Source organism: Zophobas morio, unplaced genomic scaffold, assembly GCF_036711695.1.
Source record: "Zophobas morio isolate AGI-343-1 ecotype UQ-CSIRO unplaced genomic scaffold, CSIRO_AGI_Zmor_V1 ptg000046l, whole genome shotgun sequence".
NCBI lineage: Eukaryota > Metazoa > Arthropoda > Insecta > Coleoptera > Tenebrionidae > Zophobas > Zophobas morio.
In genome coordinates, this window is record NW_026972151.1 from 5,905,979 (window position 1) to 5,978,067 (window position 72,089).

The 72,089-nt window shown below is 34.6% G+C and overlaps 5 protein-coding genes across 5 annotated transcripts; 3 read left to right on the forward strand and 2 right to left on the reverse strand.

Annotated features, from left to right (window-relative positions):
- Positions 1–35,612: 35,612 nt before the first annotated feature.
- LOC135142063 (zinc finger protein 64-like) lies at positions 35,613–37,292 on the reverse strand. Its single transcript, XM_064073718.1, has 2 exons — positions 37,189–37,292; positions 35,613–37,141 (listed from the first exon to the last, which is right to left on the reverse strand). The coding sequence occupies exon 2, from the start codon at positions 37,106–37,108 to the stop codon at positions 35,714–35,716; it is 1,395 nt and encodes a 464-aa protein (XP_063929788.1). The 5' UTR covers positions 37,109–37,141; positions 37,189–37,292; the 3' UTR covers positions 35,613–35,713.
- Positions 37,293–37,656: 364 nt separating this feature from the next.
- Positions 37,657–38,510, forward strand: LOC135141985 (ribonuclease P protein subunit p29). The gene is made up of 3 exons (XM_064073614.1): positions 37,657–37,723; positions 37,771–38,295; positions 38,342–38,510. Exons 1-3 carry the CDS (start codon positions 37,717–37,719, stop codon positions 38,476–38,478), a joined length of 669 nt encoding a protein of 222 aa, XP_063929684.1. The 5' UTR covers positions 37,657–37,716; the 3' UTR covers positions 38,479–38,510.
- On the reverse strand, positions 38,464–39,371 carry LOC135141986 (uncharacterized protein F58A4.6). Its single transcript, XM_064073615.1, has 2 exons — positions 38,937–39,371; positions 38,464–38,889 (listed from the first exon to the last, which is right to left on the reverse strand). The coding sequence occupies exons 1-2, from the start codon at positions 39,140–39,142 to the stop codon at positions 38,499–38,501; spliced, it is 597 nt and encodes a 198-aa protein (XP_063929685.1). The 5' UTR covers positions 39,143–39,371; the 3' UTR covers positions 38,464–38,498.
- Positions 39,372–39,412: 41 nt separating this feature from the next.
- On the forward strand, positions 39,413–40,875 carry LOC135142048 (Golgi SNAP receptor complex member 1). Its single transcript, XM_064073699.1, has 4 exons — positions 39,413–39,462; positions 39,627–39,805; positions 40,225–40,466; positions 40,512–40,875. Exons 1-4 carry the CDS (start codon positions 39,438–39,440, stop codon positions 40,747–40,749), a joined length of 684 nt encoding a protein of 227 aa, XP_063929769.1. The 5' UTR covers positions 39,413–39,437; the 3' UTR covers positions 40,750–40,875.
- A 17,051-nt stretch (positions 40,876–57,926) lies between these two features.
- LOC135142268 (uncharacterized) lies at positions 57,927–59,420 on the forward strand. The gene is made up of 2 exons (XM_064073953.1): positions 57,927–58,963; positions 59,028–59,420. Exons 1-2 carry the CDS (start codon positions 58,710–58,712, stop codon positions 59,260–59,262), a joined length of 489 nt encoding a protein of 162 aa, XP_063930023.1. The 5' UTR covers positions 57,927–58,709; the 3' UTR covers positions 59,263–59,420.
- The last annotated feature ends 12,669 nt before the right edge of the window (positions 59,421–72,089 follow it).

The window sequence follows — 72,089 nt, forward strand, 5'->3', positions numbered from 1 at the left end:
TATATGCAAATCCAAAAAATATGAATGGAGTGATAAATGACAAGTACAGGCTCATCATATTTTGTACATTTTAGATATGATTTATTCGGCAAACTTTCAAGCTGACGTCATCAAGTTTTTGGAGGGGATAAGCAAATATATTTTGACTAAACATTTATTATGCTCTTTATGACCTTAAAACATCTGCAAGATTTCAGAGCATTCGGTTTTGTAGTTCCTGATTAAATCAATAAAATATATTTACGCATTCATTAATTTTTTTGAGTCACCCTGTATATGCAAATCCAAAAAACATGAACGGAGTGATAGATCACAAGTACAGACTCATCATATTTTGTACATTTTAGATATGATTTATTCCATAAACTTTTGAGCTGACGTCATCAAGTTTTTGGAGGGGATAAGCAAATATTTTTTGACTAAAGATTTATGATGCTCTTTATAGCCTTAAAACATCTGCAACATTTCAAAGCATTCTGGTTAGCAGATTAAAAATTAAATTTCAAAATGTTGTTTGATAATTTTGATTTTTTTTCCAAAAATCTGGTCGTTTCGGGTGAAAAGTCGATTCAGAGTTGTAAACTACATGTGTAGGACTATGTTATTTTATACAATTGAAAACCCATTTACTATGTACAATTTTGAAGTGACGTCATCGCATTAGTGGTGGGGATGATTAGACAAATTTTGGTTAGCGTTTTACCATCTACATGATATTCTTAATATAAGTACAAAATTTCACTACAATCGGTCGAGTACTTTCGGAGATTATCTGTCTAATAAAAATCCGGGACGGCAGACGGACAGACGGACAGACGGACGGACAGACGGACGGACAGACGGACAGACGGACAGACAGACGGAAATGGGAGACCTATTTCTTCGTCTTCTAGGGGTCATGAAAGATCGAGAAAACGTAAAAGTAGAGAGTCGGCCGACGGACTCGATTACAATACTTCCTTTGCTTACGCTCGGGAAGTAAAAATTAAAATATTTGGATATTTTTGTCGCTAACATTGTGTTACGAGCCAAACTCACAGCTCGTTGCCGGCCTGCTAGTGGAGAAGGGGTGAGTTCCTGCGGGTGCAAAGGGTCAGGTCGCTAGAGGTTCGCAAAGAAGAGAGAGCACACTGTTTTGTGTAGCGACGTCGCCAGGGCGCCACCAGTTTTTATTAAGACACAATTACAACAACAAAAAACCGGAAAAATATTTAACTATTGTAATTGCAAGCTGTTACTTAAAATATTTGATTACAATAAAACCTAAGGTCACTAATTAAAAAGAAAAACAAGTAAGAGTGAGAAATAACTAAATAATTAAGCAAAAGAAAATGAGTAAGATATTAATGATAATGATTCAATGCGACTAACTGTTTACGATAAATACGAGCAATACGAACGATAGTTTAATTACGAAAGGCGACGAACTAATTAACGATAAATACGAGCGATACGAACGATGTTTACGAAGCGAACAATTAGTTGGAGTCGTAACGAATAACGATTTGATTAATTATTTCGCGGGCTATGAGATAAACGAAGTAGGCCACACGCTCGGTAGTCCTAACGAACGTACGAAGGTATCACGTAGAGCGGAGCGTCACAGTCTTACCGGTTGTTATTACTAGGTTATGTGCGAGTGCTAGTTACGCCGAACTTCGAAACGTTTTGCGATACAATAAAGAAAAAGGTAAGGCGACTAATACTTAAACTTAATGAGATGGAATGGAAGTACCAGGGGCACCTGCCTCCTTCGATATCCACGACGAGATGTCGAAACACAGCAGCGTCGCAGCGAATTTCCAGTCGATGTCGAGTCGAGGTTTTTGGTGACGGCCTGTCCAACCGATGGTAACTCTCCAGCTGTTCTGGGAGGGCTCACAACTGCCCACGACAGTTGGAATTCATAGAATTCGTTCTCCCACTCAAAACTGGCTCCAATTCTCGATCACGGGAATAACAAGATCAGCGACAAAACAAAAAAGCTGCAAGGAGAGCAAAGTCTGAGAAGATGTTCGAACTCAGTCAACCCCAAGGGTTCCACATGTCACATGCACTTGGTAAGTAGTAAAATATTATCGTTAACATGAAAATAACCATAACCACTGTTCGAAGGGATGCCAGGGAAAAGCTAATCAAAAGATTTACCTGCGGATCGACTGCAGCTTCTCCGATTTTAGCGGGATGGTCTAGTGCCCTTAACCCAAAATCCGACAAAGTCGTAGTGCTCGAATGCACTATATCTTTTACAGCTCACAAATGCGCTCCAAGCGATAGCACCTTTTAGGGGACCCAACAGATCCGACGAATGCGATTCCAAACGTAACGCCAAAGAAAAGGTTGCTAAAACGAACTGCAAAAGAGGAAAGCACTAACCCCCAACACCATTCAACACGGAGTACCAAAGCAAAATGGATTCCCTTCCACCTGCGATGACGTGGCAAGGTAACGAAGCGAGAGTTCACGGAAGTTTGGCCCTCTAAGTGGCAAACTTACGAAACGTCGAATTCCGACGAAAATCCCTAATCGATGTAACTAATGAGTGGATGCGATGGTTATTAACAAAAGAAAAAAAACAAACAAGGCTATCAAGATTCCAGAAATGACGAAGACTCTAGGGGACGCTCCACGGCGTTTGTTCCCACCTAGGTAAGCAAATGAAATTCGCGAACAAAAATAACAAACAGAACGAAAATCGAATTTCAGAGTGAAGCTCTGGGATGGCGCGATCCATCCAGTTCTTTATAGCAAGAACCAAGCTGAAACGATCCAGAAGACCGATCTACAAACAGCGAGGCTGAAACACTCATCTGAGCCCCTCCAAGCTCAGAATCATCGCGACAGTCTTGCGACTGGGGGAGTCAAAAGCTCGGGACGAACCCTCCACCAAAGTTGTCCTTCATTGCCACCGTGCCCAACCCAACCACCCATGCACGAAATGACGAAACGAAAAAAAAAACGAGTAAACAAAATGTAATCCGATCCGAGAATGCCAATAAAAAAACCGAAATAGCTACTGCGAATTTTCAATTCGTAACAATTGTAGGCAGCCACGTAAAAACAGACATTTACCTGACGTTTCTAAACTTTGATTATAGGTTCAATTACTGGTTTTTAGTGACCGAAATTCGTCAATATGCCGCAGTACACAATTAAAGAAAAAGTAGAAATGATGCACTGTATAGAGTTGTCTTTCAACAACAGGACAGTTAAACATATTGTCAGTTTCTTGTTGGGAAAAGAAAACTTCGTATTCGTATATTAAGAAAAAAAAGTACAAAATATATGAAAGAGGAGCCTGTCGGAGGCGTACACCTAAATACGCGTAAAATTCCTTGTTCATCGATCACAGGAGAGATTCTCTGAAGGGTTTTGGGAAACGTTTATGAGTTTCAATGGAGGCGATCACATGCGAAAAATGAACCCGTTGTATATAACGAATAAAAATCATTTGAACGCTGGAGTACTCGGAAGACGGGATAAGACCCTTTTTCTTTTTCGCTGGAAAGAATTTAGCATAAATGAAGCGACGGATGTAGCAAAAAATGGGAATACCTTTAAGCAGCGAAGAAACAAGGACCGCCTTAAAGGATTGGTTAAAACCCCAAGGGATCGAAAATGCGGGCGATAAGAGAGATCTCTTGGCACACCGTTGTTGCAAAGGGCGAAGAGATATGTGAAAGGCGTCTGTGGTTAGGTGCCATTGAAGGCCCAGAACCTTCAAGGTATGAGCGTGATCACTTCCTTGCAATGAAAGAGCATCTAAGCACAGGTGAGCGGGCGGAAGATCATCCAACAGTGAGGGGGTGTTAGAGGCCCACTTAAACAGCACAAAGCCTCCTCGCTTCAAAAGAACAATCAACTGAGCTCTTATTGAGAGGGCGTCTGAATAAGACCAACAGCCCGTGACAACATCGTCAATGTAGGTATCGTTGCGTAAAGCGGTAGCGGCTAAGGGGAAAGAAGAACCTTCTAGGTTCACTAACTTAAGCAAGACTCGAATAGCGAGATATGGAGTAGAACTATCTCCATATGTAACGGTCTTTAAACGATAGTCCTGAACAAGATCTTGGGGCCAGAAGCGCCAGATGAGCCTGTAATTTAGGTCCACTAAGTAAGTGGTTATTAAGCGAGGTCGGACGAGGCAGACAAGCGGAGGCGTTAAACACTACCCTCAGTTTAGTAGTAAGAATGGTTTTAAAACACAGTGACGCGGAATGTAATAAGTTGGCTCCATGTGCTTCAAGTCAAGATGCTCTTGCATAAAAGCCGAATATTGCCCGTAAAGTTAAGATTGTTTTACAAGTTTTGTCATCAAAGAGAGAAAACGATTCATAGCGAGGTTTCCACTCTCCAGAAAGTTGGGTAGAAAGTCTTTAAAAGGCAAGGAGATTACGAAGCGACCACCGGAAGTACGATAATGAGTATCCTTAAAAATCTTCTCACCTGGAGATAGCGGATCTACCTGAGGAACAGCTTCAATGTCCCACAGTTTCTGAACAGAGGTTTCCAATGTCCCAAAAGAGTCAACAGTAGCAAACAGTGTCGGAACTGGTAAGCCATAGAATGTATTTTCGTCGAAACTTTGATAATTCTTTTATAATTCTTTTGAATTTCGACACTTTTCAAAGTTGCAGAAAAATAGAATATTTTGAGTGGCTTAAAAATTTATGAATTACTTCATCAGTTTTAGTTTTGCGAGTCCTGGTTTGTTGTGAAGTGGTTGTGATTTAAACACACATATGTTTAATTTCCCGTTTAATTATACGTCTTATATTACGTCAACATTTCTCTAAATAAAATATAGAGGAGTCAGCGATTACAAAACATTTCGACAAGCAACCTGATTTAATAAAACTAGCAAAACTATGGCGAAATGAAATGCAAAAATAACCTAAAGATTGTCCAGAATTATATGAATTTTATGGACTCCCAACGTTAATTTGTTTCACAGCTCAGGCGTCAATTCTATTGTACAGGTAAAGAGCCTGTCAGGGGAAAGCCGATCTTTTCTGTACCTGAGTTCGCCCCGCTCTTCAGCTAAACAATAAAACTGACAACAGGGCTGTAAAACAAATTAACTTTGGGAGTCCATAAAATTCATATGATTCTGGACAATCTTTACTTTACTTTTCTTTGCAACAGGTTCTTGCGATAAAACAACATAGCGTACAAAAATGCACTCTATTGTACGTGTACCTACTTGCCTTTATTATATTTTATCATTGTCCGCTTTTATCAGCAACTGCTATGTATATATAAAGCGCTGTGGTGGTAAAACTGAAGTGAGTTCATTGTTAAAGCACTAAGGAGCAGGTCATTTATTTTAATTGAAAAAAATGTTTACAAAAATCTACACTGTTTATATTGCTGTTGCAATTACTCTTTTTATTTCGTTTGTCAATGGTAAGCATTATCAAAAGAATTACCACTAACAATAATTGTTCAAAATTTAGGTGTAGCTGATGAATGGAAAGAAAAATAATGGAATAATTCATATATAACTTTTTGCACTCTAGCACTGGCATGGGTTCTTCAATGACAGCTGAAATTCTGAAACTTACAAATTTTGGAAGCACAAGGACTTTTCTCATGGCTTGTTATTCCAGAGCGCTCTGGGCAACAGATATTAGGACCCACGCCTATGGGGTTTTCACTATTCAATATTAGTTATTAATAAACGCACACTGCAGTAACCCGCAGTTTTATTTTATCAACTCCTGGGTATTAAAATTTAAATATAAAACAGGTCTTAACTTGCAGAAATTAGCTTTGCGAAGCAAGAAGGAACAGTCTAACAGGTCGGTGATTAGACACATCGTTAACATCGCCTGATTTGAAAATGGGACAAATAAGATTGTTTTCCATTTATTAGATATTTCACGTTTTTCTAATACCAAATTGAAAAGTTGTTATAATAAAGGTTTAACAATTTCAAAATCTCTCCATGGGAACTAGCGGTGTGGTTAATAAAATTGTTTGATTAGAAAATGAAGTTAATTTATTATAAAAGAAGTTGAAAGTAGCATATCGAAGAGTAACGGAAAATTAGGTTTCCTAAAATTAAATTATTGACTACGGTGACTGACGGGAAAATCTTCTGCAATGTACCGTTAAGGTCAATAGACAAACAAGAATGATAGATGACAATTAATGTAACTAAAAACTAGATCTAGAATATGTTGATTTACGTTTTTCACATTGTTACAGTGACAAAAATTGGTCTAAAAAGTTTAGACAGCACTTCCCTCGCTGTCGGAAACGTGACGACTGCATGCTTATTATGTTTTTACTTCCCGAGCGTAAGCAAAGGAAGTATTGTAATCGAGTCCGTCGGCCGACTCTCTACTTTTACGTTTTCTCGATCTTTCATGACCCCTAGAAGACGAAGAAATAGGTCTCCCATTTCCGTCTGTCTGTCCGTCCGTCTGTCCGTCTGTCCGTCTGTTGTCCCGGATTTTATTAGACAGATAATCTCCGAAAGTACTCGACCGATTGTTGTGAAATTTTGTACTTATATTAGGAATAGCATGTAGATGGTAAAACGCTAACCAAAATTTGTCTAATCATCCCCACCACTAATGCGATGACGTCACTTCAAAATTGTACATAGTAAATGGGTTTTCAATTGTATAAAATAACATAGTCCTACACATGTAGTTTACAACTCTGAATCGACTTTTCACCCGAAACGTCCAGATTTTTGAAAAAAAAAATCAAAATTATAAAACAACATTTTGAAATTTAATTTTTAATCTGCTAACCAGAATGCTTTGAAATGTTGCAGATGTTTTAAGGCTATAAAGAGCATCATAAATCTTTAGTAAAAAAATATTTGCTTATCCCCTCCAAAAACTTGATGACGTCAGCTCAAAAGTTTGTGGAATAAATCATATCTAAAATGTACAAAATATGATGAGTCTGTACTTGTGATCTATCACTCCATTCATATTTTTTGGATTTGCATATACAGGGTGACTCAAAAAAATTAATGAATGCGTAAATATATTTTATTGATTTAATCAGGAACTACAAAACCGAATGCTCTGAAATCTTGCAGATGTTTTAAGGTCATAAAGAGCATAATAAATGTTTAGTCAAAATATATTTGCTTATCCCCTCCAAAAACTTGATGACGTCAGCTCAAAAGTTTGTGGAATAAATCATATCTAAAATGTACAAAATATGATGAGCCTGTACTTGTGATCTATCACTCCATTCATATTTTTTGGATTTGCATATACAGGGTGACTCAAAAAAATTAATGAATGCGTAAATATATTTTATTGATTTAATCAGGAACTACAAAACGGAATGCTCTGACATCTTGCAGATGTTTTAAGGTTATAAAGAGCATAATAAATGTTTAGTCAAAATATATTTGCTTATCCCCTCCAAAAACTTGATGACGTCAGCTCGAAAATTTGCCGAATAAATCATATCTAAAATGTACAAAATATGATCAGTCTGTACTTGTGATCTATCACTCCATTCATATTTTTTGGATTTGCATATACAGGGTGATTCAAGAAAATAAATGAAAGCGTAAATTTATTTTGCTGATTTACTCAGGAACTACAAAACCGAATGCTTCGAAATCTTGAAGATATTTTAAAATTATCATAAGCATGGTAAATTTTTGATCAAAACGTATTTGGTCGTCCCCCCCTAAAAAATTTATGATGTCACCACAAAATTTTGCTGAAAAAATCCTATCTAAAATGTACAAAATATGGTGAGTCTCTTCTTGTGATTTATCATTCCATTCAAATTTTTTCGATTTGCATATACAGGGTGACTCAAAAAAATTAATGAATGCGTAAATTTATTTTATTGATTTAATCAGGAACTACAAAACCGAAGGCTTTGAAATCTTGCAGATGTTTTAAGGTTATAAAGAGCATAATAAATTTTTAGTGAAAATATATTTGGTTATATTCTACAAAAAACTGATGACGTCAGCTCAAAAGTTTGCCGAATAAATCGTATCTAAAATGCAAAAAATATGATGATGTACTTGTGATTTATCATTCCATTCATATTTTTTAGATTTTCTTAAGAGGTGGTTCAAAAAAATTAATTAAGTCAATTTATTTTATTGATTAAATTAAAGGCAACACTTATTATTAGTATTACACCCCAACCAACCCAATTTGGTAGACACAAAATTTGTTAAAGGAAAAACTCGGTTGAAACATAAGGGTAGCACGCTTATTTACATCGACTTTAACATTACAGACCTGCATTTGTTTTATGCTTGGTTCCGCGAATGTGAAATAGACATGTTTATAATCAACCAATTGTGAATTTCACCGTCAAGAATTAAAATAAAACCCAATGTTTTATATAATAAGCGGAAGTCGAAGCAATAAAACCGATGGTTGTTTTGTTTACAGTTTCTCTATTTGACTCTCACGTATGCTGTTACGCTTGTCATCTTAAATTAAGAATGTTTATACATAAACAATTTTCAGTTGCCGTATACGTGAGTAAATTGTTTCGTTATTTTATAGATTATAAAAAATCAATATTCAAAACGACCCAATTCATTTTCCCGAAAATTTGGGAATACAATAATTTTATTCTTAGTATTACACTACATCTATCCCAACTGATATACGTGTCCTTGCAAAAATGTTGATGACGTCATCGCAATTTTTTTTAAATTCCCACTACAAAAATGTAATGAGAAAAAAACACAATAGCCATGCAGTCGTCAAGTTTCCGACAGCGAGGGAAATACTGTCTAAACTTTTTAGACCAATTTTTTTTTTTCGCAAGTGGATTTCAAAGAATTCGGTTTTGTAGTTCCTGATTAACTCAATAAAATATATTCACGCATTCATTAATTTTTTGAGTCACTCTGTATATGCAAATCGAAAAAATATTAATCGAGTGATAGATCACAAGTACAGACTCATCATATTTTATACATTTTAGATATGATTTATTCGGCAAACTTTTGAGCTGACGTCATCAAGTTTTTGGAGGGGATAAGCAAATATATTTTGACTAAAGATTTATGATGCTCTTTGTAGCCTTAAAACATCTGCAATATTTCAAATCATTCGGGTTGGCAGATTCAAAATTAAATTTCAAAATGTTGTTTTATAATTTTGATTTTTTTTCCAAAAATTTGGACGTTTCAGGTGAAAACTCAATTCGGAGTCGTAAACTACATGTGTAGGACTATGTTATTTTATACAATTTAAAACCCATTTTCTATGTACAAATTTGAAGTGACGTCATCGCATTAGTGGTGGGGATGATTAGACAAATTTTGGTTAGCGTTTTACCATCTACATGCTATTCCTAATATAAGTACAAAATTTCATAACAATCGGTCCAGTACTTTCGGAGATTATCTGTCTAATAAAAATCCGGGACGGCAGACAGACGGACAGAAGGACAGACAGACAGACGGACAGACGGAAATGGGAGACCTATTTCTTCGTCTTCTAGGGGTCATGAAAGATCGAGAAAACGTAAAAGTAGAGAGTCGGCCGACGGACTCGATTACAATACTTCCTTTGCTGACGCTCGGGAAGAAAAATTAAAAAAACTCTTTAAAACTAGTCAGTGTTGTAGTGCAGTTATTTATCCAAAGTAAACTCAGGATCACTGAAGTCAGTTACTTGCCCTAAAAAAGCTGCACATACTAAATGCTTCAAAAATCTTGTATCAAAGATATATTTTTTAAACTATTGTGCTCATATTTCTCACTTAGTTCTGTGACATAGGTTCTCTCGATTATTTGCATTAATTTTTTAAAAACAATTGAAACTGGACTTAAAATTAACCCCTATTTGCTATTATATTGCTGAGCAGAGACCAATTTTCGTTTCAAACAAAGAAGTTTCCTCGATTCTTTTTACATTTTAGGTCATTAGATAGAGGAGTATACAGGAGTATTATGGCAAGGCTGGTGTGACTACTGACTTACACGACTCAGATCTAGCTGTGTTGACCTACTCTGATTAATATCACTCGAGATGAAAAAAATTTAATTTATTCGTTTAAATATATATTTATCAGGTTTAAAATTCTGCGCAGCTATCACTTTACCAGTTGTGTGTTTTTAATGTACACATGATGGGTCCTATATTGTTAAATTTTGAACCAAATCTTTTCGTTAAGATCTGTTCTATATTAAAATAAAAGTCGCAAGTGTTAATAAATAAAACTGCGGGTTATTTCATTGTGCGTTTATTAATATTGTTACGTGTAAACCCCAAACGGTGTGAGTCCTAATATGTGCTGTCCAAATCGCTTTCGAATAAGAAGTCATATGTAAAAGCAGTCCCAAAAATTGTATATTTCAGAATTTCATCTATGTACTGCCATCAGTATCTATGTTGATATCTTCCCCATTTTCTCCTGAAATTTTTAAAAATTATGGTGGTACTTCGTGTGTTAATACTTACCCTCCACAAAAGAAATAAGAAGAAAAATTGCAACAGCAATATAAACAGCATGGATTTTTTTAAACATTTTTTTTCTGTGGAAATAACCCACCTGGTCTTTTAATGTTTTAAAAAAGAATGCATCACTTTACTACCACAGCCCTTTATATACCCAGCAATCACTGATAAAAACCGACAATTATGCACAATTTAGTGCATTTTTGCAAGCTATCTTGTTTTATTACAAGAACCAACCAAAACTATAGTTATTAGTCTCCATTATTATTTTTAGTGCGATATGTTTTTATGTGTTTTGTTTTTATTTTAAGAGTACGTAGTAGATAATAAACCACTTTTTTGTACCTCTATCAAAAACTATATTTCTTATTTTCGTTATTCTCAAAAGGGATGGTTGCTTGGTTTATATGTTACGTCAGTGCATAGAGATAAGCTGAATTACTTTCAACATTTATATATAAAAAAAAATACTTATTCTCAAGGATTTATTCATACAACGTCCTTGTTCTGACCTTATTATAACGAGCTTGTACAGTAAACTATAATTAACATAACGCCAGTCAATAGATAATAATTCCTGTGACTATGTTTCTACGTTTCCTATTTCTAAATAATAGTGGTAGGAATCGAATGAAAAACACTTAATACAGCCAACAGCCATCTTCGAAATAAAGTTTTTAAATAAAACTGCAGATACTATTTCTTTTATAATCTGCAATTATCATATAACTAATATTTAAGTTAAATACATTTTCTTTTATAGCAGACTCCCGTACTTCCCAGTAAACACAGTTGTGATGTTGATGTGACAGGTACGTACTCACAAAAGAACAATAAGTACATCGCATGATTATGTCTTAACGATATACCTGGAACGTAAGGTATATAACATCACAATGGAGTACTCATGCTATGTAACCAACACGTAATGTTGACTACATTTACTAGATATCTCATTATTATGTCGCAGCGATATAGCTTGCATATAAGCATTTAAACATCACACTGTGGTACTCCTGTTATGTAACTAACACCTAATGTTAACTGCATTTACTAGATATCTCATTATTGTGTCGCAGCTATATAGTCGGCAGGTAAGCCTTGTAACATCACAATGGAGTACAACGGTTATGTAACCAATAAGTAATGTTAACTGTAGTTACTAGATATCTGATTAATATATATATATACATGCTTTGGAATGTTTTATTTTTATTAGTTAATTATGTAAAGTGTTTTTCAGTTTATTTTACAAAATGGCATGTTAAATCGAAAATTAACGTTTCTGACAGGGCAACAGCAAAAAACATTTAAAAACATACATATCGAGTATTATATAGCTCTATTTTATATTTATTATTTATGTTTGTGTTGCAAGTAAATAGTATATTCATAAACAAAAGATGCTGAGTCTTAAAAAAAGAAATTTCTTCCCTGTCTTAAGGCTGGCGTCTGGTTCGGTTTAGCCCTATACTAAATACATTGAAAACATCGTCGCGGTTTCCGGATTTGCATTTTAAAAATATGAGATATATCGCTTTAAAAAAATTATATTTCGAATTAACAAACTTCAGTCCAGGGGACCTCCATATTTATATTCATATCTAGTATGCAGTTTTTACAAAAAAAAATTATAAATTTGAACAACTTTTACATCACATTTTAACCGGCACATTGATGCAATTTTTGACGAAGTGCTGAAGTTTTTTGCATTCTGAGATAGGAGGTCCCCTGGGGAAAAGTTCAGCTTTCTTTTGATACCATTTATAATATTAAAAAATCCACGACTGAGGTAAATAACTCGCGAAAAGTCAAAATCTATTGAAACGAGAAATCGGCCATTAAACGAGCTGTGATGCGGTAGCAGAATGCAGGTTTACTTAGACTCTGACTTGGTTGGAGATTTCAGTATTTTAAAAATGCAATTCCGGAAACTACGACGATGTTTTCAATGTATTTAGTATTGGGCGAAACCGAACCAGACGCCACCCTTAAATCTTGCACAAGCGAGATGACGCCACTAGTGAGTTGCTCTTAATTTTTTTTTTCATATTATATTTCCTGTAATTATATTTATTTATAATTTTATTTTTATACGTCCATAACGACCTGCGCTTTATAAAACAGAACAATAGACTTAATGCACATAGTTTATGATCAGAATTAAAAAATGTCCCATCTAAAAGGTAATACGAATTAAGACTAGTAATGAGACATTATTTTTTAACCTATGCCTATGCGTCACTGCCAAAAAGGAACAATTATACATATACAGAATTTTGAAATGAGCTCGAAAAATAAAATGATATAATTCATTATTTTATTAATTCTAATGCAAAATATGAAATTAAAAAACTAATCTATTTCAAGGTCAGCGATATCGTTCTTAAATAAAAATGAATTAAATAATTTCTTCACTTTGATCGTAAGGAAAATAAATAATAATTTGAATACGAAACAATAATTGATCATCGAGTTTTGTGTATCGCCTTTGGCACTCAGTTATAGGTATATGTGTTTAACATTAAATTTTCAAAAGTTTAGATTTTTCCAATGTAATCTTGGGCTCTAAAATAAACTGGTAATGTATAATGTATAATTATAATTGAGTATTTTCGTGGTTGATCTTTAAATTATTATTTATTCAAAAAATTCACTTAATTTCATATCCAATATGTAGCTAACTGAAAACTGATAATAAAGCAGCAGATATGACGAAATAGTGTAGACTTTTTTTTAATGTCGGTAATAGAGTGTATGTATAATAACTAGAGAGCGGAAAATATGCAGCAAAATTTTGGGAAATATGATCATATGACATGCATCAAATTTATGCAAATATGCAATAACTTTCTAAATATATGCAGAGATATGCAGTTGCATATGCTCCAAAAATAAAAAAATTGGTCTAAAGAGTTTAGACAGTACTTCCCTCGCTGTCGGAAACTTGACGACTGCATGCCTATTGTGTTTTTTTTCTCATTACATTTTTGTAATGGAAATTAAAAAAAAAATGTGATGACGTCATCAACATTTTTGCAAGGACACGTATATCAGTTGGGATAGATGTAGTGTAATACTAAGAATAAAATTATTGTATTCCCAAATTTTCAGGAAAATGAATTGGGTCGTTTTGAATATTGATTTGTTATAATCAATAAAATAACGAAATAATTTACTCACGTATACGGCGCCGGTGTGTAATATCTAGAGAGCGGATTTCTGTCGGGCTAGGCAAGGCCAAACTCGGTACGGCTCGTACGGGATACGAATTCATTGCGGTTGCGGACTGCACTTCGTTTATTTGAGATTAGAATAACGCTGTTTCGTTGCACTCTGCTGTTAATTCCCGTTCTCATTTACTTAGCCGTTTGATTAATAAATCGTTAATTATATTTATGGAATTAGTACTGATTAAATTCAGTGATTATCTATCACCCGCTACTGAGTCCCGGCGATCCAGCGCGTCCCCACCTATAATCGTGACGTAGCCCGACAAAAATCCGCTGTCTAGTAATATGAAGGGCAACTGAAACTCGTTTATGTATAAACATTCTTAATTTAAGATGACAAGCGTAACAGCATACGTGAGAGTCAAACAGAGAAACTGTAAACAAAACGACCATCGGTTTTATTGCTTCGACTTCCGCTTATTATATAAAACATTGGGTTTTATTTTAATTCTGGACGGTGAAATTCACAATTGGTTGATTATAAACATGTCTATTTCACATTCGCGGAACCAAGTGAGCGCATAAAACAAATGCAGGTATGTAATGTTAAAGTCGATGTAAATAAGTGTGCTACCCTTATGTTTCAACCGAGTTTTTCCTTTAACAAATTTTGTGTCGACCAAATTGGGTTGGTTGGGATGTAATACTAATAATAAGTGTTGCCTTTAATTTAATCAATAAAATAAATTGACTTCATTAATTTTTTTGAACCACCTCTTAAGAAAATCTAAAAAATATGAATGGAATGATAAATCACCAGTACAAACTCATCATATTTTTTGCATTTTAGATAGGATTTATTCAGCAAAATTTAAGGGTGACGTCATCAATTTTTTTAGGAGGGATGAACAAATACATTTTGAACAAAAGTTTACCATGCTTATAATAACTTTAAAATATTCCCAAGATTTCAAAGCATTCGGTTTTGTAATTCCTGATTAAATCGATAAAATAAATTCACGCCTTCATTAATTTTTTTGAGTCACCCTGTATATGCAAATCCAAAAAATATGAATGGAGTGATAAATTACAAGTACAGACTCATCATATTTTTACAGTTTGGATAGGATTTATTCGGCAAACTTTCGAGCTGACGTCATCAATTTTTTGGAGGGGATAAGCAAATATATTTTGACTAAACATTTATTATGCTCTTTATAACCTTAAAACATCTGCAAGATTTCAAAGCATTCGGTTTTGTAGTTTTTGAGTAAATCAGTAAAATAAATTTACGCATTCATTAATTTTTTTGAGTCACCCTGTATATGCAAATCCAAAAAATATGAATGGAGTGATAGATCACAAGTACAGACTCATCATATTTTGTACATTTTAGATATGATTTATTCCACAAACTTTTGAGCTGACGTCATCAAGTTTTTGGAGGGGATAAGCAAATATTTTTGACTAAAGATTTATGATGCTCTTTATAGCCTTAAAACATCTGCAACATTTCAAAGCATTCTGGTTAGCAGATTAAAAATTAAATTTCAAAATGTTGTTTTATAATTTTGATTTTTTTTCCAAAAATCTGGACGCTTCGGGTGAAAAGTCGATTCAGAGTTGTAAACTACATGTGTAGGACTATGTTATTTTATACAATTGAAAACCCATTTACTATGTACAACTTTGAAGTGACGTCATCGCATTAGTGGTGGGGATGATTAGACAAATTTTGGTTAGCGTTTTACCATCTACATGATATTCTTAATATAAGTACAAAATTTCACAACAATCGGTCGAGTACTTTCGGAGATTATCTGTCTAATAAAAATCCGGGACGGCAGACGGACGGACAGACGGACGGACAGACGGACAGACGGACAGACGGACAGACGGACAGACGGACAGACGGACAGACAGACGGAAATGGGAGACCTATTTCTTCGTCTTCTAGGGGTCATGAAAGATCGAGAAAACGTAAAAGTAGAGAGTCGGCCGACGGACTCGATTACAATACTTCCTTTGCTTACGCTCGGGAAGTAAAAAGCGTAATAACCGAACTAAATTTATTTACAAATTGCAAAAACACCTTACCTTTTATTACAAAAAATACATAAATCACATTGCAAAGTGTTTAATTAGATCTCACTGACAAATAAATGACATTTTTTAAGATAATATTCTTATACTAAAAAATAAATATAGGTAAACAGAACGAATTAAAAAATAGTAGTAATCGACTATTTAATTACTATTTTGGTAACAATTTATTTTTAAATATTTTTCGAAATATTCTAACAAAAATTTTTCCGGTGATTCTAAAGTATGTATTTGTAAATAGAAAAACTGCGTACTGCGTCCACAGATGTAAAAATACTTATCGGATTAGAGCAGGCACAACAAAACACAGTTCCTTCTTGAAGAATAAGTTCAGGAAAAGGTTTAATTCATAAATTAATTTGAGTTATCTACATATTGACACACATCTCTATCGCTTTAAATACTTAAATGCAAACTCACAATGAAAAATAATAGGATAACGTCCCTTCGACCACCATAAAACATACCATTAATACAACGAACAAAAATATTGAAATGAATGGTATTTCCAAAAGTAATTAGGATCCGAATTTACCTGGAAGGATGGCTTAACACCCAGTGGTTCCTCCAAACTGCCATAAAACCCAAACTTTTCCCAGTTATTTGAAGCTCAGGACAATATTTGCAATATGATTCATGAAATTTCGTCTTTCTAGAAAAATGCCGATCGAATGGCATTTTTTTTTTTTTTCAAAGTAGCACAAAAATTGATAAAATTGCAAACTATGCACCCGTTACGTGAAATGTGCAGCAGAAGGCAAATATATGTAAATATGCAATTTTTTTATAGCTGTATTCATTTTTAATTAGCATGATTCGTTCACATATTAAATATCAAGACTTATATGCAAAGAATAACGGATATGCAAATTTCATAAAATCCGCTCTCTAATAATAATAACCAATACATCGGGTATGTTTCTATTTTTGTCTTCGTTCGTATTTAAGCAGGTATACTATCCTCAAACATATTTGGCGTTTATGACTTCACACCAATTTGACTCCCATTATAATTCAATAGGCCGTCACAACCGGATGTCTTAAACCCGCTCACCGATACCTGCCTGAAAAGACCTTTTCTGGTAAAAGCACAGGGCAGGACTGAGTTTTGCATTTACCGACAACTGCGCCTTTCGAGTTTTTTATTTTAAGTAAAAACAAAGTAACTTTGTACTCAATCATTTTTTATTACAGCACAACTATTTACTTATTAACTACTACTGCTTATTTATTGATCGAAATAGTCACTGTCATCATCACTCGACTCTTCTAAATTAATAATTAACGGTATTATCAACCGTGCCCTGTACTGGTCTTCTTCTTTTGTGGAATGTCGTACACAATTGGCCCACATTTCGGCAGTTATTTTGGAAGCTTCTTCCCTAATTATGTCAATTGTTGCACTACTAAATTTTGGTGCCGTATTAGTCCTTCTTATATTATTTTTCATTTGCGACCAGATTAGTTCGATGGGGTTAAATATACAATGGTGCGGCGGAAGTCTAATCACCAGTAGGCGGAAATTTATCTTACGGATGCAATTCCCCAGTTGAAGCAAGGTGTGTTTTACGGCGAGTAGCGGGGACGCTTTGATCTGGTCCACAAGGTCGTAGCCAGTGCGTCGCTAGGAGTGTTTACAGCTTGTTAAAAAACTACTTCTATATTACTATATTATTTAAAAAAATAATACTTGATGCCCTTTTTAATTTTTCAAACAGAGGACCACAGATTTGTGATCTTGAAATGTTATATTATGTTGATATAGTCCAAAATAAAAATATATTTGTAATCAAATTATCGCCGCGACAGCACTGGATCTAGCGTATGAAACACAATTCCGCCCGTTGCTAATCACCCTAAATCCACGATCTCGCGCCATAGCATCTATTTTATATTGTTTCTCAAATTTTCGAGTGTGTAACATTTCTAATAATTGTGTCTTTGTGTAATTTTCTTCAAAGTATAAATTACAGAACATGTGTAAGGAAATTTTGAATTTCTTCTTTCTTAGAACTTGTGTTGGGTATTTTTTTCAATTGCACTGAATGATAACTTGCGTTATCTAACACAATCGCACTGTTTGGGGGTAAGTTAGGAAGCAACTGTTTATCAAACCATGTTTCAAACATTTCAGCCGTCATATTATCGTGATAATCGAGTGTCGCATCTTTAACATTTTTTGTTGATAAAAACAAAGCGTTGTCCACAAAACCACGGTTGGAGCCAGCATGCAAAACTCAGTCCTGCCCTGTGCTTTTACCAGAAAAGGTCTTTTCAGGTAGGTATCGGTGAGCGGGTTTAAGACATCCGGTTGTGATAGCCTATTGAATTATAATGGGAGTCAAATTGGTGTGAAGTCATAAACGCCAAATATGTTTGAGGATAGTATATACGTTTCCGCCCCTAAAATTCCACGTACGGCATCCTTTGCCCACCTAAATACAGTATCTGGAATGAAGACAGAAACAGAAATAGTTTTACAACACCTTATCAAAATTTAAAAAAACCACTATGGTATTATTTGAAATTTATTGTTAAAGATTATATGTTCAATTAGATGTGGGTCGTCGTATTCTTTAAAAAGTGACCTTCGTCAGTGAGTTCGTAATGCTTAATTAATAATTATATTCAGAACAAACGAAAAATACAACGGCTTTATTAGAAATACACCAAAGACAAGTTTTTTTCAATGTAATAATTTCTAAGAATTATTTCTGTAAACTTGTTCACTTGAAATGTTATTTTGTAAGTACCTGCTTGGCAAATTATAAATAGAACATCTGTAGGGTGACCAGATTTCAAAAGTCCGAAATCGGAACATTAGTTTCCATTTCCATCGTAATCTGATATATAACTGCTTTGAAAATTTTTAGTTGTAATATACTAACAGTACTGACATCTGCTGACAACCGTATCGATACAAGTTTTGTTCCCAATTTTTCACAAAATAAAATTACCTACTATTCATGAAAATTAGTGATTTATCCGAGGATTTATCTTTATTCTTATCAGATTTATAGAAATCGGAACATTCACGGAACGAATGTTTTAATCGGAACATGTATTGGACGAAATTTGAAATCGGAATTAGAGTATTGAAATCGGTACAGTTCCGATCAAATCGGAACGTTTGGTCACCTTAAACATCTGGGGTAATATAGGGAAGACCCAACGACACATACAAAGCCATAAAAATTCTTTGCCCATTGTCCCTGAAACGGGACAAGGTTTTGAAGAGTTCATTCGTCGAATTTTGATTTTATAAAGACGTTTATAAAGCGATGATGGGTAGCAAAAAAATTAGAGAGTGGTTAATTTTGATTTTATTAAATTTATTTCATCTAATGAAAAAATAACGCTCAACTTCTGCATTTACTATCCACCAGATGTTTGGGGGGTGCAGTCGGACCTTTGTTGGTTTGGTTTGTCTATGGGTCAGACGATCCCTTTTTTCCGTATTTATGGTTATTGCACGTCACACTCACAGTGAAGCTGTCGAATTCCATTTGGCCATTTGGTTCACAACCACGGAACCTTTCTCGTGAATCCGTAACTCACTTCATTTTCAATGCAGTTTTGTGAAAATTGTGCCATTCAGTGTGAGTTGTATTTACACTAGGTAAGTTAATATAATTCTAATGAAGTAATCATTTTAATTTTTACATGCTTCTGTTGTTTTTGATAACTGTACGTAAAAAACAACAGTTTTTTCAGATAAGCTGGAAATACCACCATTAATCACTGAAGATACTCCCGCTGATTTTGAAGAACTTACGGTGATTGTTTTTGAAAGTGAGGCGCTTTGCCATAACATGTTGCAAAGGTATGTTACTGCAATTTTTTATGAAGTAGGTGCTAATGAACATAATTTTACTCTAGACTCGAAACAAATACAAAAAATATGTGCGAAACAAAAGAAATTCTAAAGGAAACGAGTGAACAAATCTCCAATATGAAAACGTCATCAAATGTGACAAATGAAAAAGAAAACAGTAATAGAAGATATGCCGCCAAGACCACAGGTAAACAAATTTTGAGGAATTAGAAGATTATCTCTGCCTACTACAACAAGCAGGTTTCTTTGTAAGTTAAAAAAATACAATAAATTTATATGTACTTACATATAACATAATTTTGGATATTATATACAGGTAGATGCTTGTAATACTATAACACTTTTTAGGAACCTACTAAACATGACACATTTCGCTTAACACGTTACATACATAGCGGGTTGCAGAAAAGTCTTATAGTGAAGCACCCTGTATGTTATACATACGCGGTGACTTCCAAATAGATTCGGAAAAAAAAATCCTTTAATTGTCACACGGATTCAAAGTAATTAAATTGCTGCTCCAGTTTCAAGAAACAAATATGGAACATCTTGTTAAATGTAAATGATGCGGCAATGATTTATTCAGTTTCCATTGTGACTAAATTTTTTCTTTGTTTTTGCTGTGTGTTGCTTAGATGAAAACAAATGGCACTGAATGAGGTGTAGATCTTGATATTTTTTCCCCTGAATTAGGACTAGATAAAAGAAATTACTTAAAATTTTCTCTACTTATAATAATAATAATAATAATGTTTATTGCCCAACAGATACAATCCAATTACTGGACAATATTAACTTAACTAGTAGCAAAATAAAATAAAATAAACAACGTAAAATAAAAATGTAAATAAGATTATATTCGTTCCCAAACTAAATTATTATCATACCCACAATTAGAAGCTATCCCTATTATAAACTAAATAAACGAACACATTACAGTTTACTTGGGAGAAAAAAAATATCATCATACAGTTTATCAGCATTACTGCACATATGAACTAACGGTGCCTTTCTTAGCAAATTCGTTCTAGAAATTGGTTGATGAAACGTGGCCATGTAGCGAGACGCAACACGTGGTACATGAAAATTGACTCTTTCCAACAATTCAGGACAATCTATCTTGCCACTTATCAATCTGGATATGAAACGAGCACTATGCTCTTCACGTCGATTCTTTAAACTAACAAATCCATGTTTCTGAAGGAGGTAATTGTAGTCTATGTTTCTTTGAGGATAAAATCCATCAATTTTATACGAAAGATACTTCAAGAAGCGACGCTGTACCTTTTCAACAGCAAGATTATGTATCACATAGCAAGGATACCAGACAACAGAGGCATATTCCATCTTGCTTACCACATACGCAAAATACAGACTTTTTAACAGAAGAGGATCTTGAAAAGTTTTTGATACCCGAAATATAAATCCAAGCATTTTAGATGCTGAGGTGGATATGTTACTGATGTGCTCCACAAATGAAAGGCGCGAATCAAAAAGAACACCAAGATCCTTTACCTCATTCTTCTTGCAAAGAATCCGACCGTTGATGGTATAGTCTGATTTTACCACATTTACTTTCCTACTGAATGTCATTACATAACACTTATCTGCATTTAATAACAACTCGGACTTGTTGCACCAATCTACTAATGTATCAAGGTTCCTTTGGAAGGTTTTAACATCATCACTGTTTGAAATGGGACAGTATAACTTCAAATCGTCAGCGTATGCCAAAACTTTACAGTTAAGTGAAAGAAGCAAATCATCAATGAAAAGAACGAACAGAAGAGGGCCAAGATTGGAGCCTTGAGGAACACCGGATGTACTTACAAAATTGAAAGAATGGTAACCGTTATACGTCACGTAGTTGAACCTACCACTTAAGTAGGACTCCAAGAGTTTCAAGAAGCTAGGAGCAAATCCAAAAGAACTTAATTTAAGAAGCAAGATGGTGTGATTTATGGAGTCAAAAGCACTTGAAAAATCTGTATAGATAACATCCACTTGTCCGTTGTTATCTAATTCTTCAGAGAGAAATTGTGTCAAAGTACACAAATTAGTAACTGTTGATCGACCAGGCCAGAATCCATGTTGGAATGCAGATACATGACTTTGGACATTAACAAAGATAGTTTTATACAACACTATTTCACAAAGTTTAGCAAAGTTTGATAGTATTGCAATCGGTCTGTAGTTTTTTAGATTAGTAGAATCTCCTTTTTTGAATACAGGTGTGATTCGCGCTCTTTTCCATCTATCAGGAAATGTGGATGACATTATTACTAAGTTAATTACAATTGATAGAGGCTTCGCAAGAATATATCTGGCGTCACGTACTAAAAAACTTGGTATTTGGTCGTCACCAGCGGTCATTTTGTTTGAGAAGGTTGACATAATATCAATTAGTTGCTCTTCAGTCACCGACGGTATAGTAAACGAGAGCTTATTTGATATAACATCAGATATTCCGATAATGGTTTTTGGCCGAAAGACATCAGAAAATCTTTTCGCAAAAGCGTTGACAATTTCTTGTGGATCTTCAAATTGTTTATCTTCATCAACTAATCTTCCAGGTATACGCGTCGTACCTTTTTGTAAGTGAACATATTTCCAGAAGTCTTTAGGATTATTCTTCATAGATTCTTCAATTTGGTTTAAATACTCACGATATGCTGTCTTTATTATTTGTTTGGAAGTGGATCTAAGCCTTTTAAATTCATTATAAAAAGTCATATTAGATGTTTTTTTCCATTTTTTCCAATAGAAATTTTTGAGTTTTAAAACCGAAATGATCTGTCTATTGTACCACATAGGATAGGATGATTTGCTAGGTAGAAATTTAGGTACAGACGACTCCAGTATACTATACAACTTGGTATAAAAGTGATCAAGTGCAACATTGGCATCTTCAAAATTTGTAAGGAAGGACCAATCAGTATGTAGAAGGTCACTGTATAACTTATTGTAATTGGCTTTCCGAAAATTATAACGTCGATTATTATCACATGGAAACCGTGGGAGTTTGGAAGAAATCAAGAATTCTGTTTCAATATGCAGAGCATGATGATGGGGATCAGGTGGAACAAATGATTGTTGGTCAAGATTAACACTGATTTTGAAATCAGTATTGGAGAGAACGAAGTCAAGTAAACGATTGTTGAAGTTTAAGATATTGTTATACTGAGAAAGATTTACTGTTTGAGAAAAATCAAGAAAACTGTTTAATTTACTGCAAAACACATTACGTACTACATAGTTGGTACTGTATTGAGACAAGTTAAAATCTCCAATAATTATAACTGGTTTGTCCAAGATCAAAGCGCCCAGTGCTTCAAGAAACACCTCTAGATCGATACTAGACACATCCGGTGGTATGTATACACCAATCATGAAAAATCGAAACGAATGAACACTACAGCAACACATAATTATATCTATAAGGGGTACAAGCTCTCTTACTAAGGACACATCAACGGCATTGTAAGTTATATGATCAGCCAGGGCTATTAAGACACCACCACCAGTTTTACGTCCAGTGGTATTAAGATTTCTGTCACAACGAAGCACATTATAATAGGGAGGAAATAATTCTGAATTGTACAGTGATGAAATCAGCTAAGTTTCTGCAATAATTACAATATCATAAAAACGATCTGACGCACTTGTATAAAAAGATTCAATCTTTGACCGTAAGCCACGCACATTTTGGTAATATATGTTTAGAGCAAATGGTAATCTGCCGGGCGCCTTTAGTTTTCCGAGTGAACTATGTTTGGAATTCCATCTTTGTATTTTATTATAAGATTTTGCTCCCCATTTGACAAACGCTCATGCAATTCATTTCTAACGCTTTTGTATAGTTCATTTTGCATCTTAGTACGGTCTCTAGATATGAAAATATTTTTCCAAGGATCAGTCGTTTTCAGGGACTTAGATGCACGAAGTACGGACACCACATCTTCTTCTGACGAAAGGGTAATCTTGATTGGACGACGCCGGTCTTGCTTAGTTGGATCATATTTCCCAAGTCTGATTGGCTTAAGATCCCCCAGGTCACCAATTTTTAAAGCTGTTAGAACATCTTTTACAAACACAGTATCAGCCTCAGATTGTTCAGTTTTATTTTTATTGATTAATTCAGAGCGCCCATAAATAATGATGTTGCATTTACGCTTATTCCTTTCTGACACCTCTTGGATGACTTTTTCTGTCTGAAACAGCGATGCAGAAGCTGCAGTAGAAGGAGACACAGTAGATACAGATAATTTTAATACTTTAATTTCTTCTTGCAATGCAACAATAACTGCCTTCAAGCTGTTGATATCACTCCCAATCTTGGCACAGTTCTTACAGGACCATGATAGACCCGACTTTTGATGAATTTTGCGTGCCTCTGCGTTTGTTAAATCAACGCATTCAATTTTGTAAGATTTTCCGCAGACACAGCAATTAACAATCTTACAAGAGTCAGCATTTCTGCCGCAGCAAGTACAGGAAGTGCTCATTTTTAGTGAATATTCAGGAATGAGGAAAAACAGGGACACACGCTTCACGCTGGTAGTGCCCTTTACAGCGACTTGTCAAAATGTATACAAACAAGATCACGGGCAACGGAAAGGTGTTAGTTATAATTTATAATGAATGAGACAATAGGAAAAAAGAGTCAAATTAATCACAATTAGTTGTGGATGAAAAAGAGCAAACTTACCGCTTAGTTTTTACAGCGGTGATAAGAATTTTATATCAGCTGATAGATAAACAACTTAACTTCAAAAACTACACACAAGTGAATATAAATTTCAATTAAAATCCAATTATTTGAGGGATCAACTGCACAGCCGACACGAATATTTATATACGTGATGTTGTGGTTTTATTTTCCGAACTTATTTCAGTGCCACTCGATATATATACATAAAAATATTTTCTTCTTTTCTTATTTCAGGAACTGCTATTGTCTCAGATAGGTGGTAATGGGAAAAAGAACGATGTGGGGCGTGTATTAAAAAAAAAAATTCAGCGAATTTGCTGTAGCTTGTTTGTTCGGTAGGAAAATTCCAAAATGGCTGGGACAAAAACAATGAATATCATGAAAGGTATTTTTTTGCAATAAATATAATTATTACAATTTTTATTTTTGAAGAAATTACAATGAAGACCCATTCCGCAATAGAAAAAGAAGTAGAACAACGCTGCTCAGAGTGGCTACGGCATTCTAGTCAACGCCTGAAGAAAGAAAAAACAACGACAGTTTATAGTTTCTGTGTCTTTTTTTAAGTGTAAATTATATTGTATTATTTTCGAATCAGGAAATCATATATATATTTATTTATTTATATTATATATTTATATTTTTGTATTTTATTACTTATTACATATTATATTTTTTAAAACATTGAATAAAATAATAATTTACTGTAAGCTCTAAATTTTACTCTCCATATCCATATCCCTAAATGGTAACTAGACTTTTTGAAATGCCTATTCATATCGCATAGATCATGTTAATAAAATATACTGAGAGTCATATGTTTACGATGTTGCGATATATACGTAACGTCTATGTCCATTTAATATGTTATATTGGCATTTAAAATAAAACGTAACAGATACATAAAAATATAAAGAATCTAGCGACATACTAACACAACGTTATGATGATGTACCAGCGAGCACGTCTCTAGTCTGAAACAATGTGGATGTCACCAGTATGTTACAAGCATGGGTCACTGTTGATTACATTACATAGCACAGGGAAAGCAAATGTACGCAGTTTGGGATGTAACAGCTAACAAGATCGTAGACAGAGTTAAGTGGCATTAACATCGCTACGACGTAACTGTTTTTACTGGGTTGTGGTTGATGAGTCCGCCTTGAGTACTACTCCCTGTTAATTCAGAATACAGAGGTGTACCAAATAAAGTTCCACGGCCTTATCACTTTCCTTAGCATACTCCTTTTATTTTTAACTTCCCGTGCGTAAGCAAAGGAAGTATTGTAAACGAGTCCGTCGGCCGACTCTCTACTTTTACATTTTCTCGATATTTCAAGTACAATTTAGTGCACTTTTGCAAACTATCCTGTTTTATCACAAGGACCATCTAGAACTATAGTTATTATTATTCGCATTAGTAGTTTTTAGTGCGATATGTTTATATACAAAGGTATATTTTTTAATTTAAAAGTATGTAATCGATAACACCTACACCACATTTCTTTGTACGTCTGTCAAAAACTGTCTTTCTTTATTACGCTTTTCTCAAATAGTCTAACATTCAGAATAAGATCTTCACTCATCTGGTTACTAACGAAAAATATTTTTTATCAAATATAATACATAAACAAACAAATCGCATATGGGTTGCCTAATTAAATATCTTAACAGCTCAAGGCTATTCTCAGTTAAAAATAATAATACAATTTTTTTTTCATTCATTCATTCTCATAAAATTCAGTACCAATCGAAAGTACAAAGCATCTTTCTTATTAGGTTACATATTTTTTGCTCAAGTCTGTTTCCTCAATGTTTTATGAGTTCATTTACTATATTGTGTGGTCCAGCGGCCTTATTATGTTTAAGATGTGCTATTACATCGCAAAATTCTCCTCCAGATATTAATTCTTGGTCTATTTCTACCTCGGGTAGCGGATTTTCCACTTTTTCTACCTCATTTCCCATGACTTCTCCTTGGGTTACCAAGTTTTTATAATATTTTCTTCACTCCTGTATCTGTGTTTACCACTGTCTTTGTTCTTTCCTGCTTTGTTATAGTTCTATGAAATTTTCATTGTTCTTACTATGTTCTTCCAGTTCCCTCATTATCTCCTCAATCCCCGTCATCGTTTTGTATTTCACTAATTTTATGCTATTCTTCCTAATTCTTTGGTATGTTCTGTAGTCTTCTTTTGTTCCTGGCTTTAAATATCTATCCCTTGCATTCATCTGTTTTCTTATTATCTCTTTGCTTTTACTATCGAACTGTTCATTCTTTTCCTTATGTTACCCCATTCTTTATCTATTGTTCCACCTTATATGCATTTCGTTAGTTGTATGTCGATTTCTTTTTCATATTCGGTTTCCTTTCTGTCTAGCTGTCTACATTTCATCTTTTCCTTCTGTTTCGTCCCCTTCTTTTCTGGACTAGCTTCAATTTTATCTTAGCTATTTTCAGGCAGTGATCTGATCCCACCTCAGTATCACTCTCCCGATATCAACCAAGCCACTGTATGCTCAGTTTTGCGGGGGAATTATTATCATGTCGATTTCCATGACCATTATTTGCCCATCTTTACGTTAAAGTCTCCTAGGATTGCTAGTCTGCCACGCTTTTGGATTTTTTATTTACCATGAACCCTGTTCATTTCTCTTGCCACTTCTTTCATTCTACACTTTGCCAGCATGGTTTGCACATCCCACATCCCTATTTTAATTGTTTTTCTCTTTTTTCTGTTATTCATTGTATTACTGTTACGCAATTTCCAATTCAATGCCACGTTGGGTTCTTGTCATCTTCCTAGTTTGTTTGCTCGTATGATTGTTCTCTTATTGTGCATTTACCACCTCTTCTTTCTCCGTTTTGCTCTTTTATTTTACGTTCTGCAACATTAATTACTTAATCACTTAGAGTCAGTTTGTTCTACCGCATAGGAGGTCTTTCTTTCGTTTTTTTTTTTTAATGGTAGTCTTTAGTTGATTCTTTTAGATTTTTGGATTTCTTGAACAATTCTCGTTTCTTATTCCAGTTTTGTAATTTTATTATGACAGCCCTTTTTGGGTTGAATACGCCTGTTCTGGCTACTTTGTCTGTATCAGTTATCAGTGCCACCCTTATTGGGTTAAAACTTACTGTACCTTTGTTTCATTTCTTTGGAGTCCCACTACGACGACCTTATTTCTTCTAATTTTCATTTCGAGCTTGCCCAATATTAATTTGTTTCATTTTTGACACTTCTCTTTTGTCGATAAATGTTCAGTTTAATCCATAGTACATTTTAGATTCCTTTTCCACTCTTTTACTAACCTCTATTTCTTGCTTTCCTTTGTGTGTGCTGCTTCAAGTCGTTCCTTTCCATTTCTTCATTATTTCTATCTCATCTGTTAGTATTTCAATACTTTTGATTTAAATAGGTGGACTTTGTTCAGTTTACTCTCCAAAGTCCTCCCACGTTTCTTCTTTACTTCTATTACCAATTCTTTACGTTACTTTTCATTGTTGTTTGTATTTATCGTCTTGTCGAATGTTTTTGAGTTTATGTATCGCCACCACTTTATCTTCTTAATTTTGATCTGTTTTTTGATATGATGTTCGTTGGAGCACGTATTTGCTTCTTTCGGTTACTAGTATTGCAGATTCTACATACTTCTTCACAATGAATCATATGGGGCTTTTTCTAGTTTTGTAGTATTCAAATGGTTTCGGTTACTTTTTTCTTTCCTCTTTCTGGATTTTGTTTAGGATATTTTTTTCGCTCTTTTTCTTTTATTGTTGCATTTTTATATTTATTTAGTGAAAAGGAGACGATTTGCTATCGTTTCCACCGTCTGGGGTACGTTCAGAAACTCTAGAAATATAACTTTTGACGCTTTGTGTTGTGATTTTTAGGGTTTCCTCCACCTAAAGCCCTCGAAAATGCCACAAATCGATTACTTACTTTTTTTACAGAAAGTAGAGTATTTGCTTTGATATTAATTAATTAGAAAAAATATTGTAAACAGAAATTAAAAAATTAGCAACTGTCACTTTAACAGTTATATGTTTTTTACTGTACACGTGATGGCTCATATATGCATTCAAGTTTTGAACCAATGACGCTGTATTAATTATCAAAGGAAGAAGTTCTTCCATTAGGACTTGTTCCTTATAAAAAATTTAAGGTCGAAAGTGTTAATAAATAAAACTGCGGGTTATTTCATTGTGCTTTTATTAATAGTGTTACGTGAAGAACCCATGCCAATGCTATAGTGCAAAAAGGTGCATTTTCCTTTATTTTTCTTTTAATTAGTGATGGGGTAGAGGGTTTTCCTCATCTTGAGCTGTAAATTTTTAACAATTATTATTGGTGGTAATTCTTTTGCTAAAACATACCCTTGACAAGCGAAAAAAGAAAAATGATTGCCACAACAATATAAACAGCACAGATTTTTTTAAACATTTTTTCAGTTGAAGTAAACGACCTGGTCTTCAAATATTTTAACCAAGAATGCAACATTTTACCACCACAGCTCTTTATATAAGCAGTAGTTGCTGACAAAAACAACAATTATGTACATTTTTCCACGTTATTTTGTTTTATAGGAAGAAACAAGTGAAACTCGTTACGGTAGTATTATTAGCAGTACAATTAGCTCTTAGTGCGATAGCGTTCCATGTGTTTTGTTTTTACTTCGAGGCTACACAATACATCGTAATACACCATATATTTTGTACGCCTGTCAAAAATTAACTTTCTCATTTATTTCTCATCATAAGGGATGGGTGTAAAAACTCTTATCAAATTTATTTTGACAGTTCAATCACTCAGTAATTTTTTTAACTAAGAAACAGTAATTCACATTCAGAATAAAACTACTTGTTACACCAGGCCATCATTATAACTAAGTTAAAAATAAAAAAATATTTAGGAAAATATATTTCTTTTGAACATTCTAATACAACTGCATTTAGCGATTCTTTGAAAAAGAAAATGTTAACTTCAAATGCAGTTCCTATTAATACCATAATAAATTTCAAAAAAAAAAAAAAATTTGTTTGACACGATATCTTTGGAAAAAACTAATAGTATCTACAACATTTTTTTTTAATAAGGTAATTGACGTGACTGATGTTATAACACGTAATTATAAAAAAATCATCAACTGATAGTTGCACATTGTTTCCCAGTTTTAACAAAAAATCATTATAAATTGTTAAAACTTTCTTGCTATGCATAATTTTATCTATCGCCAGAAGCGCGAAAAAGTTGTTTACTATGTAATTTTTGTATCACAAAACTCGTTACGGTATATTCAGGAGTTATCAATATTGTTATCGTTTGTGTGGTAACAATATACTTTTGCCAAACCATCGCTTTGCACAAGGACGAATAAGCATGATAAGCAGTTAACATTATTAAAAAAATATCTAACCATTAAAACTGGTGAAGCAAATTCACTGATCTATATTTTATTAAAATGGTTAATAAGAAAATAAGAAATTAAAGCTTCTAGTACCTAAAGAATGTGTGACGGGCCGTCATAAAATCAGTTCACAAAAAATCGCCCTAAAAAAAAACGTAAAAACGAAAATTTACGTATTTGAAAATATGAAATATCACTGCGCATGTCAGATTTTGCATTCAACATACCCAGAATCGCAAGATCATCCGCACATCCATAAAAATCGCAAATCCTAAATAATTTACGTCGCAAGATGAGCGCCAGACAATTGAACTTTCAAAGATGACAAGACAAAGGATGACTCAAGACTCATGGTTGACCATAAGAAATACGGATGCTGTGAATTATCCACAAACATTGGTGATTTATATATACAAATTATGTCAGTGTAAATATTTTTAAGCAAGTATTTTGTCTGCAATTGTATAAATAGAATGAATTATTTTCAACATTTAGAGAGAAATATTTATTATTCTCAAACATATCAAGTCGAATATTTTAATTGAAAGAATGATTACAAATACAAATGTTCACTTGTGTACAGAAACAAAAAAGAACACTAACATTTTATCAGTCTTATATGTTTTTAGTGTACATACATGATGACTCATTGTCAAGTGCTGAACATGCTTTAACGAGCATACACTATAATTATAACGATAACACCGTTCTAGAAATAATTTCTGTGGCCATTTTGTCCACGCCTTAAACTTATAAATAATGAGGAAAATGATAAGATGACGCTATCAGCGTATTAAAAAAGTTTCCCCCAGAACAAAAAGCCCTAAACAAGAAATTATGTAATAATCCATGACGTATTAAGTTTTTGAACAATGACCTCCAAAAGTGGCATCTTCTGCTAACATTTTTATAACATAGTAACAAGAACATATGTGATGAAAAATTTTGTGGACGACAATATCTACTATCGACAGTTTATTCATCAATTATAAAAAGAAGATTTGCTATTCTGAAATTGTGGTTACCCAAATGTCCCGCCAAAATGAGACATGTGCACAAAATTTAAAAATCCGCGAAAAATTCAAAATTTGGCCTTGAACTGTGAACTGTCAAATATTTATGCTCTATACCCCGTCTTCGCAAAAAAGCCAGCTGTTTAACCAAACTGCGCCTTTTACCCCGACCTGGATCTTCCCATGTAGTTTATGATTTAACATTTGTTAGAGCAAATGGACATGGGAGAAAAATCGTCAACTTTAACTAGAAACCATGTGTTGAAAGTATAACGATAACTGAATGAGTATTAGAATTATAAGAAATGAAACAACTAACATTTAATTACACCACTCTCTACCAAAAATTTCAAAAAAAGGATTATACACAAATAGCAACATTAAAACAACAAATACAAATTAAACTCCACGTCCATAATATTATTAATTTGACAGATGAAAACTTTCAAGATCCTTTCTCTCAAAGTGGACCAACATTAAGATTAGTGTCAATGCCATAAACGAACTATATTGTAAATCTCGAGTGAGAAGTTTATGAAGTGTGAATAATATTAACTTAAGTAAAAACATCCAGGACTTTTAGATATATAATTATATAGTGACAAAAAATAGCAAAGTCTAAATAAGAGAATTTCCGCCACGTATTTTACACCATTTTCCATGATTATTGTCAAACTGTGATGAATTTGAGAGTTTCACTACATTTCATATTAGAAAATCACTAAGCAACTCACATTACACTAATCCGACTGTAGCGTCAGATGCAATTCATTTTTAAAACCCCTTTTTATTCACTAACATCTCCAATTTTAACTGATATTCTATAGTCACCAAAAAATTATGTTTCAAGAGCTTTTTACCTCTTGAGCGTAAGCTATAGAATTATATAAGAGAATTCATTTGGCGAACAGAATATGAAAAAGAAGAATGTGTCGTAGCAGTTCCATATTTAACGGTTAAGAAAATTTGATCGGTCGATAAAGGACGAGGGCAGAATATGCTGCACACGCATAATTAATTGGGTCATTGATAATACATAATAATACACGATAAGAAACATCTTATAGCACAATGACTTGTTGGTCGGAGAAGCTGGGTGGAGGGGTTCTTCGACTACGTAGCAACGATGAGGAAGGAGGACCTTACTAGCTCTAGACGGACACACTAAACGGCTGTTTTGGCAGAACTGAACTGTTCTGTTGGGAATTTTATCAGATCAGGAATTTCCAAAACTACTGGATGAGTTGACATACAAGAATCAAGAAATCACTTCATAAAATTTTATTCTACAGGTGTTTGACAAGTCCATGAGATCGAAATGTCATAGTTCTCAGTAAGTAACGGACAAAATTGGGCTCAATAATTTCCATAAAACGCCACTTCTGAATCTTTTAACATACATCCGTTTTAACCAAAAAACAGTTTCTTGACAACTGAAAAAAAAAGAAAAGAATAACTTATCGTAGTAAAAGCTCGTGATGAGTTAGGCGATAAGTTACTATTATTATTGCTATTACTATTATTATAACATAAAATAGCGTGCAGAAATGCGTTAAAATATATATTATAATTGTTCATTTTAATCAGTAGCTAGACGTATATAAAGACCTGTTGTGGAAAGAACTACATACTTGTTGGTTAAAATATCAAAAGACCAAGTCGATTATTTCAACTGAAAAAATGCTTCAAAAAATTTACGCTGCAGCTGCAGCTGTCGCTATTGTTCTTCTTATTTCATCCGTCTCAGGTACGTATCAGAAAAAGAATTACCATCAATATTAATGTTTTAAAATTCACAGCTCAAGACCCGGGAGAAAAGTAAATGACTTCGACAGGATTTTTGTTTGAAATATGCTCTATATCTGCACCTTTTTGCACTGCACTGGCGGGAGTTCTTCAGCTGAAACCTTAAAATTTGGAATTATTGTATAATACAACTTGGTCCCACATGTTTCAATTTCAGAGCGCTCTGGGCAACACATTGTAGAACTCCACACTTCGTGCATCCCTCACCTATCAGTATTAATAAATGCATACAAAAATAAATATCCTGCAGTTTTATTTTTCCTTCTGCCGATTTATACGCAGTTACCAATATTTTGTTCCATTTTTTGCTTTATGAAACTTAGAGGCATGAGTGGAAGTGAGGAAAAATTTTAGTGAGAATATAATTCATGAATCACATGACCCCATTTCTTCCAATAGAATTTGTTCATGCCCTTAGTTACATGTCTATCACAGCGATAATAATTTTATTGCCTTATTGTGGTCTGTTGCTACCTAAATTTAAAAACTGTCAAATTGACAAATTTTAAAATTTCGTAAATTTTTTTGTCTTTTATGGCTTGCCAACGTTGGGGGCAAGCTCAAAACGACGAAATCAATTCTATTATCAAAAAATGTGTTCATTTATTATATTCTCATGTTGAATATAACTCGTGATATGATTAATAATCTAATAATCGAAGATATGGCTCGTGAAACCGAAGCAGCACATTCAACTCGTGCTTCGCACTCGTTGAATCTGCAGCTCGGTTTCACTCGAAATATTATCGATAATAATCATATCACTTGTTATATTATAACTGAAAGTATATTGTTACGAAATAAACCCATACGCTATAGCCACTATATTTCATATAGTAGCGACATCGGGTCACTAACTGGTCCCACTAGTGCTGCCAACTTAAAATCCAGGCGAAAAATGGCGCCTCCTTTAAATTAAAAATTGTGTAAAATTAAAATTTGATACACAAAACAGGAAAAATTGTTATTATTAATATATTTATATATATTAATTATTGATTTTAACGCAAATCTCCACACGAATAACAGAACATACTTACTTCCAATTAACAACAAAATGGTCTTTAGAGTTTTGACAACAAAACATGTTTTGACTTTTTGTGCTACGTTGTTTACACCAAGGTAGACAACACAAAACACAACCAAAACATCTGACATTTAGTTACTTCAGTGCAACCAACACAATTTGGGACCAGCCAGGAGACCCAGGTGACGCTACTATATGTAATCTAGTGGCTATACCATACGCCGCCCCGGTACGACACCTATAGGTTCCCGAACTTTCTAGTACGCACGGCGTTGATGGGTGAATCATCATCGGTGATGGCGGCGTTCCATAAAGGCAAGTCTGGAACGAGTTACCGGAAGTCTTGATTGCGTGCCCAGAAAACTCTCGAAGCGGCGTTCTCGATCCATCGAGAGGAACGTATAGGTTTAAATAGAGGCCACCGTCGGGAACGATTATTATTCAGTCGAGTCAAGTCCACCGAATGTAGAGAAAACCCAGTGAAATTGCGCCGGAATTATTGTGTACATAATCGCGGTAATAGTCGTGTAAATTCGAGTTAGTAAGAAATAAATTGTTGAGTTTAGCCACCCGATTTTTAAACACCCGTACAACGTAACAATCATCCAATATTAACAGGAAAGGAGGTTAAGAAGAGAAAATATCTAAATGTGTAAAATATTTGTCTGGTAGACAGAAATTATATGAACAATTTAAATTGCAGAGAAAACAAGGAAAATATTCAATTAATTAGTCAAAATAAAACCATGGAAAACACTTCGAAATTCTGCACCAAATTAGAGAAAATTGGAGTTCTAAGAAAAATCTAATTACTGGAGAAAAGTGGGAAAGGATTGGACATTTTAAGGAAAACTTTAAAACTAAGACGATTTTCATTGTAAAACTGGATGTATAAATAAAAAAAATGTATCTGTTTATATACCCCCCCCCCAAAAAAAAAAAAACCTGACGTAGTTTCTTGCTTTTTAAAACGTGCAAAATACCGAACGACTATTAATATTTGTTATTTTATTAAATTATTTTAATTAATATTCTGCAATCTTTAAAACAGTACCACAGTAGACAGTACCTATGTATTTATTCCAAACCTTTTTTTATTTGTTATTTTAATTTTTCAAAGCAGTATTTAGATTTTTAACGTTTGTCAACGCAAAATAATTACAAATTTTTGAAAGATTCCAAATTTCCAGATATGTTGGAAACAACTGCTGACCACACATTGGGTTAAAATTTGACCTATCATAACCTAACTTTCTTGAGCTCTTAATAAAAGTGACCAGAGACTTTAATACATAGACTGGCTGTGTCAGGAAAAACGTGAAGTTCTTCGACCGCCATATTGCTTATAACCGTAAGTGCGCGAAATTTGAATTTTCCGGTCACAAAATGCAATTTAAAATGTTAAATAAAAAAGACAACAAATTGTAATTATTTATTTAGCATAATAATATCTATTATGTATATGTAAATTCCTTTAAAAATATTAATGTCCTTGAAACAAAATTAATTTCGTGAATTTTTGTCTTAAAGAGATAGCTTTTTCACGCTCAGTACTTAAGCGGCACTCATAACCTATTCCGAGAGTCAAATAATTTCTCAAAATTAATTTAAGCAATAAATTAAAATAAGAATTATTTACGTCCAACTAATCCATACTAAACAAATGTTCATTATGTAGAAAAAAAATGTATGGTCCTACTTTGCAAAGTTAAGGCAAACATTTTAGTTACCAAATCATTTTTAATGGCCATATTTACAAACAATCTCGTAAGTCCCGACACACAACCACTTTTATTTCGAGGTCTAGAAACGTTCTGTGCTAGAAACTACTGCTGCTAACCACCACAACCTCACTTAATTTGACATAAAAGTTATAGCAATGGCGTCCATACTACCATGCGCCGTGGCTTCACCAAAATGCATTAGAAATGTTACTAACAGCCAGTCTATGTATTTAAAGTCTCTGAAAGTGACATAGCGTCAAACATTTGAATCAGGTTCCGCAATAGGAGCGCAAGAAAAATTTCTCAGGATTGGTTGTCAACCCGGACAGTATTTCTTGATCACGCTGTATTAATTTTTCTTGTTAAAATAATTTTTTAATTACAACAAGAATATAAGTACACATTTTTAATTTACATAAATGTACATTTTTTGTTTTAACAAATAACGAGTGGTACAATTCACACTAAAACAGGTGGCATAATTTAGGCTTTGATTAACACTTTTTATGTAAATACAGAGAACTAAGATGTCTTTTTAAATGAGAATTATTCAGAGTTTTGTATGGACACTTGTTACACCTATACCATTTAATATCTTGTCCAGTTGAGTGCCGTACATTGACGTGCATTTTTAACTTCCAGCTATTTTTCGCCCTATACGGACACTCCTGGCACTCGTACCATTTAATATTCTGCTCGTCTATGTGGTGCAACTTCACGTGATTATGAAGAGTGGAATTGTGTTTAGTTTTGTATGGACACTTCTTACACTCGTACCATTTAATGCTATTTTCATCCAAATGGTGCGTATTTATGTGGCTTTTCAAATACCGCTCCTCCTTAGCTTTGTATGGACAACTCTGGCATTCATACCACTTAATATCCTTGTCATCCAAATGCCGCGAAACCATGTGTCTTTTTAAACACGAATTTGACTTAGCTTTGTATGAACATTTTTGGCATTCGTGCCATTCAATGTCCTTTTCCTCCAAATGTCGCCTGCTTACGTGTCTGGCTAAATAAGAATTCTTTTTAGCTTTATATGGACACTTGTCGCACCTGTACCATTTAATATCTTGCTCAGGCAAATGGCGGGCATTTACGTGACTTCTTAAATAATCTTTTTTCCGCGCTTTGTATGCACATTTCTGGCATTCATACCATTTAATGTTTTGTTCATCGACGTGGCGTAGCTTTATATGACTGTTAAGATTTGAACGGTGCTTGGCTTTGTAGGGACACTTGTCGCATTGGTACCATTTAATATCTTGATCGGCTAAATGGCGCGCATTTACGTGAATTCTTAACTTCCAGCCGTTTTTAGCTCTATATGAGCATTCCTCGCATTCGTACCATTTAATATTTTGTTCATCTACATGGCGTAGTTTTATGTGGTTGCTAAGATTCGAACGGTGTTTGGACCTATATGGGCACTGATCACATTGGTACCACTTAACATCTTGTTCGTCTAAATGACGCGCATTTATGTGGTCTTTTAACATATAGTTGTATTTGGTTTTATATAAGCAGAGCTTACATTGGTACCATTTAATCTTCTGTTCATTCAAACAGTAGGTATTTATGTATTGTTTTAAAATCAAACGGTGTTTTTGATCTGCTAAACATGAAGCGCTGTGTTGTAGCCATTTAAGAACAAAGTGTGTTACAAAAGTGCATTTTTTACAGATGTACTTCTGAATTACGTGTTTCTCGTTTGGTAAATCTTCATCAGGTTCTTTTTTAATGGTATGGTGTTCCTGAAGATGTTGTTTAAAAATGAGGGTTAGTTCTGTTTGGAAGTTACAATCTTTGCAATAATAGGTTTCAGGCGAGTTTCCACAAGTAAAATGAGGTGGTGAAAAGTGATGTCTTCTGATGTGGTTTTCCATAAGAATTACTGAGTTTTGCTTCGACTGGTTTCACTATAAAGTTTTATTACAAGACAGAAATAATGTTGTAATTTCCTTACCGACTGGATTTAGTTGTACTTAAATATCATTCGCGCCTTTTTTACCAAAATTCTTTACATTGCTTATCAATTTAACTTTTTTTAACATAACCTATAAACTTAATATTGAGAGTAGGCAACACACAATACACGTATCATTATCAGGAAACCATCTTGGTTGTACATATAAGCAGAAAAAATTCTACAATAAAATTGATCAACGTTGGGTCAAACAAACAAGATTGAATTGAATATCAAATGAGAAAACCATTTTATCTTCATTAAAAAAAGTGTTTCTCGCAATCGTAATATGTTGAGTCGTTTATAATCTTTAATTAAGGGTCATTTTCGGATGCTTTTCACTAGCAACTATTTTTCTTTTTAATGTGCGTCCTCCTTTGATCAGTTTTTTTTCGCTTAGGTGCGGCTGTATGGTGAGTTTAATTTTATATTAGTGGCAACTCTGATAATACTAGTTCATTGTTGGTTGCCTACTTGACACAAGTGTTTGTGCACCTAACCTAAGTTTATGTTTTGATTTATTTAAAAATGACGAGTATGTTATCAAAGGTGTTAAAGTATCTTCTAATTTTCTTCTTCTAGACGCATTGTATTCGAATTTACCGGAAAACTATTTACCTGATGCTCCTGAGATAGGTGAACCGTATAAATATATAGAAAATCTTCTCCTCAAAGAACTACCGAAGTCTGACTCCAAAAACTTAAGTCATGAGCTTAAGTGGACATTTTTACTAGAAAAACACCGAAGTACTAAGAAAAAACCGAAACCAATCCGGAAAAAGAAGACTTTTTTAACACGGAAAGAACGAAAGGAGTTGGATATATTAAAACTTCCAAAAACTGGTTGGGATTATGATTCCTTGGCCCCCATTAGACAAATGTGGCGTGAATACATGAAACAAAACTTGGAATTAGTAGGACCAGCTCCGAGTTGCACAGACTCTGATTGGAGCAATTTCTCCACCATTTTAGCACGCTCTGAAGTGATTGGTAGCGAATTAAAAGTGGTTAGGTCGAAAGTTCCGTCACACATTGGCTTATCAGGCACTGTTGTTTTAGAAACCAAAACGACGTTTCAAATAGTGACCCCTCAGTCACAGTTTAAGAGTAAGATTGTCGTAGTTTCATTTCCAAAATAACATTTTTGTTTCAGTTATCCCTAAAAACACCTCCGTTTTTGAGTTCCTTTTAGACAAACTAAAATTCACCGTGTTTGGTAAACACATCATGACAAAACCTAGCGAGAGAAGCGTGAAAAAAATCAAATCACAAATGTTACCAGATTTATAAAATTTAATTCATCGATAAATCTATAATTGCGATTTTTTTCGACTTTTGTGTATACTGTGTTCGTATTGTAATTTAGACCAGATCCCCCTACACATTTTAACTAGTCTTTCATCCACCAGCACAGACTTCTTCGCGTTTTTATACTCTTCATGTATTATATATCTTGCTAGTTTAAACCTCTGCTGCTGAATTAAACTTAAACTAAAAAATAACCTACACCTAGCAGCAATAGTGGGGTCCCCTAACCGTAACGCTAATTTCAACTGATTCACAGAGATCTTTCCTGCTATAAGGGCACAATTTGCGAAATAATCCCCAAGTGCTGAGAACGCACCGCCGAGGGTCGACAACCAGGATAAAGCGTGATCCAGCTCACAGCGCTCTCGCACCATTTCAACCACACGGTCGTTCCTTAAAAACGCAAAGTCACTCCCATTATTTCAGCACGACATACTCACCATTTATAATCAATGGTATCACAGCGCGTTGGTAGTAAAATAAACCTAAATGAGCGACGTTTTTGAGTTTTACAAAACCTAACCCTATAGAAGGCGCTAATTTGGAGTTCCTTGGACAAATAGTAATAAAAGATGCAGTCTACTGAGACGTCAAGCGCTGGTTTTCGAGAACCGATTTTCCCGAACGAAAGCTCTTGCACATGCATGGTAAAAGGTAAAAATCCATATAAAAATTGGTTTTGACGGTTGAGGTTATGTTTACTTACTCACTAGATTTGGTCGTTTTTTGTGTGGTCAAGGCCAGCATTAATTTAGTTTTTTTTAATTAAGTGCATAATTTAATTAAATTTGATTGAATTAAATACTAATGATAATCATTTAAATTTCAAAAGTGGAAAAATGTCCTTATTTTTAACGTATTTTTAAATAAAGACATTTCCCACTGTTAAATTAACAAAAAAATTTGTTGGCAGCACTGTGAGTAGTATAGTATGTTTCAAAATGGCTGCTGCTTTGTCATACGAAGGTATTTATTGTTTATTTAATTATTGAAACAAAGTATCAACTTTTACAAGGTGCATTAATTATGGAAATACCATTGCCAATGTGCGACACAGCCATTCTAAAATATACCGACTTATGGCTATGAAAAGTTTTTGAGGTTATAATTTTACTCTTTTTACGTTTCAGATTTGCGTAAACATGCACGTCACCTGGAAAATGAAATAGATTTGAAATTAGTGGCTTTTAGTAAATTGGGGGCCGGTATAAAGTCGCCCCCTCATGCAAGCTCGGATGCTGTTCCTCTTCTCTCAGGAGAAGACACCTTCGAAGCAATGGCTCTTGAAATTGAGGAACTTCTAAACAAAGTAAATTTTCCGCTTTACTTTGTTAACATAAATTTACTAAATGTATTATAACTGTAAATCTTGTGTGTAATTTTGTGTTCTTATATGCAATCATTATGACCAAGTAGTTAAGTTTTTTATATGAACACAAATCACCAGTTATGCGTTGATTGAATGTGTTTTTAATCACATATTTATTGCTATTTAATCTCTGATTGTAAAATTTGATTTAACAAGTGGCCAGACTAATTGATTATCGTTTGATAGTGTTACCATAAACCATAAAAGACATGGTTTATAGCTACTGCTAAATGAATAATTTATATGGTCACAGTGATCACTCTAAATGCACCAAAGCATAAACTGTAACCACACACTAGAACATACTAGAATATTTTATTTTGTAAACTATGGTTAAAAAGTGACAAAATTCTCTACAGTTAACCCAAGTCAACGAACGAATGTCTGAACAGCCCGTCTCCGGCGCCGCCATGCTTCACACTCTTCAGCGCCACCGTGATATTTTAACAGATCTGTCTCGAGATTTTCGAAAAACCACCTCCCAGCACGAAGTTCGAAGAGAGAGAGAAGATTTATTGAGGGGCTCCGGCGATACCTTTCGCAGCGACGGAATTAACAACCGACGTGATATGTATTTAAAAGAGAACCAGCACATACACAGGTGAGTTTCGGGATCGTCGATTCGTGTATTTAGGTTCTGTTGCAGTTCAGACCGTTTGGTTAACGAACAAATTGCGATCGCTATGGAAACTAGGGAGCATTTGACCAATCAGCGGCACGCGTTTAAGCGCTTGCAGACTAGGTTTAACGATATCTCCAATAGGTATCCGGTTATCAACAGTCTGATACAGAGGATTAATTTGAAAAAGAGGCGGGATTCGATTATTCTAGGGTTGGTCATTTCTGGGTGCACGATTTTAATGCTCCTCTACGTGTTTCATTGATTCGGTTATTGTGATAAGGTTTCAATATTCCATTATTTAAGGATAGGTCAAGTATAACCAAAAAGTCGAGGGACGTGTTAGTGTTGACGATATTTATATTTGTTATTTAATAAAAGTGTATTTTTATGGTGCGTTTGATGTCCTGTCGTTCCTTGGTCCTGAGCGCAGCGTGCATGGAATAACACGTGGTTGAAATCGATAATCTTTAGGTTTATTATTTATTTTTTATTAATATTTATGGTCCAACTTGGTCGATAATTTTTGTTTAGGTAAGTATTGTGGTGTCACAGTTTAAAATTAAATTTAGCGTCAAGAAAAAGAAAAAAAACACGAAACCGCTTTAAAAAATGAATTCTATTATAAAGGTACGAACGAGACCTGCCGCATGTTGACCACAACATCCGCATTGTGAGGCGGTAACCTTCTCAAGGTGAGGACGCGTAATGACAGCCACAACACGTGGTATGGATTTTAAATACTCGCGGTTTTGCAGATAAACATTAACATGAACACGCCAAGGAAAGAAAACCTTTCAATTTGAGTGTGTGATCTCGTCACTCCGCCGCCACGTGATCCCGTGCGTTTATTCCGGTTGAAGTTAAAAATTTCCGAATTTTGACGATGGGAAAATTAAGCCACATTCTATCAACAATTTTAAACAAGAATTTATGTGAGGTTAAATTATGCATTAATTTAAGTTGATGATTAAATCAAAATAAAGTTCATCTAGAACTTTTAGCTTCATTAAGCCTGAATAAATGAATTTCTTGCCACCCATTTTATATGGACACATATTTGATTACATATTAAATTCTATTAAAACCATGAAAAAAAAAATAAAAATCATAAGGTGAACTGTGGTGACCAAATTTGAATTAAAATTTCGCGCTGAAGAAAAAAAACCAACGACGCGAAATCACATTTGAATAATTTGAATTTGAAAAAGAATTGGTAAAGAAAATCGTTAAACACAGGCAACCATGTGCAAGTTTAGTTCTTTTTTTTGGTAGTTGGTAGCTCTTCTAGGGAATTTTGGGTAGTATCTAGTGAGAGGGTTGGTAGGAAAGTTCACTTGTTTGATAGAGGGTACGTAAATTTTCATGTTCTGCAGTTCCTAACCTCACGTAATTTTTTTGCCTACACAAGTTTTACTTCACACCAGGTCTTTTTTTGTTTTATAAATCTGTTGTTTTTTTTTGACCACATAAATATTTTTTGATTAACGCTTCCAACACATGAATTGTCTGATGTCCAATCTTAATTTCAGATAAGAATTCTTTGCTGTTTAAAATTTCGCGAGAGTGTATGGCGAATTTAAACGTTGTTTATTGCTCTTTTCAGACTTTAACATTTGCTCGGTTGTAGTTTAATATCAGAGTTGTAGAAAGTGAACATTTAAAAGAGAATTGGGGTAAATAACACAGAAACACGTGGCGGAAGTGGAGGGCGCGATTCCTAGTCGAGCTGGCGGGATTTATCGCACCTTCTGCATAAAACATGCAGATCTTGAATAGAAGTCAGGTGAGCGGTTGGGACGACGTGATGCTCGCGGCTTGTTCTAATAGCCGGGATTTCCAACCACGAGTTTGTGACCGTGACGGCACGTTTCTTCGTGATAGAGAGGTGCTGGGCGGCATGTGCTTACCGATAAACACAAACACTTAATTGGCGAAGCGATTGACGTTCTAAATTGGCGAATGCGCCCGGAAAAACAGGATTCGGAACCTTCCTAACAAAGTTTGTCATACAATTCTACATTATTTCTGGCGAAAATACTTATTCGGTTTCATGAATAAATAAGTTGGATTCGAGTTGCTGCGGGGTTTGGTCTTTTAGTTAAATAAAGTAGCCTATAAATCAATAATTCGCATACGGCGGAATTTGTGGTAAACTAAAAAAAATGTCAAACTCTTAATCAGTATTAATTGCTTTGTCTGAAAAGACCATCCAAATTTGATAATTACTGTGAAATTATGGGTAATTTTCTTTGTGTTCGACGTCAATAGTGACTTTTTGTTTTCTATTTTGTTCATATTCATCTATATCAATCCCACTGATGTAAAAAAGTGGATCTATTTGCTGCCTAATCATATATCACCAGGTAGAGACCCCTTAAAATTAATAAACATGATTTTTTTACAAACTAGAGACGAAAAATATTTAGGAATAAAATTTTATATTGTGGAGTAAAATTACGAAGTGATCAATTAATTTAACAATGTTTAAACAAACTGAATTGTTTTTAATAACTTCATGTTTGTAGGAAAAGGGTTGTCGGTTTAATTACGACATATTTATCCTTATCATATTTAAACAGTATAAATGCTTTCGTTACAAAAGTCCCCCTTGCTCCACATTGGTCACCAACGAGCGAATTTCACGAATTTTGGGCAACTTTACTGGCTCTAAATATTTGAATTTTTTTGGCCTGGATCGTTGATGCTCAGCAAGAACCACGGGAAGGTTTGGAGCAGGTCTTACTTAGATATACTACAGATATAGATATAATACAGCTGTATAGTTAGTACCTAAGCATATACACCACCTGAAGAAGTCTTTACCATCAAAGGTTGCGACCCATTTTATGAAAAGAGATACCTACCTGAATATTATAAAATGAATACCCAAGCAAGCACACCGATGGACCTTGGACGAAAACTATAGGATCGCAGTACTCCCACGCCCAAGGGAAGAACGCAGCCACATAAATCCTCCAAGGCCGACTGACCTCATGATGCGACCCAGCGTCTAAGGGCCAACAGCCCCCCCCCCCCGTCAAGAGCGTCTGACGACATGGAGAATTCAGACTCGGAACCAAAGGATACACTGTTGCAAAATTAATACTCAAGCAAGTATACCATGAAAACCCACAAGGCATTTACACCACTGGAGCTAAATTAGCAAGACCCACACAATAAATTAAAAATTCGCGAACACCTACTACTTTTAAGACGAAACGGAGCTCCGAATGCTCGGATGTTACTGCCACCAGGCCGAAATCAAAACTGAATGCAAAGGATTAAATAGTGACCTTTGCTCAGGTCGCTCACGTGACAGTCACGTCATCGTACGTGTGACGATGAGATTGTAGAAATTATTTTTCATATTTTGCCCGGGAAATTGCACATTTTCGGGGTTAATTTAACAATGCTTAAACAAATTGAATTGTTTTTAATAACTTCATGTTTGTAGGAAAACGGTTTTCGGTTTAATTATGACATATTAATACTTATCATATTTAAACAGTATAATTAATGTTAATTAATGTTTCGGTATTATTTATTCCTCGGAAAAGTTATCCGGCCAACTTCAATCGTCTTCCAAAATTTCCCAAAATTTAGAGATTTGTCAAAATACGAATCACTGATTCCGATAAATTAAAATTCGAATCGTTCTTACCCCGTTTTCGCGCCTTTTTGAAAAAATATTCACGTTCCTTCGTGTTCACAGCACTAACGCAAAACATTTTCACTAATATTTATGGACAGTAAATTAAAAATTCGCGAAAACGTACTATTTTAAAGCCAAAACGGAGCTCAGAATGTTCCGATGTTGTTGCACCAGACCGAAATCAAAACCATTAGTGTAAGGCATCCTGATCGTGATCTAGTGGTTACGAGTCAGGAATGCGGACCGGACGTGGCGCGTTTGATTCCAAACTTGGTCTTTCGTTTTTTTCTCTTTTTCTCACGCATTGTGTATTATTTATGTTTATGATGTCATAACAATTTTTTTATTGATGATGTTAGCCCACTTTCTCGAAAAGGTGACAATACGCCCCCCCTTATTTAATAATGTCAAGCCGTCTCGAGGGCGCCAAATGTCTTTTCTTGTAAAACCTTCTCGGGGGGCACAAGTGTTCTTTTTTAATAATAATAATATTTATTGTCAAACAAAATACATTTAATTGTGGAAAAAAACTCTATTCCTAATAATTCTCGGGGGTCTTAACTGTCTTTTTATAAACGTAAAACTTTCTCGGGGGTCCCAACTGTCTTTTTTAAAAATGTAAAACCTTCTCGGGGGCGCCAAATGTCTTTTTTTTTAATGTGAAACCTTTTCGTGAATTTCAACTGCCTTTATAAAAAATGTAAAACCTCAAAGGTTCCAAATATCCTTGTTTTTTAATGTGAAACCTTTTTGGGGGTTCCAACTGTCTTTTTACCTCCCGAGCGTAAGCTAAGAAAGTACTTGCCACTTTCACGTTTTCTCGATGTGTCATGACCTCTAGAGTACGAAAAAAGTGGTCTATTTTTGCAAAAATGTTGATGACGTTTTTGTGAATTCACGTGAATTGTGTGGACGAAATTCACCGTCCTCGACCGTATTACAATTATATGTACCTGTTTATTGCATAGGTTTATTATTTTGCAGATGCTAAAAGTCTGGCCAAAATTTTGTTTAGTAAATCCTGTTTAAAATGTGTAAAATAATAAGTTTCTTGATTTAATAATCAATTAGTCAATTCCTGTCTTTTATTTCGTGCTTGCAACATTTTGGAAAGAATCAAAATTATGCAACAAAACTTTACGATTAGGTATTTAACTCTCATTAGTGATTATGAAAGTGAAAATTAACGAGTATGACAGAAGTTTAGTAAAAATGTTGGTAATGTCTAAAACTTTGTACTCTATGCTTAAAAAGTGGAATTGTTGTATTTATGAGTACGTATGTAATAAAGCTTTAGATAATTTAAACCATCACGCACGCAATATCGTATTTTAGTTTTCAGTGCAATACTCACATGCCTAAATTATAATAATCACACAGGTTTTTTAATAAAAAAAAAGTTGATGTAAAAAACACTACAAAATATAATACGATATTTACAAATTTATTTAACAAGTCTAACACTTTGTAAATATGCTTTCTAGGAATTTTGGTTTAGCTAATTACTTAATGCTAAGTATCTTTCGACAGAATTAGAAGTGCAACTTCCAGTGCCACACTACAATTTTTATAGAATAAGTATGATGATTTGATGAATATCTGTTACGTTTTTTGTGTCCTAATTGTATAACTTTTTTTATGAATAATTTTTTGTTTCAATTTATTGATCTATTTTTATTAAAGATAACAGAAAAGTATTCAAGCTTTGGTTTATCGACATTATAATTGTCAAGAGTGAACATTTTTCAAATAAAAGAGCAAAGATCGTTTTGATTATTGTCAGATAATCGATTTTTATTTTTGATGTATTTTTGGCAACAAAACATTGAACGGTAAAAAGTGGCAAATAATTTTAGCTTGTGTCCAAGGCTTGTTACTATGCGTTTTGTATGAACGAATTTGCAGATTTACTTAAATCATGTTTTATTCAAGTTGTAGTACTTCAGATTTTTTATTTTGTCATTTTCTTTCTCCTATAATACTTCTCATTTAATATTTCCACGACAAAAGTCACACTAGAAAGAAAACATCCGCTGATCCACACAACAAAAACACCTCTCAAATCAGAAACAGATATTGTTACAACGTTTTCATGTTGTTTAACTACAAACTTCAGCTGATTAACTCTTGCCAGAGTCTCAAACTTATACCTCAAGCCTCTTTCTTCTATTTCCCTCAAATGAAAGTTGATTTTGTCCTTAAGGTGACAGCGCAGAGGAATCTGAAAATAATTATAGAACGAACTAATCTAGAAAAAAAAAAAGATCACTACATTATAAACTATCAGTCAAAACAAGGAATACTTGAAATTTTTCAATAGCCTCAGGATTTCTGACGTACGGTATGAAACCAATTGCGACTGGAGCCTGAGCGACGTTACCCTCAACAAAACGCTTCACATGATCGATTTGATTACCGCTGATCTTAATAAACTTTTTTCTTAAAAGATTTTTCGTTTCTTCGTCCTGATATTGACCCAAAAATTTCAAAACGGGCTCATGGGTTACCAGAGGAATATCTGACATTGCAAAGTCCTTCAAACTTCTAATTTTCCCTTCATAGTTGGGTTGAGTGAAAACACTGCTTAGTTGATTCAAATAGAAGAAATTGATTAACATCGAAAACAACATGAGAACAAGAAAAACTCTCACTTTTACTTTCCGGGGATCTACTGGTATACTCAGCTGTATGAACATTTGCAAGGAGAGGAAAACTGAAGCTCCTAGCGATAGTTTTGATTTCGAAAATATCAAGATTCCACAAATAATTAGCGTCGTTGGTATCAAAACCAAAGTGATGGTATCGGATTTGATAAATTCTTTCCATTTTGGTTTGACTCTCTTCAGTGGCAACACTAACAAGAACACTGTCTCTTGTACGAAGTGCGTATCACCAAATGTGATTTTAAAACCTGTGCGAAACATGGCAGGAAAATTACCAATAGCCAAAGTTATATTGTTCTTTTTCATGTGTCTGCTGACATCAAATGTTTTGTTTAACACCATTTTGTTAAGATTTTCAACATTTGGGAGATAGACAGCTTGAGATCCCATTGCTTTAGTCAGAACGTCGGCATGAAGAATAAAACCTCCCGGGTCTGTTCTGTTGAAAGGACTCCTAAGATTGTCGCTACAGTAGTTCCAACTGATTTTTAAAGGACAGTTGAGCCTTTTGGGAATCTTGTTCAAAAATCCTTCCAGTAGAGTGGTTTTTCGAACCACCATGTCACCACATTTTTCATAGGGGTACCAAGTGAAGAAAGTCGAGTTTGTGTGGAGGATCGCGTTGTAGATTTCGTAACTCCAAAGTAATTGAAAATATTTTTTGAGTTCCTGTTTTTGAACCAGTTTGATTATTAGAATATATTTTCCATTAACTTTCAAATTGTCGTCTTGGTGTAGACTAAGAATCGTGTTCTCAGAATCTGTATAGTTTTCCTCTGTTATTACGTAGTTGTAGTTTTGGTAGAAGCTTTTATATACCTGATGATGATTTTCTTTAAAATTGACTACGAAACTGGGGTTTGGAATGTCAAATAGAAATTCGTGTCCTTCAAACGTTGAGCTTGTTGCAAAAATAACGTCGTTGATATTCGCAAATATCTTCATATTCTCTTTGTTTGAAATTCCGAGTTTTAATTCTGCTTTAACAGTGAGATATGTTGAGGAAAAAATCACAAAAAGTAACGTATACACTTTCATTTTTGGGCTGTTCCAAATGGACTGACTCTATTAAGCTTATTGTCCGGTTGACTTCATAAAGTTTGTGAAAACTTTCGCATTAAATAAAACCTGCTATTAAAATTGTATTTAATTAGCCTTACCTTTTATCTATTGCTTAACTAAATATTTTCGTAACTTTTATTTTTATATATCGATGCTAATGAGTTTATCCGAAAAATTTCTTGTTTTCACGGAATTTACAAATTTTTTTCTGTAACAATTTTTATCCTTTAGTTGTCATGATCATTATTCTTAGAAAGTCCTAGACCTCTAAACTTTAAACTAAACGAGCACTCAAACAGTGAAAACTAATTTCAGGTTCGTTGTGCAAATGAACTTTGGTTTAGGCATGGACCTGATTTACTATCTTGGCATTAATTTTTTTCTGACTTGTGTTTCAAATTTTATTAGAAAAGAATTTGTTGGTTAATGTGCCATGAATCTTATATTTAAATGCTGTTAAATATGTCATGCTACCAATTTCAAACCTGTTTAGATAATCTGCCATAATAAGATACCGTGATAACTCAAACATCCCGCCTTAAATTGACATGTTTAAAAAAATTGAAAGCCCGCGAGAAATTCAAAAATTAAAAATCTGGCCTTAGCTGTGATCGTGTAACAAAATGGGATCCTACATTGTGTTTTGGAAAATGACGGGATGCGTTCAGTTGCAAATGGTGGGCCCCAAGGTTGGAAAAGTACCACTAAATAAAACCAAATCTGTGGAGGACACAAAATTATTTATTCCTCCACTGACAAAAAAAAAAGAAAAAAAAAAGCTGCGACTAAGTTGTGTCGGGTGAGGGCACCCCTTAATGCTCAGCTCCAAAAAACTTTGAATGAATTTTAAATGAAAAACAAATTTAATAAAAACAAGGAAAAAAAATCTAAATTAAAGTAACTGGATGCAAATACACAAGTTATTACAGACGTGTGCCGACAAATTCAAAATTATGGCAGTCAACAAGAGAACAAAATTTTAATTAAAAAAATTATGCAGAGGCAGCGGCACCAGAACGCTATAACAGTGCGGCGATCGAACTATATCAATTTCATTCTAGAGCACAGCAGAAATACCCACAGGGGGCGTTGTAGCACGAGCGGAGTTTGGGGCTCCTGGTCATGGCTCCTATCCACGACGGTGATTCTGTCTATCGCAACGATTGCCGCCCAGCAGGAAGGACATGCCTAGACAAGCAAGCCGTGACTATTGGGCCAAGTCGACAGCGTTACGTCATCTCGACCGCCTCTGAATTCTATTCTAACCTGCATCTTTTGTACAGATGGCGCGATAAATCCAGCCAGCTCGACTAGGAACCGCCCACTCCGCTTCTGCCACGTATTTCGGTGTTATTTACCCCAATTCCATTTTAAATGTTCAGTTTCTATGACTCTGATATTAACTACTACTGAGCAAGTGGCAAAGTTTCAAAAAGAGCAATAAACAACATTTAAAATCGCCATACACTCTCGTGAAATTTTAAACAGCAAAAAATTCTTATTTGAGATTAAGATTGGACATCAGACAATTTATATGATGGAAGCATTAATCAACAAAATATTGACGTGCTCAGAAAAACTAGCAAAGATTTATAAAAACAAAACAAAAAAACATATGGTGTGAAGTAAAGCTTGTGCAGAAAAAAAAAACGTGAGGTTAGGAACTGCAGACCATGAAAATTTACGTTCAATTTAAATTATGCAGCAAAAAAAATTACTGAGGCTAAAATTGTCATATGAGGTGAAAAATTGCAAAGCTAACAAAATTACATGAGCTTAATATTTGCCACACTTTATCAACGATTCAAACAAAGAATTTATATGATGTTACATTATGCCATGATCCAAGTAATTGGTTACTTAAAACAATTTGTTTTGAGGGATCATATCGTGGACTGTTTATCCCAAACTAACCACATAATAAATAAACACGAAATGCATTAGGCGTTGCGAGGAAAACTCCTCGGTGATGTAATTATCCAATGTTGCGAGGAGAATGCGTCTCGGTGATGTGATGATGATAATGATGATAACTATCTAAGGAGAGAAATCTTTAATCCTTAAGTATTAGCAACCAGAAACGTTCTTCGTAATTAGACAAACAAAATCAAACGAGTCCTGACTCAGTCAATTTCATGAAATCTCCTAGTAAGTGTTTATCTAAACAAATTCCTGATTCTTAAATTGTGGTAGAACTAGTTAACGATTAAACTCGTAACATGAACTGTGAATGTACAAACAGTGATCAAATTTACATGTGTTAGCGTCGGTCGAAAATTAGCATTTTTCCGCTCGGAAAAAATGCATTTTGGAGAAACTGTGGCATCGTCGTCGTCGTTACGATTAATTGTCGTTAAACAAAGGCTTACCGATTTTTTTAATTGAATTTTTTTTTCAAGTTCAAATTACTCAAATGTGTTTTCGTGCCGCTGTTAATTTTTTTCTGCGCAAAATTTTGATTCACATTCGATCACCACAATACATTGGACTTTTCTTGCCTATACATTTTATTAATACATGAAACCATGCCAGAGAGATCCAGTTGAGGAAATATACAAAACTGTGAATGTTTTGAGTGTTTTCAAAATCATTACTGCTCCTTATTATAAAAAACCTAAATCCAGTAATCTAGTACTGATTATGAAAAAGTCCATGTATTCTTTAATAGTAAATTGACTTCAGAGTAGTTGATGCGACCAGTGATATCGTTGATAATGCTTGAAAATAATAGGGGTCTCAAAGTGAAACCTTGGAGAAAACACGAAGTTGTCACATAGCGGCCAGAATGATGACTATTGATCATTACAAAATGAGTCCTCTCGCGTAAGTAGGAAATAAACACAAGACCGCCGATTGTATCTTATCCCCCCTCTGGAGCTTGGGGAGCTCTACTGCAATTGAACTTCTTTCTTCGGTACCCGCGGACCTAGTCAATTGGTCAGTGATATGGAACAATTTGCAATTAAGAAGAAAACCGCAGCGAAGCGGAAATAATGTCGTGCCCAAATAGATTTTGACCGCGGTCGAGCATTTGGACACTAACAAAATTATTTTCACATTTATTTTCTTGTATTAACCTCGTTTCCTGTTAATATACATTCACTCAAATTTTTCGTCACTTCCACTCATGCCTCCAAGATTCATAAAGCAAAAAATGAAACAAAATGTTAGTAACTGCGTTTAAATCGGCAGAAAGAAGTAACAACTTTAAATTAAAATTCAAGTTATAATATGTAGATAAATAAAAGTGCAAAATACTTATTTTTGTATGCCTTTATTAATACTGTTGTGAGGGATGTACAAAACGTGGAGTTCCTAGAGCGCTCTGGAATTGAAACATGTTGGGACAAAGGTGTATTACACAATATTTCCAAATTTTAACATTTCAGTTGAAGAACTTCCGCCAGTGGTGCAGTGCAAAAAGGTGCAGATGTAGAGCATATTTGAGACAAAAATCCTGTCGAAGTCATTTACTTTCCTTCCGGGTCGCGAGCTATGAATTTTAAAACATTAATATTGGTGATAATTCTTTTTCTGATACGTACCTGAGACAGATGAAATAAGAAGAGCAATAGCGACAACAGCACAAACTGCAGCGTAGATTTTTTTAAACATTTTTTCAGTTGAAATAATCGACCTGGTCTTTTGATATTTTAACCAACAAGTATGTAATTTTTTTCATAACAAGTCTTTATATACGGCTAAGTATCGATTAAAATGAACAATTATCTATATTTTAGCGCATTTCTGCAATAGCAATAATAATAGTAACTTATCGCCTAACTCATTATGAGCTTTTACTGCGATAGGTTGTTGTTTTCTTTTTTTTCTTTTTCTTTCGGAGGTCAATATATCGCGCGTTTTGTGCAATTGTCAAAAACCGGGTTTTTTTAAGGCAGTTTTGGTTAAAAAGGATGTTTGTTAAAAATCCCAGAAATGGCGTTATATGGAAATTATTGAGCCTAATTTTTTCCGTTATCCACCGAGAATTATGACATTTCAATCAGTTCATACACTTGTCAGACACCTGTAGAATAAAATTTTACGTGATTTCTTGATTCTTGTGTTTTATACTGCATACTCACCCATCAGTATTTTCAGTTCCGCCAAAACAACCGTTTAGTTGGTCCGTCTAGGGCCAGTGCAGTCCTCATTCCTCATCGTTGTTACATAGTCGAAGAACCCCTCCACCGAGCTTTCTCCGACCATCAACTCATTGTGCAATCAGATGGTTCTTATCGTACAAGTTATTATCAGTGACTCAATTAATTGTGCGTGTGCAGCATATTCTACCCTCGTACTTTATCGACCGATCAGATGTTCGTCTGCTACGACACATTCACAAAACCCGACCGAGTTCTCTTTCTTAGAAAAGCCTACCTTATAGGCCACTGCCCACGTTTTCATCTGGCCCACGCGCTCAATTCAGCGACCGGGCAACCCTCCACCATTAAGATATGCATCCCTAATACCGGGAAACCTATTCAATACGAATGATTAAACTAATACCACTTTCCGTGGGATTCCCCCAAATGATGGCTTACTGTGACCTAAAAAGGCAGTGAACATTATATACCTATATGGAGTATTGGGCAGTGTCTAGATACTTGTATCTAAATAAAGTATCTAGATACATTTTTGGGTATCTAGTATCTAAAATTGAATTTAAGCACAAAATATCTGTATTTAGATACAAAATTAATGGAGCAGATAAAGATACATTTTTTATTTCACTTTTTTTTTCAGTAGTTATTATAGTTGAGTTATACTAGTAGTAATTTTTTATACTTCATGTTGGTGATTTTGGTCACATAAACAAAAATAGAGGTAAGAGGTCCACTAATAGTGTTCTGTCACGGAAATTTTCATATTTTAAATACCATCATTTCCTACGTTGTAGCCTTCAGTACTTATACATCTTTAAATATAATCCTGAGGGGTAATAAATCTAAGCCATGGTAAAATGGTATTTTAAAAACCATAAACCACAATTTACTATTCACTGCGTTTTACGCTTATCGGGGCAATGCATTTTATTTGTGTACCTGAGCAACCCGGGTCCGGTAGGCCCGCTGGTTGTATTTGTGTTATTAAGTAAGAATAATTTTAATAGTAAAAATATTTGTTTAAGGTATGTTATTATTTTTAGAAAATAATCATTGCGTGTTACATAATGATAATTTTTTCAATTAGCACAAATTAGTTCTGTAATCGACTAATCGAATGTTCAATACATACATTTCTCTCGCATAAATCGCATATTTGTTACTGTTTTATACCTTTATTTTTCAGACAAATGTAGCATCTTTTCCTGTTGCCACATGTGTCATTTCTTCACTTTTTCATTGTTGGACTAACGCGAGGCTGGCTTGGCAGGTCCGTTTTGCCCTAGAATGTGCCGATTATGTTTATTAAGTGTAAATCTTGGGCAATAAAACTAATATTTTTACAACCCTCGGTAGAATAATTTATCGTGATATATTTTCAGAAATCGTGAAACGAGATTAAAATAAAATGAGTTTCAACAAAAATCTGAAAATTCAAAATTGCACTCTGGTGATTCCGGCCTGCCAGGCAGCCTTTGATCCTATAAGGGGTTTAAATACCTTTCTAAGAAATTGTACTTATTTTGCCTTAAACGAACCAGCAATTCTTCCTAAAATGTATATACCTGCCGCGCCGGGATAGACGATTACCGGACATGGTCATAAAAACATCGTAAGTTTATAGTGAAGAATAATAATTTATGACAGTTTGCCGACAACAGACCTTCAGCACAGAATAATCATTTCCCGTATTCTTTTCAAATATTAATTTTAATGCTGGAGATAATTATTAGATATACTCAAACACAATTTGGACACTGTAGTATGGGAATAAAAACAAAAAAAAAATCTTTTTAAGCGTAGGTACGTAATAAATATTGCACAATTTGCGACACATCAAACAGCGAAGCGATGGCCTATTTGCAGGAAAAAAGAAAAGATTTTTCAGTCTTGAATAACTATGCTACAGTAAAATATTTATTTTTTAAATTTAATACCACAATCCCTTCTTCTGCACCAGTGGAACGGGTGTTTAGTAGCGGAAACCAAATTCTGACGCCAAGAAGAAATAATTTAGGTGACAATACGTTCGAAATGTTGTTAATTTTAACAAATTCATTGAACAATACATAAAAAAATACATAAACATGTTTTCAGTTATTTTATTCGCCAACCTTCAAAAAGTATCTGTCCCCAACACTGCCTATATGTCATATTTAGAATATACTCCTACTAAATAGTGTTAAAGACAATGTTTTTTACAGAATTTAAATATTTATTTCTAATAGCTTTCAAAATATAAGTTAATTGTGCTGAAAATAGCTGTTAGTTACTCGATATGTTAATAACAGGCCTGAAAGTTGTGGTGACCGAATTTAAATCAAAGTTTTCGCGCTGAAATTAATTGACAGCGGCGCGAAATCGCATTTGAATAATTTGAATTTGAAAAAAAAAAAGTTCAATCACGAAAAGGAACTCCTTAAACATAGGCAACCAAATATGCATGGATGGTCTCTTGCACGTAGCGCTTAGGGATTAGTTTGCATGATCTTTGAGTTAGATGGCAGCACGTAGCGCTAGGGTAATTTCAGTTAGAGGGTTGGTAGAAAAACCGCATGGTAGATTCATTACGAATGTGGCTGTGTGTGTGTGACCACGTGGTAAGCGCTAGGTTTAAATTAGTTGGTTTGGTAGTTAATAAAACGGGAGGAAGCCTTTGTTTAACGACGATCAAACGTATTTTTCATAATGATACAGTTGTCCCCAACCCGCGCGTTAAATTCTTGCGCCCTTTTAATCGAAAATTGCAGACTTCCGGTCGGACGCGAACACGTGTTGTGAATCTGTTTCTTTGTTTGTAAATTCACCAATCAAGCTAGTTTTTCTTAATAGTCAGCTAGTGCAAACACAATTTAACAATCAGGATTATTTAAATTAACCATTTGCTAGAAGATTTCATGAAATTCACTTAGTCAGGAAAAACACCTTATGTTTAATTACGAATAGGTCTCTGGATGCATATACGTAAGTGTTACATTATAACACTTCTAAATTCTTCACACAAGATTGCTAATAGTTCATTTACGGCAGTTAAACAAGTTCATTATACTGCGGACTGGCGGGGGGTTATGATATTTTCTCCCCTCAGGTGGTTATCATCGTTATCACGATTAATTCATCGGGGCATGTTTCGCAACGCCAGATTGATTAATTAATTAAGGCATGCCCCCAACGCTACAGAAAATTTACATTACCGAGACGCTTTTTCCTCGCAACGATTTTGGAACTTACATCACCGAGACGCTTTTTCCCTCGGACCGATGATTGGATATTTTTGTATTTGTTTATTATGTGTTTTGTTGGGGTAACCAGTTCGTAGTATTTTAACTTCTCAAAGTAAATTATTTTTGAAGTAACCAATCATTTAGATCATGATATAATTTGGCATAATGTAAACTCTTTGTTTGAACCGTTGATAAAGTGTGGCAAATATTAATCTCCTGTAAATTTTGGTAACTCTGCAATCTTCCACCTCATACATACTATATTTATTTAATCTCACAATTTTAACCTCAGTAATTTTGTTTGTGGTATAATTTTGATTAAACGTAAATCTCATGTTCTACAGTTTTAACCTCACATAATGTTTCCATTTGTACAAGTTTATTTCGCACCAGATCTTTGTTGCATAAATCCTTGCTAAGTTTTGTTTTGTAAATATTTTGTTGGTGAATGTTTCTATGATATAAATTAATTGATGTCCAACTTTAATCTCACATACGAATTATTTATTGTTTAAAATTTCACAAGGTTGTATGGCGAATCTAAATGTTGTTTATTGCTTTTTGACACTTTAACACTTGTTCAGTTGTTGTTAATATCAGAGTTATAAGAGATTGAATATTTTAAACTGGAACTGAGGTTAAATGACACAGAAAACGTGGCAGAAGCGAGGTTTGGTTCCTAGTCGAGCTGGCGAGATTTATCGCGCCACCTGTACAAGTCCACAGGTTTGGATAGATTCAGGGGGCGGCCGCCGACGTTGTGAATTTCTCGATTTGGCCCAATAGTCGAGATCTTTGCGGGTTGGACGACCGTAATGGCCTAGTTCCGCAGGGCAAAGTTCGTCATGGGATATGCGTGTGGGGTAGGCTTTGTGATAGATAGAATCACCGTCGTGGGGGGAGAACAGTCCCAGACCGGTAGCTCAGACTCCGCTTATGCTACAACGCTCCAGGGGTACTTTTGTTGTGCTCCTATTAACTGCCGTAACTTAAAAAGGGAAAAGAGATCGGCCGCCACACGCCTGTAATAACTTGTGTGTTTGCACCCAGTTACTTGATTCAGCTTTTGCTTTGTTTTATTAAATTAGTGATATTCAAATATTTGCATTGATTCCAAACAGATGTACAGAATTTCCGTTTGTTCGTTTTTCGTGTGTGTATGTCTGTCAATTCGCGAGTGTTTTTCTTTCTGTCAATTCGGGAGTGTTTTTTTTTCAGTCAATTCGCGAGTGTTTTTCTTTCACATATCTTAAGGTGTTTGAAATGTAATAAAATGTCGTCCGGGAATAAAACCAAGGGGGTTTTTGCGCTGAGGGGTAAATCTTCGCAGCGTATTTCCCCCTGTGAGGGTGGTGCCGTTTCCCCCCCTCCAAAACAATTTTTGTCTATTATTTCTTGCGCTCTCGACAGTGTATGCACTTGTATGAAAGAACGTCTTCCCGCCATTTTTCAAAAACAAAAAAAAAAAAAACACAACGTAGGTTCCTATTTGTTAGACGATCATAGCCAAGGCCAAACTTTGAATTTTTAAATTTTTTTGCGGGCCTTTCAAACTGTTTTCAAGGTCAAATTTCAAGGCGGGAAGTTTGGGTTATCACAAAGTATTTTATCAAGTTTTCAACAGAAACATATATTTATAAAAAAAAAACGTTGAAAAGATAAACTCCATTTTTAACGTTATCGGTGGAAATTACGACCATGGTCTTTTCTTTGCCATTTCTGTTGAAACACAACCTGTTGATTTTACTTAAAGAGAAGTTGCTGCATTTGGCTCTTATGACGTTGTCAATATATTTTTGGAATGTAATATCTTCATTATTAACACACTTATTGGTATGAAATTTTGAATGTGACCTTTCCACAACTTTCACTATATAATGCTAAGGTAGTTTTTTTATAAGTTTATCATATATGTTTTAAATTTTGTTAAATTTTTGCATGACGTATTAAAAAAAACAATATTTCACTTATTTGTGGAAATTTTGGAACGCGGTTTTCACCACTGTTTTCAGGTTACGAAACATTAAAAATCGTACTAGATATATTTTCGATTTTATTTATTGGAACTGAGATATAAAAAAAAGCAGCTACTACGACAGCAGTTTTTTTTACTGTGTATCGTTTCTAACAAAAACAGTCGAAGATATATCTGGTACGATTTCTAGACTTTTATAAGCTGAAAACAGTATTGAAGACTGTGTTCCGAAATTTCCTTATGTAATTGAGATATTGATTTTTAAAAATACTTTATGCAAAAATTTCAGTAAAATTAATAAAAAAAAATGTTCGCAAACTGATTTTTACAAAACTGTCCTTGCGTTATATAAAGAAAGTTATGGACAGCTTATATTTACAATTTTACAACCATAAGTAATATGTTAATAATGGAAATATAAGAAATATTACATTTTGAAAATGTACAACGTAGCAACTGCCCTTAAACTTTAGCACCTGATAACAGTTTTCCGTTGATTGTAGACAGCTTTTAGTTAGAAAATTGTCTGAATATGAACATTGCCAAATTTGCGATCTCAAAAAATATTTGTTGTAGTTCATCCACAGATAAACGGGTGCGAATTTCACACTGAGTAATCCGTTACGTTATAGGTTTTAAGGATCTATTTTCCAGTTGATTACTAAAATATTGTTGAGTGACCTTAAGTAGTAGCAGTCGTAAGTATTTGCTTACAGCCGATATCGCTACATATTATGGAGTTTATCTTTCTTTGTTCTTTTTTTTAATAATTGTAGGTTTTTGTTGTAAACTGGATAAAATACTTTCAGATAGGCTATCAATATATCGAGCTGCAGTGGATCTTAGCAGCACGAAGTTGCCCTTTTGAAAAACGACCAGCCCTTTTTATCGTAAGCACCAAAAACCCCGGATTCTGGAGTCATTCTCAAATAAGTTACTCATCAAAATCATCTATACTTTCCACGGCCCTGCAAATTCATACTTTTGGTTTCTTGTCTAGGCGGTGTTTCAAGCATTAAGTTAGAATACATTTATTTGCCAAATATGGGCTTCTTTATTCCGATCAGTGATTAGAACAATCACTTTTGAAAAGTAATTCATTACAATTACAAATTACTTTTAAAAATTAATGTATTACTTTAGACAAGATGCGAATTATTAGTCCCAAAACCCCACAGGAGTTCAACATAACACATTTTCTAAAAACTGCGAAATAAAAATATCTCAACCTTAAACGAAATGTATCTCTGTTTTCCACCAAGTATAAAGAAAACCACAAAAAAACAAATTTTGCACAATACAAACGTTATCAAAATTTATCAAATGTTAAAAACACACTGGAACAACAAAAATTAACCACAATCAAATATTGCTACCACCATGTATAAGTAGCGTATAAATATCAACAAAATATTTGTAGTTTCGCGGAAATTCCACATCAATTTTGCCGCTCTTGCCAAAGAAGAAACCAACTTATACGTTTTCTGCTATTTAAACTGAATTCCAAGGGTCTTTCATGTAGTATCAAAAGAACTTCGTCATGGCCGACTGCACATGGCTCGTTTGCCACCCCCTCGGCGAACACATAACCCCCTGTATCTTGGTAAAGCAAAACACGCAGTGGTACCCAGAAAACCGTAACTCCATCGTCATAGTGAACCCTGCATCTTCGCTTGTTCTCGACGCTAGCCAGTACAAAACGCAACTCCAAGAATACACACGGAGTCCGCTTCAGCTATGGCGCTTTGAGCGTACTGAGACGGACACCTTCTTGATAAAGAATGTTGGTAATCAGTAAGTAGAAAAATAAAATATTTACGTGCTTATGTGTTATCAATTTTTCATTGTTGTTTGTTAGGAGATATTTGCAAGTAGAGGGCGAGGGCACAAATGGTAGTGCAATACTTACTGACGTAAAAAATGGGGGACCGAGTCAGCAGTGGCAGTACCATCACACTGACCAGACGATAACAAATTCAGCCAGTGGTAGAGCGTTAGATGTACTAGCGTTTAATTTTACTGCAGGGGCTGGGATAATAATTTATGATAAACATGCTGGAACTAATCAGAGGTTTTCTCTGCAATATAAATAGGCTGATTAAAGACAAAGCACAAATTCCAACTACGATATATGGAAACAGTTGTATTTTTACAGTTTACAAAAATTTTATCCAATAAGTATAGCGTTGTATTTGGTTTTATTTAAATGTCAAGATTCAAACAAATAAATAGTTATTGTATAATTTTGAAATAGTTATTTTTGTATTGCATTTTCGGCCCCAGACCGAAAGTCGAGGGATAAATCACACTCGAATTCGTGCACGAAATACGTCTTTCCTACACTAGTCCTAGTAAATTCAAAATAAATATAAAAAACTTACAGAAGCCACTTTAAACAGAGTTACCAGGGTGTCGCCTATGTAAATATCCCTGGTGTTTCGAGTCCACGATGATATTAATTTAACTGATGATAATGTTCAATGTTCTTTTCTTCAAAATGGATTGATGTTTAAGATTGGTTTGAATAATTTTTTTTATTTTTTATCTAAAAAATAAAAAATAAAACCAGCGGTTACGGGATGGTCAGATAAAAGCAAAAATGGATAGCCAGAGCCTTTTCATAAAACTAAACACATAGAAAATAGTACCATAAATTCTCTAAAGTACGGTGAAAGCATTACATTCGCATAACTGCAAGGTTTCCTAAAATTATCGCAAAATAATCAGAGAACAGGATCATATTGAACGATAATAAATTCAAGGTAAAGTTGTCAACTGCGAAGAAATCAGATTAAAGTGGAAACTTCCCAAAAACCCATCTAAAATATCAGTGTCGCGAACGCAGGGGTCGAACCCGGAAACCGAGGAAACGGATTAATTTTCATAAACAGGCGATCGGTAAATTATCGAAAAATCCTCCCCGACGACCAAAAGCTGACCCACGGCCGAGACTATCGCCCGTAAACGAGAACATCTGTTAACCCAAAAAATTCTTTCCGCCCCCCCGGCGCTGTCTGTTCACACCCAGCGAGAGCTAGATAAGTTAAGTGAGACCGATAGTAGACTTACACAGATGCAGCATGGAAATTTTTCTATTTTCTGCTTGGTCTCAGCAATTTTTTTTAAGTCCGGATTGCTCCAAATTTCAGCTAAAAATAGTATAAAAATCGATCAACGAACGGACAGCGTGGCCCCCGGCAACTCGGAACTTGAATGAAAGTCGCTTTCTGCGCTACTGCTTTTATAGGGATTTTTGTCCAAAAAGAGATAAGTTATGGGTTACTCGGAACGCGACTTTTAGACCTTATGTTGCTGTTTTATAAGGTTTAGTTATCGCTAGGTTGCGTCAGCCTGCTGCATCTCTGTTAGTAAAGGCGGCGTTCTTTGATCTGTTTTTTATGCGTCTGGGTTTCGACCGCAGTTTGGGTACGAATTCGAATGAAAGTAATTGCGATTGCCGGTTTTTATAGGTGTATGATTCTGCGCATGTTGTTCGCACTGTCTGACAAGCGCAATGATATTTGAAATTTGCGAATATGCGAATTTTTTTCTTACGTTTGGGGATTGGTGGTTGATTCTGATTATCTCTTTGAATGGTGCAATGTGCAGATTTGGACATGCATGTTACGTAATTAAAATTTGGAAATTTGCGAATTTTGTTTTTGTGTCCTGGGGATTTGCTTTTCGTCTTTTTGTTGCGATCTTCTCGTGAACTGATTTAGTGACGGCCCGTCACATAATTTAAGATGGGTTAAGCTTGAATAAGTGAATTTCCTGCTACGTTTTTTATATACTAAACACATATTTAATTGGAGTTAAATTGTATATTAGAACCATGAACAATTGAAAATCTTAACATGAACTGTGAATTTACATACATTAAAACAGAAATAACGTGTTGACGAATAGTCAAAGTTTTACACTATTAAATTATAAACTGTCACATTTCGTTAAAATAGAGACTAACAATAATTTCTGAATGTCGGTGCGGTTTCCTTTGATAATTTAGTTAAAAATTAGCTTTCTTTTCTTCAAATTCAGCATTTGATGTATGAAATTGTTTTCACTTTTGTTGTATTACAATATACGTACGTAAAGTTTGGTTAAGTAAATCCTGTTTAAAATGTGTAGCATAATACGTTTCTTGATTTAATAATCAATTAGTCAATTTCTGTGTTCTATTTTGTGCTTACAACATTTTGGAAAAAAGCCAAAATTAAGCAACAAAGCTTTACGATTATTTAACTCTCATTATGAAAGTAAAAATTAACGAGCATGACAGAAGTTTAGGAAAAATGTTCGTAATGTCTAAAACTTTGTACTCTATGTTTAAAAAGTTGTATTGTTGTATTTATGAGTATGTAATAAAGCTTTTGATAATTTAAATCATCACGCACGCAATATCGTATTTTAGTTTTCAGTACAATATACGCACATGCTTAAATTATAATATTCAAACAAGTTTTTTAATTAAAAAAAAACTTTTGTAAAAAATACTAAACACTACAAAATATAATATGATACCTATTTACCAAATTTATTTAACAAGATTTTTTTTTTATAAACGATGACAGAAAAGTATCCAAACTCTGATTTATCGACATTATAATTGTCAAGGGTTTTAACTTTTGACAGATAATCGATCTTTCATTTTTATGTAATTGTATTTTTTAGCAACAAAGCACTGAAAGGTATATGGTGTTGGATAAATAATATATTACTGAAAAGTTTAAGTTTCTATTGTAAACAAACACTGACAACACTGGGAAATAGTTTTAGCTTGTGTCTAAGGTGTGTTTCTATGCATTTTATATTAAAGGATTTGCACAATTACTTAATTAATTATAAAAAAATTATAATAATATTGAAAAAAAGGAAGCAGATTTACTGCACCCAACTGTGATGATATTGTAAAAATTACCGCAACTTGAAGAGCATTAAAGCCATAACGGCGCTAAAGCTAAAAAAAGAAGAAGTGAAGAACAGAAGTTAAAATTATTCTGATAAAATTAGTACCGTTTACTATCAACACCTTCAAAAATTAAGACAATCGCAAATAATATCTATTACCAACGAACACTCTGAGTAGTGCAAAATAATAAAATTCTGTAATCAAACAGCTGTGGATTCTACCAGAATTTATGAAGAAGTGTGCTAAATGCAGTATTTCTTTCTCATATGGTACTTCTCATTTAATATTTCCACAACAAAAATCACACTAGAAAGAAAACATCCGCTGATCCACACTAGAAAAACGCCTCTCAAATCAGAAAGCGAGATTATTACAACGTTTTCATGTTGTTTAACTACAAACTTCGGCTGATTAACTCTTGCCATAGTCTCAAACTTATACCTCAAGCCTCTTTCTTCTATTTCTCTCAAATGAAAGTTGATTTTTTCCTTAAGGTGACAGCGCAAAGGAATCTGAAAATAATTATAGAACGAACTAATCTAGAAAACAAAAGATCAGTACAGTATAAACTATCAGTCAAAACAAGTAGTACCTGAAATTTTTCTATAACCTCAGGATTTCTGACGTACGGTATGAAACCAATCGCGACTGGAACTTGAGCGATGTTACCGTCAACAAAACGCTTCACATAGTCGATTTGAGTACGACCTTTGCTCTCAGTAAACTTTTTTCTTAAAAGATTTTTCGTTTCTTGGTCCTGATATTGTCCTAAAAACTTCAAAACGGGCTTATGGGTATCCAGTGGAATATCTGACATGGCAAAATCCCTCACGCTTCTAATCCTTCCTTCATAGTTGGGTTTAGTGAAAACACTGCTTAGTTCATTCAAATAGAAGAAATTGATTAACATCGAAAACAGCATGAGAACAAGAAAAACTCTCACTTTTACTTTCCGGGGATCTATTGATGTATTCAACTGTATGAAGATTTGCCAAGAGAGGAAAATTGAAGCTCCTAGCGACATTTTTGATTTCGTAGATATCAACATTCCACAAATAATTAGCGTCGTTGGTATCAAAACCAAAGTTATGGTATCACATTTGATGAATTCTTTCCATTTTGGTTTGACTCTTTTCAGTGGTAACACTAACAAGAACACTGTCTCTTGTACGAAGTGCGTATCATCAAATGTGATTTCAAAACCTCTGCGAAACATCGCAGGTAAACTACCAATAGCCAGAGTTATATTGTTTTTCTTCATGTGTCTGCTGACATCAAATGTTTTGTTTAACACCATTTTATTAAGATCTTCGACATTTGGGAGATAGACAGATTGAGATCCCATTGCTTTTGTCAGAACGTCAACATGAAGAACAAAGCCTCCCGGGTTCGTTCTGTTGAAAGGACTCCTGAGATTGTCTCTACAGTGGTTCCAACTGATTTTTAAAGGACAGTTGAGCCTTTTGGGAATCTTGTTCAAAAATCCTTCCAGTAGAGTGGTTTTTCGAACCACCATGTCGCCAGATTTTTCGTAGGGGTACCAAGTGAAGAAAGTCGAGTTTATATGGAGGATCACGTTGTAGATTTCGTAACTCCAAAGTAATTGAAAATATTTTTTGAGTTCGTGTTTTTGAACCAGGTTGATTATTAGAAGATATTTTCCATTAACTTTCAAATTGTCGTCTTGGTGTAGACTAAGAATCGTGTTCTCAAAATTTGTATAGTTTTCCTCTATTATTACGTAGTTGTAGTTTGGGTAGAAGTTTTTATATACCTGATGATGATTTTCTTTGAAATTGACTACAAGACTGGGGTTTGGAATGTCAAATAGAAATTCGTGTTCTTCAAACGTTGAGCTTGTTGCAAAAATAACGTCGTTGATATTCGCAAAAATTTTCAAATTCTCTTTGTTTGAAATTCCGATGTTTAGTTCAGCGTCAACAGTGAGATATGTCGAGGAAAAAATCATAAAAAGTAACGTATACATTTTCATTTTTTGGCCGTTCCAAATGGACTGACTCTATTGTGGTTATTGTCCGGTTGATTTTACAAAGTTTGGGAAAACTTCGGCATTAAATAAAAGCTGCTATTGAAATTGTATTAATTAACCTTACCTTTCATCTATTGCTTAACTAAATATTTTCGTAACTTTTATTTTTATATATCGACGCTGATGAGTTGTTTTCACAGAGTATACAATTTTTTTCCTGTAACAATTTTTATTCTTTAATTGTCATGATAATTATTTTTAGAAGATCGTAGACCTGTAAACTTTAAACTGAACGAGCACTCAAACAGTGAAAACTAATTTCAGATTCTGTATTCAAATGAACTTTGGTTTAGACATGGACCTGATTTACTATGTTCGCATTATTTTTTTTTCACTAGCAGCCAGGACGCATGCAAATGTCGACTCATTTAGTGGTAGCAAATTCAACTTTTGCGACCACCGGTTCAAAAAGAAAAATTGAGGTTATGTACACAAGAGCTCGCACCAACGTCCTCCGCCGTGCTCCAGTTACAACAATGTGCCGTTGCGCCGACAACCTCTTTGAAGACGTGTTTATTTTGAAATAATGTAATTTTTGCTCCTTTTTCGTATCCTCATCTAATTTTCTTTTCTTTTATTGCCATTATTAATGTTTATTTGATTGCATAATTATAAATTAGTTAGTTAGTTTTTGTCCTCTAATTAGGTTCATTATGTTAACCTGTTGGACAAATAAATATTATTATTATTATTATTATTATTATTATCAATGTTTGATGTGATTATTTCTTAAAAAATGAACAAATGTATGCTACAAACATTACTTGAGTATACGCATGGTAGTTGGTAGACGGTAGAAGATAAAATGATTAACTCAGCGACAAGTATAAACGGTTTTCTTTGTGTTGAAAATTTAGATTAAGTTTGATTAGAAATCAAAATAGAAAATAATAGAAAAAATTGAACGTTTGTTTTTTCAGTTTATTGTCTTATGGTTTCTACTAGTGAAAAAAATAGTATATTAACCACGGTTGCAAAGCCACTTCTAGACCTCGCGCTTCAGAGCCCTCGACGCTGCGCGTCTCGGGTTCTAATTTGCGCTCGGTCTAGAATGCTTGGCTCTGCAACCTTGGCTAATAATATACTATTTCTGACTTGTGTTTCAAATTTCATAGAAAAAATTTGTTGGGAATGTATAATCAATCTTATGTCTAAATGCTGTTAAATTATAGTTAAATATATCAAACTTGCTACCAATTTCAAATCTGTTGCGATAATACACTGACCGGCAAAAAAAACCGGCCATCCTGAAAAATTTCGCAAAACCAAACTTTAAAGATTATTTTTAATTTAACTAGTGATCGTTATTTTATTAAAGAACCATTCACTATTGACACATGATGACGTGGATGACATGAAAACGTTTATTAACTGCCAAACTTATAATCAAATGATAAAAAACACTGTTTGCAACAACAGCCTCTTTGTCTTGGTCTGTTTCTGTTGTTTTGTTAAATTAAATTTAATTCGTCCTTGTGGACTAGATCAAAGCGCCCCCACTACTCGCCGTAAAACACACCTTACTTGGGGGATTGTAGCAGTGAGACTTAATTCCGCGCACTGGTCATAACTCATTACATTCATTGGACTTTTCTTGCTTATACATTTTATTTTTCTAATAACTACGGAAACCTGCCAGAGAGCTCCTATTAGGGAAATGTACAAAACTATCCATGTTTTGAGTGTTATTAGAATCATACATTTCCTTATTATGAAACCTAAAATTAGCACCGTTTATGAAAAAGTCCATGTATGCTGTGGTGACTGATTTTGAATTAAAATTGCATTGAATAATTTGAATTTGAAAAAAATTCAATCGAGATAATCGTAAAACATAGGCAGCCATGTGCACGTTAGCGCTTTTTGGATATTGGTAGTGGCTAGTTAGAGGGTTGTTAGAAGAGGGGGGCTTGGTAGAAGATGGCAGTTTGGTAGAGAGATGAGAGGTTCACTGCGTGTTGTGTGTGTGAGTGAAAACCACGTGGTAAGTTAGTTAGGTTAAGTTTAGTTGGTAGTTAATAAAAGGGAGGAAGCCTTTGTTTAACGACAATTAACCGTAACGACGACGACGCTACAGTTTCCCCAACGCGCTAAGCTAATTCTTGCGGTTTTTGCCGAGCGGAAATAATTTCGACCGACGCTAACGCGTGTAAACTTGATTCATTGTTTATAAATTCACAGTTCATGTTAGGATTTTAATCGTTAACTGGTTCAAACACAAGCCTAACCTTCAGAGATTGTTCCGATAAAGTATTTGCTAAGAGTTTTTTTGTTTACCAAATTATGAATAAGTTTCTGGATGCTAATACTTAAGTGTTACATTATAACACTTCTTAATTCTTCACACAAGATTGCTAACAGCTCATTTACGGCAGTTAAAATTAAGCTAACGTTATCCCACTCTGGGAAAAGACCGTGAAACTGCAGTAGATTTCATAATATCGCGGACTGAGGGGCTGAGGGATTAATTTTCACCCTTAGGTAGTTAATATCATCGTTATCATCATTACATCACCGAGATATTTTTCTCGCAACGTGGATAATCACATCACCGAGACGCATTTTCCTCGCAACATTGCAAATTACATCACCGAGGCGCAGGACGCGTTTTGTGTTTATTTATCATGTGTTTTGTTTGGGATAAACAGTCCACGCTATAAACTCTCAAAGCTAATGGTTTTAAATAGCCAGTCACTTGGATCAAGACAGCATTTTACGTAATGTAAATTCTTTGTTTGAATTGTTGATGAAGTGTGGCATAATTGAACATAATGTAACCCTTTGGTTGAATCGTTGATAAAGTGTGGCATAGTTTAACATAACGTAAATTCTTTGTTTTGGCAGCGGCTATGTTGAAAGCGCATTTTCAAAACGAGCACATGTTTGAACTGTAAAATCTTACTGAACAAATTAATAACATTGTCGGACGTGCATTTTATTCCCTTGATTTAGACCATTATTTGCACAGCGCCACAGGATTGATCACATTTCTGGGAAACATATTTTTGACACATATTTTTTTGAAACAACGCACAATGACTCGAATGAACATAAAATATTAAACTCATGTAATTTTGTAACCTTTGCAATTTTTCACCTCATGCAATTTTTGTCTATCTCACAATTTTAACTTCAGTAATTTTCTTTGTTGTATAATTTAAATTGAATGTAAATTTTCAAGCTCTGCAGTTTTAACCTCACCTAATATTCTTATTTGCACGAGTTTTACTTCTCACCAGATCTTTTGTTTTTATAAATCTTTGCTAGTTTTTTGTTTTGTCAATATTTTTTTGATGAATATTTCTGTCATATAAATTATCTGATGTACAATTTTAATCTCAAATAAGAATTATTTGTTGTTTAAAATTTGACAAGATTGTATGGCGAATTTAAATGTTGTTTATTGCTCCTTTTGAAACTTTTAACACTTGTTCGGTTGTCGTTAATATTAGAGCATAAGAATTGAACATTTAAAATGGAATTGAGGTAAATAACACCTAAATACGTGGCAGAAGCGGAGGGCGCGATGCCTAGTCGAGCTGGCGGGATTTATCACGCCATTTGCACAACGGATGCAGACTTTATATAGAAGTCAGGGAAACGGTCCGGACGAGAAGCCGCTGTCAGCTTGTTTATAGCCGTGATTTGCAACTACGAGTTTGCGACCGTAACGTCCTGGGTAGCGCGGCACGTTTCTTCGTTAGATAGAGGGGTGCTAGGCGGCAGTGCTTGTCGATAGAATAGAATCACTGTCGCGGTGGAAAAACAGTCACGACTAGGAGCCCCAAACTCCGCTCGTGCTACAGCGCCCCCTATGGGTATTTTTGCTGTGCTCTTGAATGAAATTGACATAGTTCGATCGCCACACTCTTATAGAATGCTGGTGCCGCTGTCGCTGTGCTGCATACAATTTTTATTAAAATGTTGTTCTTTTGTTAACTGCCATAATTTGAAATTTGTCGCCACACATCCGTAATAACTTGTGTATTTGCATCCAGTTACTTTACTTCAGATTTTGCTGTTTTTTTTTAATTTGTGATATTCAAATATTTGCATTGATTCAGAAGTTTAATTTGCTTTCATTCAAAGTCATTCAAAGTTTTTTTTTTTTGTAGCTGAGCACTAAGAAGGTCTTCAATCTGCGCAGCTTAGTCGCAGCTTTTTTTTTTGTCACTGTCCTCCATATATTTTGTTTTATTTTGCGGTACTTTTCCAATCTTGTGGTCCACCATTTGCATTTGAACGCATCCCGCCATTTTTCAAAAACACAGTGTATAGGTTCCATTTTGTTGTTGTCCAGCCAAGACGAAATTTTGAATTTTTAAATTTTTCGTGGGTCTTAAATTTTGATGGTTCTTCATTATAAAACGAATATTGTTATATTTTGGTCATTACAAAATTAGTCCTCTCGTTTAAGGAGGAGAGTAGAAAGAAGTTGAGTCAATGTTTCAGAAAAGCTAGGTAGAATAGAAGGGTGGTAACTATTAATTCCGACATCAGCCGTATGGCTCTCTCCGCTTTTTGCAGAGGGTTTCCCCGGAATACAACTAGAAAATGCACATTGGATCGTCATTCAAGAGGCACTGTTACATGCTGGAGATAACCCTCTTGAAGATGACCATCACTCCCACCTTACATAAAGAGGAAGATTTCGATAGGAAGTAATCTGTGTAGAATGTGAGGACGAGAGAACTCGAGATTTGTTACGGTTCGTTTAATAACGAGCCCTAATCCTAATGGGACCTACAGTTGGAAGGTCTAACTCTGTGGTGTGCACCAACCGCGGAGCTTCCAAGATTAAGGAAAGCCTTGGTATTTGTCCAAGGAACACTCGTATCTCCCATGGCAACTCTGAGGCTCTTAGTTGAATTATCTATGGAGTAGAACGAGTCGGGCCTAAAACAACCCAGCTCATTGTTAGCAACCCTGAGGGCAAGAAACTTCAGGGTCTTCAACGTCTTCAGCCTGTAGGTAGACGGGAAGATCTAAATGCAGAAAATGTTACTCTAGGGACTAGTAAATAAAGTCTGCTGCAGTTCAATTCCCACTACAGTGTCGTTGCCTCGGGCTTCCTTCGGTATGCAAGCGGATATGTGGGTTGTGAAGATTGGGCTTATACAGAAAATCTGGAGAGTTATTAGGTACTGCTCTTACCGGATATAAACCCAGGGCATTATGTTACTTATCCAAATGGGTACAGGCCTTTGAAACGCCTATGCTCTAGGGATGTAGTGGCTGCTCATGTAAATATCATAAATGCTATAATATAGTGGAGTCGTAGCTGACGTCAGCTAAGCTGATGCTAGTAGTAGACTTTAGTAAGGGTAAGGGGTATGACATCTCATCTTGGGTTGCAATGCGAACTCACACCACATAGTATGAGGGAATTCTGGTGTCAGTTCCAGAGGGGAGGCTCTCCTGAATTACCTTGCACCAACGGGTTTAGACATTCTGAACTGTGGAAACGAACTTACCTTCGTTACTAAACTGAGCGATGTTACCGATACCTTGAGCTCAATTGGGTTGGCTCCTGAAATTCATTGGATCATCGAGATACCCATAATGGCCAGGGGTGAGTACGGATAGATCGTCGGGATTTGAGGATAATGGAGTTATAGGTCGAGAGTTAAGACACGTCTCGATCAATGTCAAATAGGTATACATTTCTTCATATGTGAACAGTGACTGCCCTATAACTTGTTTTAGATAAAATTTAATGGTCTTAATGCCTGCTTCCCAAATTCCACCAACATGTGGTGAGCGAGGTGGGATAAAATGCATCAGATTTAATAACATAGAAATGTATGACTCGTAATTCGCGATTGGCTTCCTTAAAATTTGATGCGTTATCGGCGTAAATATTTGAAGGTTTTCCTCTTCGAGACGTAAATCTTTTGAAGGCTCCAATAAAGGCTGACGAAGTACAGTCGGTGACTATTTCTAGGTGAATTGCCTTGGTGGCAAAACAAATATAAGCCTTTATAGACCTGTTTCCACGACCCCTCCCTTCTCGAATTAGAATTGGGCCGGCGTAATCGACCCCACAATTAAGGAATGGTCGTACTAGATTTAATCTACCTTCGGGTAAATTTCCCATTATTTCTTCGTAGGGAATCGCTTTCGAACGTCTGCAAAGTACACATTCGTGGAGAATTTTTCTAATTATGTCAGGTCCGCCGATAAGCCAATATGTTTGTCTAATAACTGCTAAAGTCGCTTGCGGTCCAGCATGTAACTGGCGCAAGTGTGTCTGTAGTACAATTAATTTTGTAATATGGTGCAATTTTGGAATAACCAAGGGAAATTTTTTATCAAACAAAACATTTGCATTGACGGGTCTACCACCCACTCGTATTAATAAATTATCGTCTAGAAAGGGTTTTAACTTGATTAAAGGACTAGATTTTGGTAAGTCATTACTTTTTATGAGACACTTGAATTCCTCAGGAAATGATTCCTGTTGGACTATTTTAATAATAACGTTCCGACTGTTTTCAATTTCCTTTACAGTTAGTGCACCATTTACACTTTGTCTATATCTGACTCTGTTGTAAAATCGTAAACAAAAAGCTACTACGTTAATTAATTTTGAAAATAATGAGTACCTTAATAATAAATCTGATGGTGATTGACCTTTGTTGTCTACTATTGCCTTTGAACAGACGGCCTGACGTCGTTCTTCAGCTTCGTAATTATTTGTTAATACCTTAAGATCATTAGAATGTGTGACATTTTCACGTAATAACATTGGATATAAATACGAGTGGATTTTTGGACCAACTAATAACTCGTCATTTAAGCTTTTATAATTACATGATCTAAATGATGCGTCAAACAAAATACGTAATGGTGTCGTGGTACTTTCTTTAAGAACACCATGGTGTGCTAAATAATAACTACGTGGATTATCAATTTCGTCTTCAGGAACTTGTTTCGCATGACCTTGTTGTAAATAGTCTGTAATTACTGCTGAATAGGGTAACTTAAAATTCTCGTCCTTTCGGAATTTACATTCTAAAGATTTAAAACGTTTTATGGCCCCTTCCCGAAATGTACCTAAGTTTGGGTTTTCCGCCTTGAACGGAAGTGGTACCGAAAACCTTCCCATTTCTAAGCGTTTATGACCCTCCATAAATTTCTTTTCGCATAGGATTTCGTCGGCCGATTGAAGTTTTACGGAAGTTTTAAATTCATCTAATTGCCAAAACCTTCCAACCATCTGTTCTAGGACGGGTTGGACATAATAACAAGAACCCTGTTTTACAACCCCCGGATTATCACCATGAGCATTAACCACTGCCCAACCGAATTTAGTTTCCTGTAGAATAAAGTCCTTATTCAAACATCTCCGATTAGGCTTTAAAATTTCGAAGAAGGCTGAACACCTAACAATAAATCTATCGTCCCTTTGACATGAAATGCGGGATCTGCTGATTTGTTGTGGTGCGGAAATTGTAAATTAGTGATTGAAAATAACGTGGATGGTAAAAATTCCGAGATTTGTGGCAAAATAACACATGAAAGGTTTAAATCATAATGTCGGCAATTAGAATGAATCTTGATACTTGCTAATTGTGAGGCACTAGTATGACAACGGTTGACACCAGCGATTGATAAAATGATCGTTGTGATTTAAGTTTTAATAATTTTGACATTTGTTCTGAAATAAAATTTAATTCGGAACCGCTACCTAACAGTGCTCGTACTTGATGTTTATTTCCCGATTTATCATAAATTTGTACCTGGGCTGTTGGAAGTACTTTACTGAAATAAACTTGTTGAGAATTTGCTTTAAGAACAACGGATTGATCTGATTCGACTTGATTATTGTCACTGCTAGTATTTCGTATTTCGTTTGGCTCGGGATTGTCTACATGCAACAACGTATTGTGATGTCCTTTACAAATTTTACAGACATAGGATGATTTGCATTCCGCAACTTTATGACTGTTCTGAAA

Bases quoted from the DNA above. Each gene is read 5' to 3' on its own strand.
- LOC135142063 (XM_064073718.1), bottom strand. From the start codon at position 37,108: ATGGAAAACCACATCAGAAGACATCACTTTTCACCACCTCATTTTACT.
- LOC135141985 (XM_064073614.1), top strand. The intron at 38,296-38,341 runs GTAAGATTGTCG...TTTTTGTTTCAG, and splicing joins CCCTCAGTCACAGTTTAAGA to TTATCCCTAAAAACACCTCC.
- LOC135141986 (XM_064073615.1), bottom strand. From the start codon at position 39,142: ATGCATGTGCAAGAGCTTTCGTTCGGGAAAATCGGTTCTCGAAAACCA. The intron at 38,890-38,936 runs GTGAGTATGTCG...TGCGTTTTTAAG, and splicing joins GATACCATTGATTATAAATG to GAACGACCGTGTGGTTGAAA.
- LOC135142048 (XM_064073699.1), top strand. From the start codon at position 39,438: ATGGCTGCTGCTTTGTCATACGAAG. The intron at 39,806-40,224 runs GTAAATTTTCCG...AATTCTCTACAG, and splicing joins TTGAGGAACTTCTAAACAAA to TTAACCCAAGTCAACGAACG. The intron at 40,467-40,511 runs GTGAGTTTCGGG...GTTCTGTTGCAG, and splicing joins GAGAACCAGCACATACACAG to TTCAGACCGTTTGGTTAACG.
- LOC135142268 (XM_064073953.1), top strand. From the start codon at position 58,710: ATGGCCGACTGCACATGGCTCGTTTGCCACCCCCTCGGCGAACACATA. The intron at 58,964-59,027 runs GTAAGTAGAAAA...GTTGTTTGTTAG, and splicing joins ATAAAGAATGTTGGTAATCA to GAGATATTTGCAAGTAGAGG.